Raw genomic sequence first — 72089 nt, 5'->3', positions numbered from 1 at the left:
TTTCATCGCAGGCCAAAAAAGGTTGATGAACTCATATTAAGGCTCTTTCTATAGATGTTCAAATCAAATTGGCACCGAAGATGAGAGAGTGCGCATGTTATATGTTTGTGCACTCTCTCTTGTTCAGTGCCAGTTTGGTTTGAACGACCTATAACACAAAATTTGCATTGACACAATTGCAATTGGTTGTTTTTATTCTATAGCTTTCTAGACTATAACTAGTCTCGAATTTGAGCATCATGTAAAAGTCAATTTGGCTTGATTCTATTGAAAGCTACATCATTAAGTGGGACCTAATCGAATGATGATGAGTTCCATACTATCTAGAGGAGTTTTGAGATCACTTTATTCTATTTTGTTTTATTTTGAACAGTTCTAATGACTTCATTGAATTTTATAGCAAAATAAACAGTCGAATTAAGAACATCCTCTTTTTTTTTCAAGTCGGTTAAAAAGAAGCCGGCAGAAAGGAAATACAAAATTTAGACATAGAATAAACAAATTGACTCTAGCTGATGGTAAGGACATAGATACATAATTGCGAACACTACCTGACAGACTAAAATGCTTTTACCAAAAAAGTAAATAAACTATAACTTTGCCTACAACAAATGTCGTCTTCATATGCCGTCACTTGTTCACAATTTCGTCGATTTTGAAAGCACCCATGTTATTCGCTGATAAGGAAGCATTCTATTCACATTTTAGAAGAATCCCCTTAAACTATACAGTGGCCTATGTTCTTTTTCAAGCTCTAGACTATCTGTGTATTTCATTTAAATCGGTTCAGTAGTTTATTCGTGATTGCGTAACATACAGACAGGCAGACATAGTTATTTTCGCATTTATATTATTAGTAAGGATTTAAAATGATAGAAAAACAAGCAAACTTTCAATGAACTACTCAAATTGAAAGTAAAATTTCTTCGAAGGGTCACTTTCTACGTACAAGTGCTTTTTTCCGATCTCATTTATTTAAATATCTTATAAAATCTATTGTGTGGGATCATCAGTAACATTTTCTGTATATAGAGGTAAAATACACGTTAATAAAAATAATTATACACATTAGGTCTAATAAAGGACAGCAATAAATGAAAAACTAATCAATTTTAAACACTATTTTTTATCGACAATAATTACACTTTTTAAATTTTTCTTCGCATATAATTTAATAAATTGATGTATACTTTATAATTTAATAATTGGTTTCTTTTTAATTTTTAAACAATTAATAATGCTTTCGTGTTTAAAAAAATTAAGTATTTTATTTTCCAAGATTATAATTATTAACTATATAAGTGCTTATAATTAACTTCACATTTGTAATTTTACCATGCAGGTACCGAAAATGAATTAAATTTTCTCCTAGTTCACAATTTAAAAAACAATATTAAATAAACCAAATTGTTTAGGAGTTATAATTTTTTATTTAAAAGAGTATTCGATAGTATTATGCAAGGAATATACTTAATATCTACCAAATGTCGTATTGATTTTCAATAACTCTCTGAAGAAACAGAAAACAAATTTTGAACGTCTCAATCTCCTAAGATTGAATGGACAATGAACAGGAATCGCAATGATGATGATTAGCCCCCTTCATATGAAATTTGGATCAACAAATCAACCATTGGAGGCTTCCTACACGCTAACAATGTTAAATCTTCAAAAATCTTAGAAATAGAAATATCTTAGGAATAGAAATATCCATCATCAATCAATTTTGTCAAGAAGTATACGATATGAAATAATCGTATTTCTTCATGCTTAAATGAAGATCAAATTTTTTATTTAATATTATTATTGGATGATATTATAATGAAAGGTAATGGACACATGTATCCTGCCTGTTATTCTGTATGGAACTCAAACTCTATCCCTGAATAAAAAATAAATGAACAGACTGAGGACATGTCAACGGTCGATCGAGCGAAAATTACTCAATATAAAAATTAACGACAAAATAAGTTCAACTCGAATTCGGTCTAAGACAAAAATCAGAGATGTAGTTGTGAGTGTCAAAAGGCAAAAGTGGAGGTGGGTGGACGGGACATATGACCAGACTTTCAGATGACAGGTGGACTATCCGTACGACTTAATGGATTCCATAAAGTAATATCAGAAGAGAACGTCCATTAACGAGATAGCGTGATGATCTGATCGGTTTTGCAGGTTGTCAATGATCGTCGAAAGCGATAGATAGAAACCAATGGCGGTTGTAAAATGAGGCCTTTTCCCAGCCAGTGGGCTAAATAGGCTTTTATTATTATTATGATTATTATGCAATAAGAATCAATAAATTAACAACTTATGGCTACTTAAAATTTTCAATCTGCTATTTTCATAGAAAACACAATTTTGTACTTCGAATTGAGGCGTAATTTTTGGAAGGCATGTTCCCAAGATGTTTTACTTTGATAAATTTATGCAAATTTGAGACATAATTTTATTTCAACGCAACGCCGGGCGGTATTCTACTCTACTTTCGAATTCTTCGTCTTTGAAAAACCACGTACTTAATTTCGACAAGCTTCCACACAAATTAATAAATGATCAGCTACAAACGTTACATTGTAGGCCAAACATTTAGAGTGTAAAAAAAAAAGACATTTAATGGATCAGCCTGTAAAATAATACATATAAGTATTATATCCAATTGTTTATAAGTTTTATTCCTCTTTTATTCCCAACAGATTTTCATGTTTTAAAAGCAATAAAAAATATTAAAAACATATCGCAATACAAATTTATTGTATTAAGTTAATAAATTTCTATCATTCATCATTATTTACGAGTGAAGGCTTGGATTATGAAATCAATTACCGAAGCAAATGGAGTATCATTTTAATTAATTGCTGATATACGGAATAACGTAATGACTTAATAATGGTATTGATCAATCATACAATCTAAATACAACATCTTAAAATAAAATCCTCATACAGGGTCGGGCACAAATACCAAGTGTTCTTTTAACGGAAAGTATTCGGCCGTCAGAAAAGAAAGGGTTAGGATTCTTGCATTACATTCCTTAACTCTAACCATTTCTTTTCAGTAGCTCTAATGGTTGTCATCATTGTAGATATGAAAACAACGCGATTTGATAAGTCCAGCAAAAAGGAATTTCCTTCTGCATAAATTTTAAGTCAATTTTCTATTCGTTTTAAGATAAATTAATTATTAAAAACAGCTCTTTTTACATGATGGTATATGAAGAAGTCGTTATAAATGTTAATTTTTAGTCAATAAATGCTTCTAAATTGTTGTTACCATTTACAAAAAAAACTTCTCTCTCTAATAATAATTTGATAAAACATAATTTATAGGGTAATTTTGACCCAAAAAATTAAAAAAAAAAAAATCGAGTTAATTTAACGATTGAGTGAGCAGTTTTTGAGATAAACGATATCTCGGATTGATTTTTGATGATTTATCGAAAACTGTTCGCCTAATTGTTAAATAAACCCGATATTTGTGTTTTATGGGTCAAATTAACCTTATAAACTAAGTTTTATCAAATTCCGAAACAAAAAAGTTTTCTCGAATTTTTAGCATTTTTTTAAGGGATACCCCTTGAAAAAATCGAGAAAATCGAAAAAAAATTTTTCGTCCGGAATTTGATAAAACGTAGTTTATAGGGTAATTTTGACCCTGAAATTTCAAAAATCGAGTTCATTTAACGATTGAGTGAGCAGTTTCTGAGATAAACGATATCTCGGATTGATTTCTGATGATTTCTCGAAAACTATTCGCCTAACCGTTAAATAAACCCGATTTTTGTGTTTTATGGGTCAAATTTACCTTATAAACTAAGTTTTATCAAATTACGAAACAAAAAAGTTTTCTCGAATTTTTGGAATTTTTTTAAGGGGTACCTCTTTGAAAAAATCGAGAAAATCGAAAAAAAAATTTTCGTCCGGAATTTGATAAAACGTAGTTTATAGGGTAATTTTGACCCAGAAATTTCAACAATCGAGTACAATTAACGATTGAGTGAGCAGTTTCTGAGATAAACGATATCTCGGATTGATTTCTGATGATTTCTCGAAAACTATTCGCCTAATCGTTAAATAAACCCGATTTTTGTGTTTTATGGGTCAAATTTACCTTATAAACTAAGTTTTATCAGATTCCAAAACAAAAAAGTTTTCTCGAATTTTTAGAATTTTTTTGTTGCAAATTTTTCAAGCACAATTCCAAGAACAATGTAGTACCACTTCGACAAGAGCCATACACAGACCCTATCTATATGAATTAAGATCAAGACTAAATTCATCTCTTCTGGGTTCTAAAAAGAGAAATTAAATATGAAGAGGAAGAGTTCTTGAGCTTTGTTAATACCTATTGTGCAAGGCCGTTACTAAGGCCAGGTTTTAAAAAAACAAGATAAAGAACAAGGCTAAATGTGCAAGACCAAGTCAATACCAGAGAATCTAGTCTCCCAGTGATGTGCAGTCACAATTTTTAATAAACTTAATAAAAATAACAACCAATATGTCTAATCAATTTTAATAGCACTGTAAATTCATTTCTCTATTATAGAATAAAATCCCCCTAAAACAAAAACAAAAATTTCACGGTACCAAGAGAGCAATAAACTGTCACAAACAATAATGAATCTATTTCATTAACGTACAGAATACAAACATAGTTAGTATAAGGTTTTATAATGAGATGACAATCTGAAAGCAGGCGAAGAAGATATAAGAAGTTAACGAAGGATGCAATGTAGTATAATATTGCACATAGATATACACAATCAACATTACACAAGTGTACAAACGTTCGTTCGACATGAAAAAACAATTGTGATATTATTATTATCAAGCTTGTTAATTGATTTATCCCCAACAAGTAAATGATGCACTAGCATTTACTTTTATAAAGATACAGAATCATTTAAGAAAACTTTATAAAAACTGTTCGACTGCATTGTTTAAAGCTTACTTAAATGATAAACAAAAATTTGTACGATCTCACCCCTTCTCGGGGGTGGACCGGCTGAAAATGGTAACGGAAATCGATATATATTTAAGCAAAAAGTATCATTGAAGCACATTTCAAAAAGTCAATACTCTCCGAGTCATTGGCGATTGAAATTCGGTGTATTTATCGTCGAGTAACTGAAAAATTTGAAGAAATTATATCGTATACTTTTTAAAGTACCATAAAAAACAATTAAGATGAAAATTATATTAAGTTTAGTCCCAAGTTTGTAACGCTTAAAAATGTTGATGCTACGAACAAAATTTTGGTATAATTATTTAATTTCCGGTTATCTTGCTGTCCGTCTGCCCGTCTGTGTACACGATAATTCATAAACGAAAAAAGATATCAAGCTGAAATTTTTATAACATGTTCAGGACATAAAAAGTGAGATCGAGTTCGTAAATGAGCAACATAGGTCAACAAAATATTCTTATATTATACTTTTACTAGCTGTGAACTACCCGCTTTGCTGGGCAACATCCCCAATTGCACCCCTCCCTCCACATTTCCTTGCGTGGGATAACAGTTTTGTAATGTACACGTCATGCTCTTTTATTTGATTCCCCACTTAGGTATATTTGTAAATATTCGATAATTCCTTCCCACTTTCTCGCTACACCTTTCTACCCTCCGAAGGTTAAAAGTAGATAAAAACAATAGATCTTTGAAGCTGGTTGTATATCGTGTCAATATTTGAGCTTAATCGATGCACAACTTTTTTAGTTTTTGAAGCATATCCCTTTCAACCCCTATTTCAACCCCTTACTCTACTATAATATGGATGTATTATACATAAAAACCTTCCTCTTGAATCACTCTATCTATTAAAAAAAACTGCATCAAAATCCGTTGCGTAGTTTCAAAGATTTAAGCATACAAAGGGACATAGGGACATAGGGACAGAGAAAGCGACTTTGTTTTATACTATGTATTGATTTGCGCTTCTGCCATTAAAAATGGAATATAAGCTGTTGAACAATTTTATACCGATGGAAATTTTACACAAGTATTCTTGGAATAAATGTGAATTGCAAACCAAAAAACTGGCAGTGCTAAGAAACTAATAAAATTAATTTTTAATGAATGAAAATGTTCAATTTAAATCAATATAAGAATATACATATACAAATATTCACATAAAACACAAGCTTTTGTTGTTTCATCACTATTGAGCACGGTAACTATACATATTTTTACTTAACAACTGAATCATTCTGTACTAGAATGACAGCATGAACAAGCGTGTAGAAATGTTGCGTCTTCTTCTTATGGGTTATATTATGAACAATGTACTTTTTATATATACTTTAGCATTTTCAATTATGCTTTTTTCGTCTTGTTAAACATTCAATTAGTCTCTAGTGCATAGCACATACCTAGAAATGTGACTTTTATTATTAATGTTAGGAGAAAGGATTGTATTTTAGGACACCTCGAGTCATATCGTAATGTCATTACTGTGAGCGAATAAATAAAACATTGTTGAACTCCGAGGTAGAGCTTTGAAAAGTATCGAAAGAATTTTCTAGAATTTTTTTTAGTTTTTCAAGAATGATTCACAAGACTACTAGTTGAAGCTATCTGCAAATTTTCAACTCCCGATCTTTTATAGTTTATGAGAAAATGGACACCAAGTTTTGAAATTAATTTGCGTCCTCACGGGTAAACAGTCATGTAGACGAAAAAATATTCAAAAACAACAAAAGTTGTTTATGTTTTTATGAGGAACATTTTTTCCATTTAAACTTTTGTTTTATCTCTAACGTTTTACAAGAGACCCAATTGACATGACTTATATAAATTGCCACGCTATAAAAATTTCAGCTCGATATCTCTTCGTTTTTGAGTTATCATGCTGACAGACGGACGAACAACCGGAAATGGATTAATTAGGTGAATTTATGAACACCTATATGAAAATTTTGTTTATAGTATCAATATTTTTAAGCGTTACAAACTTGGGCCGAAACTTAGTATACCTTGATATATTTCATATATACATGGTATACAAAGATTTTTGGTATATAGAAATATTGAAAATAACAACAACAAAAATACTGAGATCTCAGGTTATTAAGCGTTTGCTCGCCTTTTATAGTAAAGTTAACTTTGAGATAAGACTAACGATTTATTTTAAAAGAAACATTCAAATAACTGATTCAAAGAGCAGATATACATAAGACAACATTTCTAAGTTGGCAAGAGGATTGTCATACCCTCATATTAATTTAATTAAATCATTGAATTTTTTTATTTTCTTTATAGTTTTCTTTATAATTAAAAACATACACAAAAAAAATGAATGAAGAATGCAAAACAATTTATAACTTTAATCTAAAACCACAGAAGTTTTTTTTTTTTAACAAAAGGAAGAAAAATTTTATTACAAACTTTGATATCAGTAAGTAAGGGAGTAAACCTTTTCAACCCTAGAGATATGAATGGAAATTATATTCCGCATTCCAATGAAATAACATATTTTACCATACCTTAAAGATACAGAGAGTCATTTATATTATTGTAAATTGTACAAAATATAACAATTTTATTGCAAATATTACGTGTCAAAAGCATAGCCGAGTCCAGCTTTTGGGTCAACATGGAAAAACAGTAGTTTTTTGGCCTACAAGGGGAGAAGGTTGGGAATATATGACCTACAAGTAAAATTTACAAAATTTAAAAACTCCCGAGAAAATTTTCGAGTACGGAAGCCTAAGCTCGCACTTGAAACGTATCTAAGAACACTTTCTCGTATCTAAGAACCGACTTTGAGGATCATCGCCTATTTTTTAGTTGATCTGGAACCTTCTACTCGCACTTGAAACATAGCAAAGAACATTCCCCATTAAATTACTTTTCAAACGAAGGAAAAAAATCCAAATCGTTTCATTCATTTAGACGCTACGATGCCATAGACAGATACACATAGCGGTCAAACTTATAACATCCCTTTTTTGGTTCGGGGGTAAAAAAATTACACAAATTCTACAGTATTTTGGTGTAAGACATGCTTAGCCAACAAAATCAATGTTAAATAAAATAGGGACGGTTCTAACCTTCTCTACCTTCGATACAGGCATGGTCAGAAGTTATACCGTTTGCGCTTCATTATAAAGATTCTTCTTTGTTTACAGTGGTTTTCTATATATTTTTAGTAAAACAGATAAGCCATTATGTTCATCAAAGTTTATCGAAAGCCTTACAAGTGCGAAAGCTCGACAAATTGACAAATTGTTCGAGAACGGAAACCTATACTCGCATTTAAAACATATTTAAGAACAATCTTTTTTAAATTGCCTTTTTCTTTAAAGCCTGAGTCGATTTGGAAGATCATAGCCAATTTTTAGTTTTTTCGGATAAGGAACCCTACATTCTTACTTGAAACATACGATGCCACTGACAGTCACGCACATAAAGCGGTCAAACTTATAGAACCCATTTTTTTTTTAGTTTGAGGGTTAAAAATACTCTGAGGGATAAATTAGCTTTTTATTACAAAGCAAATTTCCCATATCTTCCTCTAATCTTTATCATTTTACCACACATCATATTATTACAATTATATACAGGATATGTAAATGTCAGTAGAAAAAAATGAAAATTATTTTTTTATTGCCATGGACCAATTTTTATATGAAACCTTTTGGTATGAGGAAGAAAATATTTTGGTCATAAATCAGTTATAAATACTATACTATATAGCAATAAATGGCATTATTCAAATTTGCAAAGTATGTTAACAATTTTTTACCATCATAAATTTATATAGAGACTCTCTCTCTCTATAGAGAACAATACAATATTCGAACAAGAATGAGCATATACAAGATTCCGTATGTAAGTTATCTATTTTCTTTAGCACAAAATATTTCCCAAGCAAATAGTTGTCCGTTTCAGACCTTATTTAAGTGTATACTTTTCCAGCAAAATCACTTTATATTTATGCTATCTTAAAGCTTCCCTATTCCCATTTTTCAACGATTTTTATGTTAACATCTCTATTTTCTAAGGAATTTTAAACTATTGGGTACAAAACCCTTCCATTCATACACATATATTATAACAAATGTAGTGGTGGAAATAGAATACTTCAGAAGACATAAATTAAAATTATTATGGAAAATTTAATATTAATAATGTCATAATGGAATTTAATATAATAATAACATTATTATGGAATGAAAATGGTTTTAAAATGTACAAAATTCATATTATACTACATAAAATATTGGAGAGAAGCTCACTAAATATTAAGGGCATCCGGTTTGAACTTAAGGTTTTTCGTCCTAGAAATAATCCTTTTCACCTCACTTTTCTGCTCACAGCCTTTCAAACAGAATTATTATATCAAAATACTTCCATATAAAAACCGCTGTATTTGCAAGTTGCATTATTTTAGTTGCAAAAGCATATTGCGCCTTGTCTTTTCCGATTACCAGTTTGTCAAAAATGTAAAAATATTTGAGAAAAATGTCAAAAACAACTCTCCTCAGATAGCTCAACAACTTGGAACATTTTATGTTAGGTAAAAGGTAAAAGAACTTTCATAAGAGACTCAAATATATCAGGATACTATCACAACATCTCTGATTTCCAGATTTTTATAATGTTGGCTCGTTACTCTATGGCAGGATGCTTTTAAAGGTGGCATGTCACCCTGTAAGTATGATTTACTGAATAAATACAGCCCGTATTTAACAAGTCTTATACCTTCATCATTGTATTTGTTTTCAAAAGTATGTACGTCTGTTTGTTTATAGATGTATGTATAATTTGATATAAAAGTCCTTTATAAAATGAAATACTATACAATTATAATAAAAGAATATCAAATTTAAAGTATATTTAAGTATAGGGTTGTAATGTTAATAGCACTCCGAATTATTACATTAAAGACTACTTCTATTGATTGTGTAAGTTATAGTAATACTATAAAAACGTTTCATTTGGAAAAAATTACTTTGATGCGCTGCGATAAATAATACAACTACTTAGATTTGTTACCTTGCATCTATGTAAATGCAAGTGAAAACAAGTGAAAACAAACAATTGACTGAGTTAATTGTTGAAATACCATGCATAGACAGTGTTGATTACTTTTTCACATTACACATACATACAAGTCACACGTACATAACTGATATTCCCATACAATACATACCATACAATTTACGCCTAATTTGCGCCCTCGCGGGTAAACAGTGATGTTTACGAAAAAATGTTTCAAACAAAAGTTGTTTATTTTTTGATAAGGAATATTTTTTTTATTTAAAATTTTTGTTCTACCTCTAACCTCCATGACCTGACCTATGTCAACGACCTCACTTTTTACGTCCTGAGTACGCTGTAAAAATTTCAGCTTAATATCTTTTTTCGTTTTTGAGTTATCGTGTCCACAGATGTACCGACGGACGGGCGGACAACCGGAAATGGACTAATTAGGTGATTGTATGAACACATATATCAAAATTTTGTTCATAGCATCAAATTTTTAAACGTTACAAACTTGGGACTAAACTTAGTATACCTTGCATATTACATATATGCAAGGTATAATAAATGTAGTTAATGAACAAATTTTTTCTGAACTATGTGTAAACTTATTCTGAAATGCTTTCAAAACTTAAATATTGGAGGGCTTGAAAGCGGAATTAATTTTTTAGATCGTGGGACACTACGGGATTTTTTTTAATGATAAATACATAGTTGAAACTTTGTGAGTGGCTTCCTTTTGACGAGCCTATTAAACTTTCCTCTATGATGTTTTTCGAAAAGATTGCCTTTTCAAATGAGCATGATAGCGTCATTTGTGAGCTATCGTTCTGAATAAACGAAGCAGGGAATTTGTCGGACACTATGACCAATTGATAACATTAATAATTGTTAAACAATAAAATATTTTTTCTGACAAAAATACGGACCGATGAGCTTGTATACCACCTCGAACATGCCGTACTTAAGCATTTTTGTTTTTGAATACACACTTGGTTCACTTTTGCTGAATGGTTTAATAATTATTAATATTATCAAGTGGTCATAGTGTCCGGCAAATTTCCTTCTGCATTTTTTCAAAAGTACCATACTCGATAAATTTTTCGGGTGTTTTTTAAATTTTGTAAATTTCATTTGTTTTTCAAAATTAATGTTGAGCAAAGCCTCAAAATAAAGCTATCATCTTAGACACAGGTGAAGACAGTCACGCACAATTAAGTTAAGTAGATACAAATTTCTTTTCTTTGTTAACATATATACAAGTCGAAAACTATTCTGTTAAAATTGTAATAAATTTTAATTTAGGATGAAACATCCCTTTTCAACATGCATTCTAATAAAATTTCACAACATATATTTACACAAGCAAGCGACAAGCAAAAATCAACGAGGGTCGCTCGTTTCGTTTTGTAACCAATATAATATATTAAGGGTTGTATAATATAGTGTACATTTTTTCATCTTTGTGTTGTGTTTACTTTTCACAGACAAAGCATGCAATAAGGGTCTGGGGGCCATGCGTAGTATTTGTTTGTTTGAGTTGTTGTGAAGGCCACGTTTAGCAACTCTTCCACTTAGCTTTTCCTCCACGAAAATTTTCATTGTAGAGAACTGCTCTTAGTTGATAATCGAACATAAAAAAAGCATTTAAAAAAAGGAAACCGGCTTCAAAAGAAAAACTTTTCCAAAACAAATTAATATGCACTAAAAAGTAAAAAAATAACGATAATATAATGTAGTTAAAATTATTGTTATTTTTGGAGTCAGTGTCATCCAAGCTATTTTTCAATTTCACCTAATAGTGTTTTTATTATATGGGCCCTAAAAACAGTAGAACGTTCTACCGCCTACCGTCAAGCATCTTTGGCCACACGGATATTCTCTCAACTAACATAGTACAGCAAAAAACGTTAATATTTGTTAACAACAACTTGGAGTCATAAATCTTGGTCAAAACGTGAGCCAGGACTGCAATTCTAAGGTACAGTAAGCCAATGCTTGCCCACCATTGGTAAGACAAGGCTGGCAAACCAAGACTTGATAAATCAATGCTGATGCAGCCTGGATCCTATCATCACGCTTTGCAGATCCTATATAGGTTGTGGAGTATCGAACAAAATAATTTTTGCATTTTTTCCACTATTTTCCTATTTAAATATCTTCTTCAATGAATATTCACCAATTTTTATCTTGCAAACAAAAATTTTACCTCCGCCCTGACTTTGACAAAAGGTTCTAAAATTTCCAGATGATTTGAAAATACTGTCAAATACTCCGCCGGACACTAGACCAAATAATACATATACCACATACTGTACAATGAAAATTTCACACAATTTATTACTATTTTAAATCAATATTGTGTAATTGATATTATACCTAAATACAAAGTCGATAACTATTAGTGTTATTAACCGCACGTTGCATTGTGTTCGAACATAAATTACTGTAACAAAAAGTAGTATAGGGTCATTTAAAAATACAATAAATTTCCTTAAGGAAGTTCGACCAGTTCCTGAAGGAAGTAAGTTTTTATGCTATTCAATTTTCGTACATTTTTATTGAGAATGTTTGAATTAGATTTTATACGATGTAAATTTAAATAATTTAGACATATACATTCTAGCCATTTATTACATGCATGGAGAGTGGAGACACATAATTGGTCGAATTACGTTATTATTGAAAGGTATATTACGAAAAGATCTAAACGCTGTTTCAATACATCCCTCACACCCCTTGTAGATCAACGAGAACAGTAAAAACAATCGGCTTGCATTTAACTTTCTATTGAGAAACATTCTTTTAGCAAAGAAAAAAATTAATTATGTATTAAAAAGTGACATTCATTATTAATTTCCTATTTTTTGCTGAAAGGAAAATCACAAAATTTTTGGAGAAATATTAATTATACTTAATATGTCAATTTTTCCGGTTTTTCCAAGGACAAAATGGAAATATCTAATTGAGGAGCACATTTTTAAAACATTTCAGTTGTGTTGGCAACGTTTACAATTGTGTTCTACTCTGCATTCGTCAACTCAAGACAAGGAATTATGGATTCAGCGACAGCTCACATATCACATCACAAATCACAATATAACCTTTTGCTTGGTTCCGAAAAGTACTCCAAAGTAGTTCTTTTCACTTTCTAATTTTTAGGTATCTTTTCGTCCTTTACTTTTCATGTATTTCTTCAAATGCTTCTACCTCACTTCCCCTGTTTTATCATTCATTTGTACGACAAAACTTTTTCCATTAAAAGCCCCAATTTCTATTTTATATATATATATATATAATATATAATACATAATTTTTATTATAATACATAATAGAAATTGGGGATTTAGAAAGCAAGAATTAAACCTTTAAGCTACACATCCCTGTTTGGGTAATCGGAAAAAATAGGCCGCGAATTTTATGGACCCGGAATATTGTTGAGTTCCGAAGTTTTAAGCCCTTGCGTTCAAAAATAGAACACTATTACAGAAATCATTTTTGGTCTATTATTACAGAAATTTTAAATCATAAGTGTCGCTCTCACATGAATAGCTTGTTTTAATAGCGTTCACAATAAATTTTCATCAATTTAAACTTTCCACAAAGCAAGAAACTTTCTAGACTTCCTAAGAAACAAGTGCACGAATATAAAAATTTTCGAAGAGAAAAACAACAGCTTCTAAAATTCCCAGCCTTAAATACTCTGCTTGCCCCTAGTATCTATAAATCAGAAATCAAATAATTTTATGTTATGCTATTTATTTTATTTAAAAGTAACACATTACAGATCATAATAATGCATCTAGGAAATTATTTGAACAGTTCAATTTATTATTGTGTAGATCCAACAGTGATGGAAAAGTGATGTTGTAGGGGAGGATTTTCTGTTTAATAATACCTACTAGTAATAGTACAGTGTAATGTTTACATTACATAATAATACAAAATAAAAATTGATCATTTTTTTGGGGAGATGCGGTATTTTAGTTGATAGATTATTGGTATAATCCTCCCACAGGGCCTACCTTATTCATTGTGTATTTAGGTGGCATTCATTGTGATTCATATGCTGCAGTTATAGATAGATAATAATAAATATAAAATAAATTGTTATTGTGTATTTGAATGAGTATTAAAATGCAATTAAATAAACAATTATTGTCACTATTTTGCTATTAATTAAATCAGTACATGGTGTGCTATTGATTGATAGCTTACCAAATTGCCAAATATTTTCCAGTACACGCTAAAGTATACATTTAGCAACATTGGACGAAAATCATAAAAATTTAACACTTTTAACTAATTTAAATTTAAATATAGTTTTGTCCTAATTGCATCTCTACCATAAAAAATTGCCCCCTAGTATTTCTATATCAGTTTTGTATCGGTAATCGATAAGAATAACCGTAAATTGGCATGAATCCAATAAAATTCCCTAAAATAATTGATTTTAGTCTATGTTTCTTAATTCTTATTGGCTATTAAAGAAACACGAAGAACTAGCTCCAATCTGATGTCAGAACATGATGTTCCTCACAAACTCTGCAAGTTATTTTTTGATTGGTTAACTACAAAACGACCTAAGAGGTATTATAGATTAAAATTAGTAGTATTAAGTTCTTACAGAGAAAATTATTACTTGTTTTGGTGTTCAAATATTTTCTGTTTACTTCCTAGCCTTAGAATACTTAGCAAAAACCTCTTGAATAATACACCAATTATTTTAAAGAAACCGTTCACTTTTGATAGCGATTAAATGAAAACTATACATCCATTGTCCACTATACAGTATAAGTTTAATTTTCACCAGTAAGTTAAATGCATCATCATTCTACCACAGTTGATTTTAAATGAATAAAGCATTATTAGCGTTTATTTAAAGTTTGTTAAATTAATGATTTTTCTACAAAAGTTATTTTTAGTTGTATACTCTTTTTTTTAGTTTTAATGATAAAATTATAATAATTTTATAAATGCGGTAATAATAAGCATCGTATGATTAAATGTCTCACGCAACTTTTGAAGCTTCCTAAATACACCATTCAAGCTAAGCATTAACTTATCATAGTTAAAATTTTTCAAACATAATTTAATTTTTATTTAAATACACTCCTCAGCAAAAAAAAAATACAACCTTTAAAAAAATTTAAATATTTATGAAATTCTAAAAATCCGTATTACCGAAAAAAATGGTTTTTCGGAATAATCAAAAACGCATTCGAATGTTTGTAATTTGTAGTTTTTTAATACGAAAATTTTGTCCAGAGAAAATTTGTTCAATCTTTCATCGCTTTGTTTCAAGGGTTGTTTAAAATATAAGAAAAATTATTTTAGAATTTTCTGATAACTTTGAAGCATTAGGACACAAAAAATATTTTACAAGAAATTCAATGATTTGGCAGTTGTCAAAATTCAATGTACAAGCTGTTTTGACCAAAATACGCTCTGAAAGACAATTTGAACACTGCCGAATTTATCCTTTATTTAGACATTTTAATAAAATCTTATTATTTTCTCTAAATTGCCCACAGCTTACATAATTAAGAATTTGTTTTTAGTTGAAAAATATGCATTACTGTCATATTCAAAAACTACAATGTACACTCCGTGTCATAAAAACAGAGCAAACAAGCATGTGAATGAGTTTTAGATTATCCATATTAGATTTTTTGGAGATAAGGATGTTGAAAATTTGCAAATAATTGAATTGTTTTAAAAAGGGTGTTTTTTTTTTAACATATCATCCATCTACCGTTTAAGCATAAAAACAAATGTTAAGGATGTATGAGCATGACAACAATGTTTGATTTAAAGGCTCAAAATTTGTTTGTAGGTAGTCTTTTACTCAAAGAATATGTGGTTAAAATTTCAGCTTAGGTAACCGTGCAAATTTTTAAGAAAAAAGTCATTAAAAATCGATATAAAATACATTGGCTCTTATGGAGGAATCTCAAAAAACGACATATTTTGGAAGTTTTTGATAATTTTTGTCAAAAGTTTTGTTTTGACGCCAAGTGTAGTTAAAACATAATAGAAAAAAAAGTATAACTAGTCAAGTATTTAAGTTAATTGAAGTAAATTTATAAGTTATAATTTAAAATTTAATCGACGCATGTAATTATAGTCATATATCGTTCACGACTAGTTAGTACCTAGTGTAAATTTTGGCAAAATCACAAGATATAATAAATAAATATATCTTTTCACTTTAACATCAAAACACAAGCAGAAAATTAACTTTTTAAAACTGTATGTTCTCTCAAATTAATAGGTCTGTTTTCACCTCTAAATTTACTTTAAACTTTTATTTATTATACATTTGAAAATATGCAAGAATTTTAATATTAGTCATTTTAAAGAATAAATGATTGGTATGGGCTATGCAAGAGAGCGGTGAGCTTAACACCTTTCAATTTTTTAAATTGAGTAAAATAGTTCTTTAATGGCATTTTACTAATTTTAATGAATTGATACTAACGAATAGTTTTTCTTAATATGAATGTACTTTCGAAACGAAATATAAATTGTCATACCATAAGTCAACCCAAGTAGCTCAGTTGGTTAAAGCGTAACCAATTCCGTACGCGGTATTGCAAGGATAGTATGTAAATGAATTTACATATCCTATTAGATTCCGTTGTCAATGATTTGGAGCAAAGATTTTCTACGGAGATACTGGACTAATTTCAGTTGGGAGTGTTACTACTTGAAACAAATCTTGGTGTCAAGGACTTGAATATCGATATCCAGGCTGTGAAAAAAGTTGTTCAGATGTACCGGAGATTCATTAATGATAGTGAATCAACGATTATAAATGAATACCGCCTTAGGATAGCCAAACAGAATGTGAAACCAATTCCGCTATACCAGAGTCGGTATCACATCTCATTTAAGCAAGATTATATAAAGAACAAGATGTGTACTCTTCCGAAGAGCGTAACTACTGCAAAGAGATCGGTTTTTATATTTCGACTTGGCGGAACAAAATTTTGGTTGCGTGCCTCAATGGGACATTAAAGATTATTCGGGCTCGCTCTTCTAAACATCTGGATATCGATGACATTATTAACGCTTTCGCGAAAAAAAGAACCTTGAATTTGTTATTTAAGTAAGAATCTAAATAAAATTACTTAATGTAAAATGTATATTAGCATTTAATTTAATTTTAAGTAAAAATTTCATCAAAACTTGATCAGTAGTTTAGAGTCTAAATATGACGACACTGTGATGGGCAAACAAACACACATTTACTTAATTTTTGTGAGCGAACAAACTGCTATCTTACACGTTTATTAATTTACTAGTGTTCGCCCCCACGACTTTGCCCACGTGGGCAAATACACTGTACAAAATCTTGGTCAGGGCGTTATATAGGGGTTTTGTAAACATTTCCTTTGTAGGAATGCACTATATCGATCAAAAGTGAACTCCGACTCGCATTTGACCGATTTTGGGGTGTCTGTACCGTGTCCATCACCTTTCTTGAGGGCTGGATCTCTCCCTGGTATGAATATTTAAAATATAATCTCTTACCAACAAGTTAATCAATATCAGAATTATATTCTATTTTAAATTGTATTATGTGGTTATTTTACCTAAAAAGTATATCTAATAATAAAATCCCACAGGTATAAGAACAAATATTTAAGGATTTATAATTCAACAACAGATGCAGAATTTTGAAAAGTAATTATTATTTTAATGCTGACCGCAGACTGCGGCTTGAGTAGGTTATAGAAGAAAAGTGGTTTATATTATAAATAGTATATGAACATAGTCTCATTCAAATCCGATATACTTTTCATTTTTAATAACTTGATTTAAGTTCATTACGAAAAGTCAAATGAGTTCATTTAACATAATATAGGCTGTGCTTTTAAACCTTGGGTTTATAATGAAGTGATATGGTAAGCTCTATAGTTGAGAATTAAGGTTTTCAGCGTGGTCGAGGTTTTGTATTGAACATCAATTTCTTTTGTCTGACGTATTATATTATAAATGTCATTTAAAATCTCTATCTCTATATATTATAAATGCGAAAGTAAGCATGTTTGTTTGTTTGTTTGTTTGTTTGTTTGTTACGCTTTCACGCTAAAACTAGCGAATGGTTATAAAGTGAAACTGTACAGCAATATAGCTCATACTTCAGAATAACACATGAGATATAATTTATAAAGATATATTAATAAAAAATATTAAAAAAATTAAAAAATTTATTTAATTTGACATTACCATAAATTACAGATTTCTATAAAAGTAGTCATTTGACATTACCATAAATTACAGATTTCTGTAAAAATAGTCAATTTAAAATATTTCACGGCCATCTTCTCTGATATACTCAATGAATAATTACCATCTTACATTTTAAAAAATAGAAAACCATACATATATTTTACCTGTGTAAAACAATCCTTACCATTATTTCAAGTGTTATAGAAAGGGGATAAGCGGGAGCAATCATTATCAGTCCTTACTTTTAAACCTAGCGAAGCGGGTGAATATCACTCTGGTACAATATAAAAGTCAGTAAAAATTAACAATTAGCTGACTTAATTGTTGAAATACCCTGTATAGACAGCATTGAACATCAGTAAAATATTCGTCTGATTATCTAATTTAAGATAATTAACTTCTTATAAAGGTAAAACATACTTGTAAACAATAATAATGTAGTGCGAGACATCGTTATTGCGCGATCAAAGTAAAAACGAATCCAGACATCTACTTATAAAATAATTATTTTTACATTTGCTAAAAATATCTAACAGAATATTTTAATTTTTGATTTCATATTCTGATTAAAAATTTGTATGAACATAATTAACCAGCTGGATATTTTATCAAAATTTATGCAATAATCTACAATTTTATTGGTTTCATGAAAAAATCAAAATACAATGTGAGTACTTTCCCTGTAGAAATGGACCTTCCCACAAATTATGGAATTTTCATCAATTTCCCTGTGACCGAAACTAGAATCTCCTACAGCTCTTTAGACTGTATAATATTCTCTGATATTAATAAAACCGCTTTTTTTTCAAAATTTTTCAAAAAAAAAAACGCCAAAAAAGATCGTTATGGCGCAAATTTTTGTGCAACTATTTAGAATTTTTGTTTTTGATAACATTAAGAACCTATATCTCAAGGTCACGAAGTGTTGTCTGAACTATAGTATAAATTCTTATATTTGTATATTATTATGTTATTTTATGATTTTTCAAAATTAGCCTTTATTGAATAAAAACAATTGCTATAGGTGTTCATAAAATCACATTAGTCCATATCCGGTTGTCTGTCTGTCGTCTGTCCGCCTGTTATCACAATAACTCAAAAACGAAAAGAGCTACCAAGCTGAAATGTTTATAGCGTGCTAAGTGCGTAAAAAGTGAGGCCGAGTTCGTAAATGAGCAACAGGTCAATTGTGTCTTAGGTCCGTAGGACTCATCTTGTAAACCGTAAGAGATAGAACAAAAGTTTAAGTGTAAAAAATGTTCCTTATAAAAAACTAAACAACTTTTGTTTGAAAAATTTTTTCGTAAACATCACTGTTTACCCGCCTTGGGCGGAAATTAGGCGCAATATGTGTATTATATGGGAGTATGTATTATATGGAAATATCAGTTATGAATGTGTGACATGTATGAATGCGTAATGTGCCAGTGTAATCAATACAATTGAACAATTAACTCAGTCAATTGTTTGTTTTACTTGTTTTTACACACAAGTTATATAAGTAGGTGAAAAGTTATATTAAATGTAAGAACTATAACTTTCTGGCAACACTGTTATACAGCTTGTATATGCAATATCTTATATAAAAACCAAAATTAAAAACTTATATCAGTGCGATGAACTCTCTTGTTATAAAATTTAAAAAAAGACCGCGAAATAATATTAATTAATAGATTAATTTTAAAAACAAATCTCTCTCAAAAGAAAATAGGTAGAGATATTCGGCACAAACATATAACTTAAAAATGTTTAAATAAAAAAAATTATGTATTTTGTTAGTTGTATATCAACAACTAACTAAATTCATTTAAGAAAAAATAAAAATGTCAATTAAAAAAATATATTGTAACATCAAAGATTCACATTGAAAAAAAAAAAACATATACGACATACGTAAACATATGTTTTAAGTGTAATAACGTATAATTTATTTGTTTAATTTTATCGCAAATTTACCTCACAACTAACTCACTGTGTCACGTTGTGTCTGGCTTTGAATAATAAAAATTATTCTATTATGATTTTTAATTGTAAAATAATACCGTGTGTTAATATACAGATAATCATATGTAAGTAATCAAGTCGATAAAATTAATTATTTCTGCTGTATCAGATTGAGTATACCTAAAGCCTTCCAAAATTCCAATACGAACATAAAAACACCTTGTAGAATATTATTAGGTGAAATTTTAAAGCGAGTACCCTCTGCTTTTTATATTTTCATCCACCGAAAACGATAACCAATTTTATGATTTCTTCGCACCTATACCATTAAAATTTTCATATTCTATTACATTCATAAATACTTAGTAACAGGCACGGATAGATACCACTATTCACACACAGATGGCGCGAGAAAAGTTCGCAACATACTTTAACTTCATTTTTAAAGGTGCAGTTTTCGTTTCCAGATCTTCATTTTAGCGTTAGGCTGATATTTTGTTACTAATTTACCTTACCGCTTTATATAGTTTCAAAAAATAAAAAATACCATATCCGGCATACTTTTCGACGGGAAATCCAGTGGTGACCTTGGATTTGAGTTAGAACACAACCCTAAAGCTACAGCGAATCAAAAATCGATTTTTCAAAGGGCAACCTCTATTTTTTATTGTGGATTGGGAAAGAGACCATGACCTTCAAGGTCATTCCATGGTCAAAGATCTTATTTCTTTGGAAACTCTAAAAAAGGACAACTCTGGCCAATAAAGCCAAGTAGATATAATGGCCAAATTAACTGGTGGTTTCCATACTTTTGGGACATCCTGTATATAAAGTTTATAGGTAAAATAGGGTTAGTAATCGTGAAAAAAAATTTTGAATTTTCTCTACATTTCATGTTTTAAAGATCATCGACCAGATTCTTCTGTTTTAGAGATAAGATATAATTGCTCTTGGAAAATTTTACACATTTATAGTTTACGAAAAAGTATCATGTTTTAAAGTCTTTTGGATTCAGTTTTTGGTCATTTTTCATGTTATCTATACGTATTGCATTTATTTTGTGAGCACGCTACACCGTTTATGAAATGGCTAAGAATTATCGTCATAAATACGACACTGCATGTCTTACGATAATGATTAAACTAAATACAGGATTGCTCATAAGGTACATTCATAACTAATTTTGTACAAACTAACGTAAACAAATAAATTGTATAAATTTTTACGTTTTTTAAATACAAATACATATAGTTTTTTATCCTAAATATAAGCAGCAAAATTATAATAAATTATAAGTTAATTTTACTGTAATTTATCAATAAACGCAATAATTGACATAATCAGAAAATGTAAAATTGAGTTCATAAATGTAACACATTTATAAATGAGAACATTCTGTAGCTACTAGTTACATAGTGGGTGTGTGTGTGTGTGTGTGTGTGTGTGTGTTTTGTGTCTTTATAGTTTTTATAATATATTTAAAATGACAACAACACACGTTTAAATAGATTTATTTACCGGTGAAGTTAAGAGACCACACATTATCATTACAATAAAAATATGTACATACAGAGTGATTCAAAAAACTTTGACAAACTTCAGACATCAGTTCCTTGCATCTATAGAAACATAAAGTTTATATTTATTATGACAATGTAATTTCGTTAGCAAAAATTCGAAAACTTAATTATAGTATATCTCAAAAATGAGTATTATCGTATATCTCACAATGGAAATTTTCTCTGATTAAAGCATTGTTATACCTCAATACTATGTATTTATTTGGAGAATTTAAATATTAAAATATATAAAATGTCTATTAAACGTGTAACCACGGTACAGTTTGTGTGAACCATGGAACAACATCATAATGTACCATGACTCGCATTCCAAAGTACCTAGAAACACCCCCACCAATTGATCCCGTAGGCACTTTTTTCAACATGTAATGGCTACCATCCACTCTCAGGAACAGCATCAGAATATATGTATATTTGAAAACCCTACCAACTTTAAAATTGAACGTATGCTTAAAATGGAAAATAGTATAGAAACTTACTCTACAATAACTAGTACTTTAAATATGATTTATAAAACAATATGCAATGGCGGCTTCTAAATAGACAATCAGAAGAATACAAATGTTTTACCTTTTCTCGTAAATAATTTTAGATTTGTTTATTCGAAAACATATCCACATTGATATATATATATATCAATATCTGCCTAGAAATTAAGGATGATTCAAGATACATCGAACTCTAGGTACTACGCCTTAACCTATACATAACGATTTTTACTTTATCACCCTGTATAATGTAAAATTTGAGATATTCTATGAATTTCTTTGATTGTTTTGATGCAAGGACCGAATTTTTGAAATTAGTCTGAACAAGTGAAAACAAACAATTGACTAAGTTTTCTGTTGAAATACCATGTATAGACAGTGTTGATTACTCTGTCACATTACATATACATACATGTCACACATACATAAGTCATTTTCCCATATAATACAAATTATATAAATTGCGCCTAATTTGCGCTCTCACGGGTTAACAGTGATGTTTACGAAAAATGTTTCCAGCGAAAGTTGTTTATTTTTTTATAAGGAAATCTAATGGTTCCAAGATGGATCCTACGGACCCAAGACCCATTTGACTTATGTTGTCCATTTACGAACTCGACCTTTTATGCCCTGAGTACGCTATAAAAATTTCAGCTTGATATCTTTTTTCGTTTTTGAGTAATCGAGTTGACAGGCGGACGGACGGGCGGACGGACGGACGGACGGACAACCCAAAATGGACTAATTAGAAGATTCTATGAACACCTATATACCAAAATTTTGTGCGTAGCATCAATATTTTTAAACATTACACACTTGGGACTAAACTTAGTATACCTTGATACATATTACATATATACATGGTATAATAAGTATTTTTAATCATGCTTTATACACAGAAATGAAACAGGAATAAGAAACATTGCAACTAAACACAACATATAAAGAATCTCTGATATTAATAACGTCTACTTAAGATTTTTATAATTATCTATGATATTTCTTTATCAGTGTAGGTATATTCTCTTTTCTAATGTTTCCTCAAACATAAATATTTAATTCTAACACATACCAACCAAATCTCTTTACTTTTTTTTATTTGTTTATATTTCACACGTTTTTATATGATTTTTATAAGTCTGTACACAAAAAGTTAATTATGTTCACAATCGCAATATCTACAAACTTTCATAAAGATATATTGATTTGTTGAAGAGACCGCTAACTATTGACAATTAGTCAGGTTTCCTGGTTTTTAGCCCCCGAACTAAAAAAAGGTGTGTTATAAGTTTGGCCGCTATATGTGTGTGTGTCTGTGGTATCGTAGCGCCTAAACGGATGAACCGATTTTAATTTTTTAGATTTCATCTGAAAGGTCATTTAACGAAGAGTGTTCATAGCTTTCATGTGCGAGCTTAGAGTTTTGTACCCGAAAAAAACAAATAAATTTGCGATGATCTTCAAAATCGATTCAGTTTGGAAAAGGCATGGCATATAATTTTAACATAATTACTATGGAAATGAATGGTCAAATAAACCATAATAGCTGGCACAATTCATTTCGAAAAGTGAAATGGTAAAATAATTAGGTAGTTCAAAACAATAATTCAAAAGAACAAAATCAACTCACATATTTCAATTTCAATTAAAATATTCCCAAAAATTGATATTTGATATTGATTAAAGGAGTGTTATAATTTTTAAGTGTTTATTTGAGCGTCCGTGTGTTTCTCAGCGAAATCGTAGCCATTAAACGGTCGAACCGACTTGATTGAGAACATTTTATAGTTATGTTTCCAAAAATAGGTTTACAAAAAATAAATCGCATTTGTCGGGGTTTTTTAAATTTTGTAAATTTCGCTTCTTAGATTCATAATCTGGGTTTTCTATATATCTGAAAAAGTTGTATATTCCCAAACAAATGATTGCTGATTAGGGGGCAAAACAAAAGTCCAATAAACCATTCAAATTTCACGCATAAGGTAAAAATAACACAGTCCAGCCAAAAATCGAGATTATTTTCAAATTAATCAGTCGAAAATGTCCCAAATAGTTTCTATTTTTATCGTCTTTATATAGGCGTAAATCTACCACACAATCTTTGGTCTTATTTACAACAAGTCAAAAATTAATGTGAGCGTCGTCCTTAAGTAGTCCAAGAATACCGAGCAAGAGTGATATTGAGAGAGCTGTCTTTTTCAAATTATGGGCCTTGACTTACCAGGCCCATCGTTTCGGTACATGTCCTATTTAAATAAATTTTTTCTCTTTATTTAAACTCGTTTCAGCGGTAAATTTTTGTATTTTTTCATTAATTAATCTGTCTATATTTGTCCAAACAGTTAAGTGGAAATAAGAAAAACTTTAAGAATAAGAAATTAAGAATAAAAAATTTCACACTTTATTTTACTCTTAAATAATTTTCCAACTTCATTCTTAGTTTTATGTTAAAATATCCCAATTCCGATATATATTTCCACTTTTTATGAATTATTTTAGATTTACGAGTTGAAATTATTTGAACCTTATTTTGATATGAACTTTGATGATTAATTTTGTTGTAATTTCATGAATGTAGACGAAAAATAAGAATAAAATGTTTCGATAACTGCTTTGGTTTTTAGAAATATTGAAAGCTTAATAACTAAACTTCGCACCCCTAAAATTTTCAGAATTGATTTAGACTTATTTCTACTTAAGCTTTTTCTTTAAAATTGTCTTGGTACTCGTACATCCTTAAAGAATAAGGAGTTAGGTTATTAAAATTATTAATATCATAAGTTTTTAAAATGAAATATATAAATATTTTATTTCCAAAAGCTTTTTTAAATTTTCTCGAGTCACTGTACCCCATTCTTCCCATGCATTTTACATTAATGCTTAATAATAGCTGAAACAGAACACTGAAGCATGTTTCCATCATCTTCTTGACGAGTATGTACATTAAATAAAATTTATGACGTGAAAACCACCAAATAAAATAAAAATGACTATATTTTGTGTTTGCTTTTTACTAGATTAAGATGGATTTTTTATTTTTATTACACATTTTTATGAGTCTCAACCAAAATTAATTAAATTATTATAGCTAGGTCAATACTTAATTTAATGTTGTCTGAAGCTATTGCAGCTTAGATAGATAGGTACTGCTCTCTTTACTTATAATGCTCTCTTTACTTTTTATATTGTCCTTTTATAATTTGTATAAGAATTGGAAATTAATGCCACTCTTCGTCTTTTACAATAAGCAAATGCCTATATCAATGGCAGAAATTGGCGGTGGGAATTATCTCGATTCAATTCTGCCAAAAATCGACCTTTTTTGTCTTCTTTTATTGATTCTTTTTTGTCTCGATTTTACATGAATCGATTATTCATGATAAGAATCGACTGTTTTCGCAAACTTTGCCTATAGACGAGTTTGTGAATCTGCGGCACGTCAAAATGACCAAAATGGCTTTTTCTTACATTTTTTTTAATATAACATTGTAAAGAATCTTCAAAAATTGTTTTATATTTGTAAAAAAGTAAAATAAAATGTTTCAGACAAAATAATACAGTCCCTAAGATATCGAGCGTAAAATTTTCGCTCGATTTGTAATATATTAGCTATTAATATGTTTGTCAAATGTAAAATAATTATTGTACTAATTGATATTCATATCAACTGCAATATTGTTTTAATGATGCTGTATGTGTATAAGTTAATAATTGTGATGTAATCAGAAAAGTATGTGTGTAATTTTTACAACAAATATTTTATACATGGTATTTTTTGTAATTTGGAACTTAGGTGATAAACGTTAAATATGGGAATGCTGACAAGCTTTGCAATACTTTTCACTTATAGGAATAACTATCGTTTGTTTTAAAAATCCAAGCACATAGCTGAAAACGTCCGGGGAAAAAAGATTATTTTTAAAGAAATAGACATTTAGCAATTTAGTCAAATTGGCCTTTACCGCCTAGGTTGACCCATCCTTGCAAACCTACGAACAATACAGTGTCTTTTTTAAGTTGAAATATGCTTGGAATTAGCAAAATAACATTTATCGATAAAAATGTTTCAAGTAAGAAATGTTGAGTCTATGGGCGTTTAACTCTATTCATATCTTGTTATAGATAGATAAACACTTTATATTAGAAAGTTGTTATCGATTAAAAAGGTAACATTAGTTTCAAGCAAAAAATGTTTGCATTTTTACAAAGAAAAACTTTCTAATTTATAGTGTTCGTCAAATGTTTGCCAACTATAAATTAAATTGAGGTTTTAATTGAACCGGAAAACTTAGATTAAATTCAATACCCGTATACGGTGTGTGCATTTGAAATCAACATTTTTCGTTTGAAGCACTTTCTTCGATTAAACTTATTTTTCGAATTTCACGAATATATCAAATTAAAAAAGGCACCCTGTATACTGAAATGATTAAAAATGGTGTAGAAAATGAATAAAATGAAATAAAAAACTTAATTGTGGAAGCATAAAAATGGGTCACCGTCATATTCTTAATATTTTCGATGAAATAAAAACACCGCCCTAAAGTAGTTCATGGCAAGTTTAACGACCTTATCGTCTAACTCTCGCGGTAATTTACGGCCAAAATAGTACGTACCTACCAAATTTACAATGTGTCAAATTATAAAACCGCACAAGGCAGATCATATGAGGCTGATCATCATGGAAATTCTTGTCGAAAAATGCAGATAGTTTATATCCGCGGAAGGCCCCACTTTGTATATTCCTTTATTATATTTATATGTAAAGAATTAATTCAATAAATAATTACAACATAATTAATAATATGATTATTTTGAGTTTTGTTCTAAAATAATTCACTTATACAAATTAATATTTAGAAAATTAAATAATATTTAACGCGCAAAATATTTAACGCAAGTGCAGAACGCGTGAGCAAATCTTTCATCACGGGGCTAAATATTACCGAACAGTTGATGACGAAACTTCAAATGGCGAAATCTTAGAAATAAAGAATTTCTGCGTAATAATATTCGTGGAATAACATTAATTTAGAGGAATAACTAGATAAATCATGTTCTAAAAAAAAAAATTAAACATTCAAAAAGCATCATGTATATTCAATAATAACATAATTCACAGGACAATATATTTACAAAAGACACACACCGCGTGCATAAATTTTGAATCTCTAAGAATTAAACTTGTTTTTTTTTTTCTAAAGACAAGTTTCTTTGATCATTAACTATAAGATTTTTTTTTCTTTTTAATATATGCGAAGGGTAAATTTTTTCGCTATAGAATCAGGTCATTATAAAGATGAATACTATAGATTTTTGACCACTGTATATTTAATTGTTAACAAGCGAGTTTATTGTATTTCATAGTATAGATTCAATGTTAATGTTATATACAGTGTGATTCATTTTGAGTGAAACAACACTTGTATTTTGTAGTAGAGAGAACGATTATAATAATTTTTGTTGCAATATTAACCTCTAAGTGTTCAGCTGGAGCTATCTTTTTAAAGTCTCCTGTGGTTCACATTCCATCGCAAAAATCAGGAAAGTATATTTAATTCCGAAAACTGCTTGCATATAAGCTATTTGTTCATGCATGTCTGAAATACTCAAATATGCAGTTTCATAAATTGTAAATATTAAAATTGATTTATTTACAAAGATGGTTACACGTTATTCAGGCAATAAACAAGGGGCTAACAGGCAATTAATAATTCAATTATTAGTAATTTTCTAGTAGGATTAGTGTTCGGATAATTCGCTGCGTCCCTTTTTTATATTGCTTGAATAATGATGAATCTTAGCAAACAATTTTAGATCAGTATTCAATACTTACAATGTTTTTCTTTGGTGCATAATCAAGTTTTAAAAAAATCGTGCCGCAGGAGCTACGTTAGCATGGGTGAATTATTTCCTCAGAAATTGAAAAAATAATTTTTTCTTAAAATTGAAAAGGTATTGCATTTTTATTTCGAAATCTAAGCGCCTAGAGAAAATATCACAATATCACTTTTTTGCTTAAAACTGATCAATAAATACAAAATTCTTTTTTTTTTTGGAAACTCTCTTGGTTATCTGTCGATTTTTTTCATTAACGAGCATGACCTTTAAAATACCAAAACCCTTCTTGATATCAAATTTTATTCAAATAGGAAATAGGATTGCAACCGCTCAATAGTAAAGGCTTGCCTCATGTTGAACATAAATTGTATTATATATAAATGAGTACAATAATTTACGTTATCAGAAAATTACTGATCTGATTCTTCATAATCATATACATCACAGTGTGTGTTTAATAGTGTATAGTGATAGAATTATAAATTAACAAATTTTGCAGCGACTGAATGAAATTTTATATGACATTTTTTTGCTGATAAAGAAAAATACCTAAGAGCATCAATTTTTTATGCATATTATTGATTTACAATTTTTTTCTTGCTTATCTCCTTTATTAAATCAAATCATTGTTTGTGTAATACCCAAAGTCCGATTTTAGACAAATAACAAATACACATCAAATACAATATTATCGAGACTATAAAATTAAAAACTATTAAATAGCTAATTTTGACAAACATATTTTAGCTACATCTATCTGTACAGTTTGCTCACAATATACTTGTAGTAGCTTGCAAGTGTTTGAAAGAAATCAAAAATGCAAATATGGAAAACGACCATAATATATTATATTTCGGAAAATGTCTACCGGACTACAATTTAAGGCAAATTCGGGCTTTCATCTCCAATACATACCTACAAGTATGTGGTTTATATAAATACGAGAATATAGAACTTTAATATTATTTTTGAAATAATTACGAAATTTAAAAGCATGTATAGCATAAACAAATAACAATATTGAAATTCTCTGATCGTAATGTATTAACGAAGGTCAAAGTTAATATAAACTAATGATTTTTTTTCTGATTTATGTAGTCATATGAAAAGAATGTTTCCTATCTTTTCGAATAAATTTATATGAGAAATTTTACCAAAAACAAACTTCAAAGAATTATAAAGAATACTAAACATTGTGCCGTGTTGGATATGGTCTTTGAAAGTCAAACCATATTTTACTGATTCAGCAAATTATTGTACCATCATCAGTTAAAGTAAAATTTATAATCTCTTATAAAAAATATTTCTATTTCGTTTTTATTAACTCAGGTATTCCAAATTAAAATAACAACTAATTAAACTTGTTCCATTAGAAATTGTGAAAATAACATAATTATTAATTTAAATTAATCTATAATACTATATAGCCAAAAGTGAAGCTGACTGACTGACTGATTAAAGTAAACAAATTCTAAACATGCTAGAAAGATGCGCTTTTTAGCTTTCTATGCGGAATTGCTTGAAACCTATGAGATAAATCGAAAAACGTGAATCGAAAAAATTACAATCCCCCGGAAAATAGGAAAAACTTTTTTATATACGTTTTTCTGTTCTATACATGCTAGAAGAATGGGATTTTCACCAATCGACTGGAAATATAGTCACATTAACAGAATACTTCATTCCCTACATCAAAACCCTTCGAAATTGAGAAAAATCCTCCTAAAATTACTTTTTTTCTTCTTTTTAAGCTAGAAAGATGCATTTTTTTTGTTTTTTTCTTGTAATGTTTTTTTCTGTGGAGCCAAGGACGAAGTCCGCCCTGGAGGTCAAGGAGCAACCTCCTTGCGAGCGCAGCGAGTAACAAAATAGTATTAAATTTTCAATGTAAACAAATACACAAGCCATAGATTTATATGTCCATCCATACAATTTTACTAATAAAGTAGTGTGTCTGAAATAAAACTCATACACGGAGCGAACTTCTTGTAATCGATCCAAAAAACGAAATTTTTAACATAATTTCACGTTTCACAGTCAGGACAATGTATTCCACTTTTAGATGGAAGTCGCCTGTGTGTGTGCACACTTGTTGGGGAACATTTTTTCGTTCACGATCTCTCTTGGATGAAAGGTAATAACAACCTCCGATTTACGCCAATCGTTGCGTAGAAACACCAACATGTGTTGAAAAGATTGCTGAAGACGCGTGGGAATTGAAGTGTGGGGGGGGGGGGATAAAATCTGAAGAACGAATTTTAAAGCACCAGCAGTCGGCTCTCAAATCTAAGAAATGGTTGGCATAGCTGATCAACTTTTCGGTTGTCAAAAATCATTACGAGAAAAGGATATGCGTATAAATAACAAGTATAATATCTCTAAGCCACAAAACTCTCCTATGATACAGTAATTAATAGTGAAGGGTTAGGCAGCAATAGAAACGTATTTTAATCATCTAGGAAGTTGAATTTGTGGAGTCTAAAGGTCGCACTCACACTCTCTTTTTGAATTCTAGTAACCTCAAAACATTTTATGTTATAAAATTTTAGATATCGTTTTCAGGGTGAAATACTTAAGTTCCTATCAGAAAGACAAAAATAATAAATCAGAGAATATACATTTCGCGATTCATCAGTTTTATTGGAATATGAGAGATTATATAGAACTTTAAATATATATTTATTTATTTTAAATATGTTTTTCAAATTTATTACAAATAAGCCAACTATTGATTATGAATATTTACCAGATTCGACCGACTCAATTTTTTTTCTCATACAATATAGCTTCAGTTGTAACTCAAATCTCAGAAATTTCTAATTTTGACGGTTAAATTGTAAAAAATTGTGCAATTTCGAAGACAATACCTTATTGATACCTGTTATAATAGAATACGAGTCCAAATTTAGAAAATGAAAAGAAAATATATTGAACACATTTATTATGAGGTGCTGCATGGACTCTCATATCAAAGAAGTCTCATATCGGTTGTTGAGCATCTCACGCATTTAATAAAAGAGTGATTTCTTAGCAATATAAATTATTTACAGAACTATAAAGCATTCGTAAAAATTTGAATCAATCATTGACATACTAATTGCAAACCATACTCGATGTTTGGCCTGATTTTACATAGCTATCCGTAACCTTAGTGCTTGCATAATATTTTTGAATAATCAAGTTTCTTTTAAAAATTTTCAAATCTACTATTGTAAGCATCTTCAAAACTATTGAATGCTTCGAAAAAAAATTTTTAATTGTGTATATTCTACAAAAATACATAAAAATATTTGAACCTGGAAGAATTTTAAAAAAAAATACATATTCCTAAATTTTGTATTTATAATAAAATCGCAAAAAATAATCAAATTTCAAAATGAAACATTTTATTAATATTAAAATAAAAAAATCATGTTTTCCGGTAAAAAAACATTTGAAATAGTTTTCTAAAATCAAAAATCAATTTGAATTATTAAATAATACCAACTTCTCCCAAATATTATTAAGCACACCGTTTGTTTAATCAATACTTCCGAGTAATTGTTTAGATTAAAAAAAAAAGAACTTTAACTGGTTACAACTAGAAATAATAATTCGATAATTACATTTTTATGTACAGTTAAGGGGTGATAAAATGGGAAACAGGCGAAATAAATCATTAAAAAAAAAGAAGCATGTACTACACAAAACTAACCTCTAAAAAAATATTAAAAAATTTTCAATTACCTGAAATTGGCCATATAATGAATAAAATAATAAACAGCAGCATAATATTGGCACAATTTGAATGATGATGGCCTGTCGTTGTGGTAACCGATGTTGTGGCCGGCCTATTATGTGGGGGCATTGTTACCATCAAAATCATAATATGAGTGGTGGCCCCCACTTGCCACAGGCAACTCAACAGCGCCGTACCACCACCTCAATGCCGCAAAAACCGAAATAAAAATCAAAAATAATTTAAAATCAAGAAAAATGATTTTAAAAAAAAACGAAATCAGCCGGATGATAACACTATAATTGTTGTCACTGCTATTTGAAAGTATAAATTTTTATCAAACTTAATAGAAACATTTTGATTAATTAGTCGCATGGTTTCTTTTTTTTTTTTAAATTAGTTAAATCACGCCAATCAAAATCATAGAAAAAATTAGACCCCCCAACAAACACAAAAATCGTATAAAAAAAATAATAAATAATTCACTAAATTGTTAAAATTGTCATATTTATTCACTTTTTTTTTCAAACACGTTCAACTTTTTAAATAATATAAAATCGAAAAAAATAAAATTAACACCAAATTTCTTTCTGAATTAAAAAACACTTTTGCTAATTTATTTTATTAAGTTTTTTTTTTTAGTGCCGTCAAAATTATAAGAATAAAATAAAAAATAGAATAATAATAATCAGTCCAGTTGATGAGTGAGTTAGTATGTATACTGTATAAGTAGGTATAGTGTAATATGTATGTATAATATAGTAAAGTGTATCTCTTTTTTTGAAGTGTTTTGTTGGTGTACTATGTTACTGTGATGATGAGTGTATGTATACGTTATGTGAAATGTTTTTGTAGTATTGTAAAAGCGTCTAACATTTAGCGACGTCGGCATTAGACTGGCCGCCCTGTCAGGCTACCGTCGCACAGCACCGCAGACGGACGGACGCGGCCATGATCCTCGACACGACACGGCTCTGTTAGCCGGTAGCCATTATAATATAACATTGTTAGAGGGGAATCGTATAGGCAAGCTTATTCGTATTGCGCCGACTCGTACCCAAGCGCAAATCAGGAATATACGTATGTATGTATTATGTATATCTATCTACTGTAGTTGTACTATATGTTATATAGTATTACTATACAATACATATAATATATTACCTGTTCGCTGTTTGTGCCTCCAATAATATATGTATTTTTGTATGTATTCTAAATAATTTTTCCTATATTTTAACAATATAACAACAACTACTCTTACTGTTGTATTGTACGGAATTGTTACAAGTGTATGTTATATGGATATATTGTTCCGTATTTTATATATTAGTAGGAATTCACCTAGTGAACAATTTTTTTTTTTTTTTTTTATAAAAAATTCTTTCAATTATCTTTTTCTTTGTAAATCTGTAAGTATCACTAAAAGAGAGGAATTTTTAATTATTATTTAAGCACGTATATCAGAAATGGGCTACTTATGTCAGCATAATGAAATTGAATCTACTATATCAATCGCCACTAAATTGGAAATTAAGAATGTACGAGCACCAAGGCCATTTTAAATAAATAGCTGGGTTTTTTTTGTATATGAAGTTGGACCAAGTCTTAATCAATTTTGAAAACTTGTAGGAGTGGGAGGAAGGGTACCCGATTATTTATAAAAATAAATGACTTAAAAGTAGGGATATTTAACATTGGTCTTATGGGAAAACGATAGATGGATGACATGCTTTCATAGATTTCTCCAAAAAATATGGAAATAAAAAAAACTATTTGAATTAAAGCTAAAACCTTAATAAATTATTGAAGAAAAAAAACCCGTACCCCTCTAATTAAGGATGTATGATCATGGTAGTGGGGACACAAATTGAAAAAATGTTTTTTCCATTTTTGATGGTGAGTTATGTTATAACTTGACAATATAAGACGAAAAGAAAGAATAGAACTTTTCGATATCTGGAGCATATTTCAAAATATTGAAAATTGAAAATTTTATTTAGTTATTTAGCTTTTGCTATTTCGAAAATCAAGACAAATTTTTATTCTTATATTTCATCTACATGCATGAAACTATAACAAAATTCATCATCAAAGTTGAAAATAAGGTAGAAATAATTACAAACCTTAATCTAAAATTGCCTTGGTGCTCGTACTACTTTAAAAGTTTAAAAGCAATTTTGACCCGTCAATATTTCAGTCTCTGTCCCAGAGGTAGATAAAATGTTGAGACCTTATATCTTACTTCTTCCAGTTCTCTTATATTGACTAAACTGAGTTATTTTGACTATTTATTTTCACATTAAAATTGCTTTTACTTTCGAAAAAATAAGGGATTTTGCAAAAAAAAAAAAAGGGATTTTGCCAAAATCAAAAGGGATTTTTGTTGTTGTTTAGGAGCTCAAGCACTCTTAAAATCTGTAAAAAGAATATAATGGTTCATTTGAAAAACAAAAATTAAATTCTGTATTCTAAAACTAACAAAAATTTTTTTTGCTTAATATAAACTAGATAAAAAATGATTAAATACGTTTACGAATTATTAAATACGGCTAAGACAGGCTAGAGAAGTAATTTATAAGGGATAAATATCAACAGTAATTTACTTCCTTTTTATTTATAGGCAATTTTATTACAGATATTATATACAAATCACATACTGAATAAAATCAAATCTTAATATGATTTCTCTAGCCTATTTTTTCATAAGCGCTACATTTTTAGACTGTGAGTATATTTTTGTTCATTAACCAGCACGATAAACTTTAAAATGAGAGGTAAATCATGGATAAAGATATAAGGAAGTAAATATCAATCATCAAAATTGGAAACCGTAATACCAAAATATTCTCATAAAAGTATTTTCTTGCTAATTGTTAATAGTTAGTAAATTCAAATAAAATAGACTTTTATCGAAGAATTTTATCTTGAATCAAGATGATATTTGAAACAGGTAATTGATATTAATAAATTATGAATAATATCCATAATATTGTAAAGTTTATATTTTGTAAACTTAAATATTTACAAATATAATACAGGGTACATACACAAATATGAGTAAGGGACAGGTGCGTAGGTTGATAGTGCGTTGTATATATGTGTTTGAGTTTATGTAATAGGTTAGAAGAAAGGTAAAATAACGTTGCGGTGATAATGAGTTGTTTGAAAGTAGCAACTCAACTCAACTATTCTATTCCATAGTAGTACAATTTTATACACTTACTCATATAATATCAAACACAACAAAAAGCAACCCCTTTTTGTGTCATATGGTTACCGTTAATGCATCAAATACGTGCTGTTTGATGTTAAATATTTTATATAAGATAGGGTGATTTATTTAGAAATACGACAGCATTTATTTTGCAATTTTAACTGAAAATTATAACCAAGTTCATGCTCTTATTGGATACTTAATCACGTCATTTTTCGAGACAATAATGGTGGATTTTGTATTTGTGTCTTCTTGGGCTAATACTACTTACGGACCTGTCTAATTACTCAATTATTTGCCATTTTGTCCAAAAATTTTGTTCTATTTTTTCTGTAGTGACCTAAGTTACCTTTATAGGAAAAAAAGAAGACAATAAAATAATTTATTTATACATATAATATGACTTAGTGTTTGTATGCTTATACAAACAGCAACTGTACGACATTGTTGCAAAATAAATTGACAAGGACGTTTCTCGCGCAAAAAAAATATACCTTTAAATCACCTGCCAGGCTATGTAATCCCTCACCAAATCATGATAATGGCAATGATAATTCGTATAATTGAATATAAGACTTTAAAATGTTGTAAGTTTCAAAGTACCTCTTAACTGACTAACGCCCCCAATCTTCCAACCAGGTTGTCGATTTCACCATCCACACATTTGCAAGTTATCAACATTAATATTTTCAATCTGCCTCAAATATGTACTCAAAAAAGACACTCAGCTCTCCGGCTATTATGTCCGGCTTTTTGCATTTTTGTGCTGCAAATTCCTTTATTTGTTCATCGTAATTTTGGAAAAAACTGATAAATGATTTAGACGATAGTTCGACATTCTTGTCCTATACTTCCTTTCTATATACTAATGATTGGCAATGTAAAAAATCTTTAAAATGTTATAGAAATTTCGGAAAACATCAACTAATTTCTTTTCATAACAACGAAACGACGTCAACAGAATTGCGTCTGGTTTTTCCACAGGCTAATTAGGAGAAAAATAGTTATTTTTAAGAAAACATACTTTGGAAATAATCGGAGTGAAAAACATACAGCATTTTGATCAAAATTAAACTACATAGTACTCGAAATGTGTACTTATAACATACAAAAATTCTAGGAAATTGGATCCAAATCAAAATTTAATTATTAGTTTAAGCCCCAGTTTGTTTGTTTTTTCGAGCAGGTGTTCATGGAATGATTTAAATATTTTAAATTACCCAGTATTTCCTTAACGTTGTTGTCTTATGTCTAAGCTTACTTATGCCATGTAAGCAAGTACACATGTGGTGTGTGTATATATGTGTATGGCTCGTGCTAGCAAATTCACTCGAGCATATCGCACCACTCACCAAACTTACTTCCACATGTGAATATCCTAAACAATATATTCACGAAAAAAATCTATATCCACTGAAGTAAATATCAAATATTGCGTCGTAAATAGATTTAAAGATATTTTTCTGTATCTTATCATGAAGTCAATTAGTGAACTTAAACCACTAGTAAAACGGTCAAAAGTGTCGTTTTCTTAGTATTTCCTCTAGCGAATTCTCAGTTTCGAATGCTGCACTTTAAAAGTCGCAGCAATGTATAACTCATAACGTCATTTCGAATAGAGCTAGCGGGTTCAATTTATTGAGTAGATCTTAACATATAACTTTTTATCTTACAAATCTTTTATTTATACTTATTTTCATGTAAGGAGCCGCTCTTTTGCATAGACAGGCATATATTTAGCACGCTTCGCGCGCCCTTCTCAATTCATTCTTCTCAATGTATGTATGTTCATCTGTTCTGACTTAGCTTCTAAACTACTTATCATAATTAAACAAATGAGGTATCGTTAGAAACGTCTTGATCGCCCATTGGCTATGTGGGCAATTAAAACACTAAAGTGATTTAAATAATATAAAGTTCGAAAACTAAAATCCCGACAAAACCGAGCTCTAAAAAGTATGATAACAAGAAAATATTTTCATCTGAAATTTTTATGATAAGTAAAATCGTCATTACAGTTGGGTGATCTCTAAGATCAAAAAGTTTACCATAGGACCAAAAAGAGGTCCCCCGACGACTTTTCGGGTTAGTTTTCGAACTTTATTTTATTTATTGTCACTAACCTAATAAATAGTATATGATTCCGTAATACCGTTAACTTATTTCAGTTTAAAAAAAATGTATAATTTGATGAACATTTAGATAGGAAACCCTCTGAATTTCTTATTACAATTATAAATTAAAGGTAAGGTAACGTAAGATATGTGTATGTGTGTCGTATGAACTAAACGTATATGATGATGATGAACAATATCATTTAATATACATAGGTTAGTATAGGTAGATGATATAGGTGTATCATATGTGAAATATTTAAGGGTTTCTAACTAGTTATTCTACTTCAACGAATATATTTACTCAGTGAACAGTAAAAATATTTTATGATATCCCAGATGATACCAATTATATTCTTATGACAGCCATAATGATGTCATTTTAAATGCGTTTTACTCTATAGTCTTCAGCTAAACTAATGGCAATGAAGTAAGGTAAGGTGTATTTATTTTGCATCTTACCTTTGGGTTAAATTGTAAAAACAAAGTTTTATGTAATGAGAAATTTTAAGCCCTCGTTTAAAGGTCGATATTTTTTGTTCCATGAATTCAAAAATTTATTGACTGATGCAATGGGATGCTGTATGAGTAAAAACGTACTGACAACCTAAGCTAAGTTATTTATTTTCATGAAAACGCTGTGGTTTTTTTTTTGATTTGGTTAGGTTTTATTGGCTGTCCTCGAAGGACGCCCTTGGATTAGGTTTTACCACTTCCGCTGAAAATTTTATCAGCTCTTCAATTATTTTCAGAGGCCTTGTGCATCTCCTTTATGCATATATCATGCACTACACCAGCCCATCACAACTATTAATTAAATTAATTTTTATTGTGACGACGGGAATCGAACCCGCTACCCTAGGTATACAGCGATCCGAATTGGTTACGCCTTAACCAAGTGAGCAACTAGAGTTGTTGTTTTTGATTAGGTATGTACTTCAAAATTTTCAGATTTTGTCTGATCGTCAAAACATTTTAAAGATCTACCAGTGTTCACCCTAGAAGGTACCCTCATATCAAATGCTGTCGTCGTAAGGCGTTGAAAATGAAGCGAATTACCCAATTGTGAAATATTATCAGTTAAATTGAAAAACTATTTAGTTATTTCATTGTTCAAAATCTATGCTCGAACGATCTACCGAGAGACTAATGAATTTTGGGATAACATAATCTCGCATTATCCTTTAAATTTGCTAAGACCGCCCTGTGACCCAACTGCTTTTTTACATTTTCTTTAGATAAGTCAGTAAAATTTCATTTTAAGTTAAAATTTAAAATAGATCCTCGTCTAATTTACAAATATAAAATTCGTTATATAGGTATCTATCCTATGGTTAGTTCACTAAACCACTGACCCTGACTTTTAACCCGATTTTTAGTGGTCCATCAATCAATATCCAGTAAAAGGAACGCATAGTATAAGCAGCTGGCATTTTTCCAATAAATATTTTTTTCTCGCAAAATTCATCCTTGGTCAATAAGATAATGATTGGTAACCTACTTTTATTTTTCAAAAAATTGAAGGAAATATGAAGCTATATAAGAGATAATTCATCTAATTTAGTCAATTGTTTATATATCCTGTAAAGATGAAAATCTACTGAAACGCTTCAAAACAATTTTTTTTGTTTTCTTCTACCCTTTAAGTTAAGGTTCTACCTAAAAGTTGCTCTAACTAGATTTGCCCATTCTTCTGTGTGATAAACTTTAAGCGTATTTTCTTTCGGTTAAATGCAATAATGGCATATTTTAAAGTGTTATTCTATCTTTTACCGTTTAGGATCTAAATTTACTAATAAAGAAACCCGAAAAACTAGGTTCAATCTGATGTCAGAACATGATGTCCCCCATCAAACTCTGCAATTTTTGTTAAAGTTATTTTTTGATTGGTTAACTACAAAACGAGATATTTGGGTGTACAAATTTAAATAGCCCATCTTGTATATAAAAATTCCGTGTAACAATGTTTATCCGCAATGAGCTCCGAATTGCTTAACCGATCATAATGAAATTTTACGAATTATGTATAAAATAATTTGGTCCAACTTGAGAGATAGGATTGTTTTTGTTTCGATTAATGGCCTGCAAAGTTTTGCAAAAATTCACCCAAATCCAACTCTGTTTATTGTAACATAATATTTAAGACATAATATTTCATATTATTATTATTTTTACAAATTTAATTAGCTTTCGTATGAAATTGATATTTGAATTAATAAATTTGTATACCCTTATAGGATGAAATGATGTATAAATTTATTTCCGGTTTAATATTTTTCGCTTTATTTTTTTAATATACTTGCATAAAATACCCATCTCATATATATGCCATATGAAAGATATATTTTTGAGATACCTACCTATGTGCATAATCAATATCATTGGGTTTAGCAATGTTTATCGAATGTCCAACGTTAAAATTTATGAAATATGGGTTGCTTAGTCTCAAAGGTAATGCTTTTTATACCATGGATATATGAAATATATCAAGGTATATTTAAGTTTATTCCCAAGTTTGTGTAGTTGTTCATTAAATCACCTAATTAATCCATTTTCGGTTGTCTGTCTGTCCGTCTATCTGTCTGATAACACGATAATTTAAAAAAGATATCAAGCTGAAATTTTTACAGTGTGCTCACTTGCTAAGGGCGTAAAAAGTTAGGTCGTTAGAAATGGAACAAAAGTTAAAATGTAAAAATGTTCATTATAAAAAATAAACAACTTTTGCTTCAAACACTTTTTTGTAAACATCACCGTTTACCCTTATATAGTATTATATGGGAATATCAGTCATGTGTATGTGACATGTATGTGTGTATGTCTATCTAAGAGTGACTATCTCTCTTTACTTACATGTAGTGAAAAAACAAATGATTCCGTAATTAACACTGTCTATACATGATATTTCAACAATTAACTCAGTCAATTGTTTGTTTTCACTTGTTCACCCAAAAATTCAATGATTTTCAACAATCCTTTACATTTTAAGATGCTTTAATATCAAAGATACCATCTTTACTGTTTATCGGTATGTTTGTATGTATACAAGTTATTTTTTTCAATAGTTTTCAGGTATTTTTTTCGAAAACGGATTGGAATATAATAAAGCCGTAAAAACCGGTCACCTTAGAGGAGGCGTAAATTTCTATTTTTGTAGAAAATTCGAATTTTTTTTTCTTATGTCTGAATTTTGGCACCTAATTCCAGAAATTTTCAAATTTGTAATCAACACATTCTCGAAAGAATTATTTTTATACAGATTATTATTTCTTATCGAAAAGCTCATAATTTTTGTCTGCAAACGAAACTTTGCTCAATCCTATACTTACTTGATGATACCCACAAAAAATTTCTTACCGTGCACGTATATAATTGAAAAAGTCTTTAAATAATTTGCGATCAGGTTGGACTAGTAGTTATAGCTTTCAGACCATCTTTACCCAAAAGCGTAATTGGTTTTATTTATATCTTTCTTAAATGATAAAATTTCTTAAATAAAAATATCAATAAAAATGAAAATTGAAAAAAGTGTTCGTGAACGTTACAATTTTGGTAGGTGATTGTATTTTTACTAAAAATATGCATATTTTTTCTCATCAGATTTTTGGTGAAATTAAATGATACAAGAATAACAAATCCCCTATTGAGAGAAATATATTATTTTATTTGATATATTTTACATATAGTGTACAAACTCAACTGTATAGTAGGTATTTTATTTATTACACGTATTCACGGGGGTGGTTTATTAGTTGAAAGTGAGATACTATACGGTTTATTGTACAAGATGTACAAGATTTTCGTGTGTTTTGATACGAAATTATACAAATATTTTGAGATTACAAGTACCAAGAATCTAATATAAATCGCCGTTTTTAAGTCTTTGTGCATTTATATGTCGACTACCCTTCCAGACCTATAAATATTTAATGTGTTCAAAATCATGAAAAGACATGAATCTTATTTCTTTAGATAGCATTGAATAATTAGAAGCATCTAATAAGGTGGGAAATTTTACCTTAGTGATGTACCTCTTATGCTCAAAAGTTTTTTTTTTTTAATTTTTTATTTGTTACTTGATCTGTGGGAACTGATATTTCACTGGGCCGGTTGGAAATAGACAATTCCAGTAAATTTTTCGATGTACCAAAAACACGTCGAATCGATAATAAGGACCAAAAATATGATTTCTATAATAAAATATTTCCATTTAAAAGTGATTTGCAATAAATATACTCGCTTAAAAAAATTGTGATATTAAAACACTTCAGAATTGTGTGCCATGAATCATGACGTCATCTGTTATGATAATTAATAGTATACCAAAGAGTTTTTACAACTAGAGAAGGCCAGGGTCCAAAACTTACGATATGATGAATGAGATAGAAGACTACCAGTGTGATCCTCTGCGACCACGTATTGAAGAATATGTAAATTTGCATATTAAACACTTCATTTTTCAGAAAAAATAATACAAAATTGTATATAAACTCTTTGTATAAAACAAATATAATAACAGACACAAAATCTCTATGCATCATATGATTATGACATATGACTACGGGAGCGACATAGGGGAGCTCACTGGCAGTCTTCTCTCTTATTCATCATATCGCATCCACGTACAGGCTAGCAGATCCCTCGCGTTCTCTATGTATATAAACTCTTTGGATTCAAAACCATTCATAAAAGATGTTTATATTACTTTGTAAAAATTTGAACATTAAATTTTTAATTACATGAACGACTAAAAAACGGTTTCGATAGCTTAGATGAGATTTTTTGGACATTAACTAACTTTTAAAAAAAAAAAAAAAAAAAAAAAAAAACGAGGAAAAATTTTTTTGGAAGTGCCTTAATCGTTTTAAAATTAAAATTAAAATTTAACCTACGTCTTCCAAATATCTGCTAAATACCTACAACACACTGTATTTAATACGAACGATATAGTATGTGAACCCTTCATATAAGCTTCTGCAGGTGGCAGGTAAACTACTGGAGCATAACTTCAATATTTTTACTACCACTACATACTACATACTACCTTCTACCTATGTAGGTATACATACGTAACATAAATTCCATTTAAGTTATTAAATATTAGAATATGTCCGTAATATTTTATCAATTCATCCGGTATCAAAAATAATTATTAACAATGAATTATGGGTATATTTTGTTAAATGTTAATTAATTTATCATAATCTTTCTGAAATATTAATTGCTTGTATTTAAAAACAGATTGTTGAAAATTTTGGTATACTTCCTTTCATATACAGATTTATGAAAATTGAAAAAAGGAATACAGTGAACCCCCGGTAATCCGGGAACGTTTTGCTGGACAGTGTTGGATTATAGAGTATTGTCTTAGACCCTTTATAATCCGGAATTATTTGCAAAAGAGTACTTTGTAATCTGACAAATGACAATTCCAATGATAAGATTCTATACGTTATAATCAATAATATGCATCTATTTACCATCTTTTAATATAAAAAAAAGCTCGGATTACAACAGGCGCCGGATTAGCCAGAGCCAGATTACCGAGGGTCCACTGTAATTACCAAAATTATTCGTTTACACAAATGATACTAGTTTTTTGCCTTTATCTTCTATTCGCTTCAACGTGTCTAGGTCTTCTTCTAAATGTTATAACCACAGCGTTAGATATTATAACCAAGGCAGGTATCGAAAATTTTTATTCTTATTTTTCGTCGGCATTCATACTAAAATTCATCATTAAAGTTAAGAATTCATCATCAGAAAATAAGATAAAAATAATTGCAACCCTAAATCTACCCTGCTCGTACATCCCTTATATGGATGGAGACACTAATTTCTTTTCTTTTCTATGCCATTGCTAATACGTTTAGTTTCTATTAAAAAGTTTTTTTTTTTAATTTGTTTTCATTCGTTCCAAGTGAAAATTATCAAAAACTTTCAAAATATATCGTTTTTTGTGATTTCTCCATGAGAGCAATGTATTTTATATCGATTTTCAATGATATTTTTCTTAAAAGTTTGCATGGATACCTAAGTTGAAATTTTAACCACATATTCTTTTAGTAAAATTCTACCTATAAACAAATTTTGAGCCTTTAAATCAATTATTGTTGCCATGCTCATACATCATAAAAACTTAAAATAAATAATAACTAAAATAGTGATTCAGTATTTACCCTAAAACAGTATTTTTGCGACACCCTTTAAGATGCACTATATTATACTCTAGTCACAAGACGTATAAAAATGCTCATAGGATCGGATTATGTAAATATTGAAATTTTTCATAGTTTTATATTATAAATTGCATCAAAATAAGAATATAAAAAAGCTTTTCCTACATTATAAAATGTTTAACGAAATAAAAGTTAAGTAGTACGATAGTACGAGTATAAATTACTATATATAGAAAAGTTTATGGAAAAAAACATAGTGATCCTGTTAAAATGTACCAAGATAAATTAATAAAAGCAAAGAGTGACCTAATAACTCGTTAAAATAATTAAATTTAGACAAGAAAAAAAAAGTAGGTTGTTTACTTTCTTCTATAATTTATCATTTCTTCTCATGTTTTTGTTTTTAATTTTATAACACAATATAATTAGTTGAGGATGATAAACACTTTACTTTTTATACCATGCATATATGTAATATGCAAGGTATACTAAGTTTAGTCCCAAGTTTGTACCGCTTAAAAATATTGATGCTACGAAAAAAATTTTGGTATAGGTGTTCATAAAATAGCCTTATTAGTCCATTTCCGGTTGCCCGTCCGCCCGTTCATCCGTCTGTCAACTCGTTAAAAATAACCAACTTTTTTTTAAAACATTTTTTCGTAAATATCACTGTTTACCCATGAAGGCACAAATTAGGCGTAAATTGTATAGTATGTATTATATGGGAATATCAGTTATGTATGTGTGACATGTATGTATGTATAATGTAATCGAGTAATCAACACTGTCTATGCATGGTATTTCAACAATTTTCAGTGGGGATATTACAAAAATGTGGTATCAATAGACAGTCTAAAACTACGATTAACGCGGGCAGCCATAGGTGCTGCTACAAAATCAAGTGTGTTATTCCAGATTTCGAGCATAAGTGGAGCTCGATTTGAACAGATTCTTTAAAATATAAATAATAATTTGAACAGACTGGAAATTTTGACATTAGAGTGAGTTACAGTTTGAATATTAATCTACCTTATTTAAAATAGCCACAACTTCCCGAAAATTGAGGGATGTTGAGCCATTTGAAAATCAAAAGTTGGATGCTGTATTGCCTAAAGTACTGAAACCAAATTTTTTTCGCTTAATTATTGTTGAATTTACACTTTGGATTCGATTTATATTTTAATTTTCGCATTAAAAAAAAGTACCTTTTTTGGCCAAAAATGGTACAAGTGCCGTCCGTATACTGTAGTGTGTTGTTCTTGAATTTAGACTCCATATTTCAACTCCGTATACTCAGTATAAAAAAATCTAGAGCCAATTCCGTAGGCAAAATATTCATTTTATAGGCTGTTTATTGTTGCGGTGGTGTAGGTAGGAGGGGGTTGAAACTTCCCCAGTTTTCAAGTGAAGACAGAGGCTAGTATTGATGAAAGTACGTTGTAGTACTTTGAAAATACGTTGTATTATGTTTATTTACGTAATTTAAAATATAGCATATTGTCATTTGGTAATCCATGGCATTTTGATCCTCAAAGAACTTTGTTTTTAAAACAAACCCATCTATTAATGCGACACTGATTCACAGGAGGTTCACGACTCCATTTTTGGAATCCCTGGCCACCGAAAGGTGATTGACTTGCCAAATTTTCTCTCAAAGAAATTGGACAGTTGACTTTCTGAAATTTCGTCGCTATTGCTTGCATCTGAGTAGATGTTGCAGCTCTTGGCGAGATAACCAGTTCAGAATAGAAATTTTTTTCTCTACCGATTCCATATTCACAGTGTATAGATTTCAGCGACAGGTGGCAGAAAGTGGAACTAAATATAAATTACTAGCCTAGGCATGTAAGTTCAGGCCGTTAGTTCAGTATTTTTTAGTCAAATAATAAAAAACTGTACTTTTGCGCATGTCCAGTGATAATAAAATAATTTCTTGCGCATATTTATTATTTTAAGGATGGTTTATATAACCATAACAATTTACAAATATCTAGTTAAAATAAGTACCTAAATTTATAACAAATTTAACTAATTTTGATCTATTTCATATTTAAATTAGTACAATAATAATTTTCGATGTCATTTATTATTAAATTATATCCCTATACACATTAATTACTTCCTAATTTTGAATAATTAACTTTCATTAAATATTGAATTAAATGTGTTAGGTATGTTTTACGTATAATATTAATTAAAACGTAGGTATTTATTTATTTAAAGGGGGTAGAGTTTTACTTTAAATTAAATGTCTTATATTTTAGGGAAGTAGATTATATAATAAATACAACACAGTTTTCTGTGTATAATTTTGAGAATGTATTTCTTTAATACATACAAGATACAATGTATATTATTATACGTACATTACATACACATATATTTTAAGTAGACAATACAATACCATATACTAACAAACTACTGAAGATCAATAAGAGTCTTTCCTAGTAGACGAACGTGCCGCAGTATTCCTCTTTATGATACAAATTATTATAGAAATGCGACAATGTATAATAATGTAACATTATATTTTTTATTTTATCAATTCAAAATTCTATATAACAAAAAAAAATATCCCCTTTTATAAGAAAAAATAAAATAATTTTGGTTCGATTTTTCGTTTAAAAAATTCGAATAAATCTATTCATATAAAATGCTTAATCCTGAATGACTGACGGATCAACGCACAGCCTAAACCACTGATTGAACAGACCTGAAACTTCGAAGGGTATGTTCTTTGTATGACGCAGACATCCAATAAGAAATGATTATCCAAAATTCTACCCCTAAGGTGTGAAAAACGAAGGTAAATTGTGTTTGGTACAACGTGCTTCCTTGGTCCAATCTACTTCAAATTTTGCATAAACATTATTTAACACAAATGAAACGGGGGACAAGTTTGTATGGAACAACGTGATTCCTTGGTCCAATCTACTTCAAATTTTGTATAAACATTCTTTAACAGAATTGATTGAAGTATTATGTATTTTGTATGTATTTAAAATTGTGGATAACTGCTAATATATTATTAAATTTAATTGAAAAAAGTTGCAATAAAACCAGTGTCGTAATAGGAATTTATTTTTTTCGAATAGCAGGATGAGGGGAAGTGGTTGAGGAGAAAGTAGAACAAATCGGGATACAATTTTAGTACAAAAACCCTATTAGAGACGCTGAGAACTTTCAGTTAGTAGTTGCTATCTAAACCTAAAGATTCTCTGTTATGGAATATCTCAGTGCGCTTATATATATGATATAATTAATTCTAGATTTGGATGATTGATTTACGCTCTTATTAGCAATCCATGCAATCAAACTGATCTCAATTACTGTGAGACTATTATTATCACTGTAATATACATATTTACAAAAATATATTTATTTATAGTACAACAATCTTATAGGATTTCTTCTTACTTTTTGCATAAAAGGTAAACTTTTAGTGGCATATAGAGTTTAATGAGTAGAACGCAATAAAAATAATAAATATATAAAAATTTAATCGATAAAATATTATTAAAAATGATTAATAACACTATAAAATTTGACTTTTACACAATAAAAACTTTTTTTAATGTTTTAGAAGCAAAATAATTTAATTTAAATTTTCTTATTTTTAAATTATTTCCGATTTAATTTACTATTATAAAATTACATTTATATGGTCATATTATTTATTTTAGTTAATAATTGTGAATTAAATCACAAATAGTAAAAAATTATGAAAAATTAGATTTAATTATTTTTGTCTTCAGCATTAAAAACATTATTCGTTGTGCAAAAGTCAATTTTTTAAGTTTTATTGATTTATTTTAATAATATTCTATTGATGAATGACCAAACAAAAAACGGAGTGCATTGTGTTTAAGGAACATGTATGGATGTGATATTCTTTTTGCCACCATAATTTACTAAATGCCTGAACAAATTTGGGTATAAAGAATATCGTCAGAATCCACGTCATTCCGAGTGACACGGACTGTAAATTATGTGATGGTTGTATAACAATTAAACTTGTCACTAAAATGTATGAAAACGAACTAAAAAGTAAAAAACAAGTTTTATTAGTAAATCTGTATATACAAAGCAAAGGATCACTTATTTACTTGATGGATGACTGAACAGGTAAACAAAATTGTAAGACTTCCCCCCGACTACAACGGAAATTTTATTTACCAGTTTAGTCAGCAAAAACTTGTTTTTTACTATTTAGTTCGTTTTTTGGCAAGACAGACGTGTTTTTTAAATATTTATTTTTATTTGTAAATATTTGTTTCTACTTTTTAAATCAAGCTTTATATAATAAATTAATTTGGATCATATTTTATTCCAGTGCAATTTTTCGTTTTTAAAATATTAGTGTTTTAATAATAGACTGGGTTTTCCAGCTAAGAGATACTCTATCTAGCATTTTTATTAATATATCCAGTTAGTAAGCAATCTGTTGTTTACAACAACATTAATACTATAGATGGTAGAGATAAGGAGGATCAACTTAGTGCATCAAAAAGTTTCCGTCGAAAAGTGTGAATATTAAATGAAGTGCTCAAAATAATATGAGAAGGATAGAGAACTAAACAAGTTATTGGGGAAGAATAGAGAAGTTCACATCAAACACTCTTTTGCTACACAAGCACGATGTGATAAATTCTAGAACTGTTTAATCCCTATTTAACATGATCCTCCTTCCTTTTACCCTCTATAACCAATACACATCAGAAGTTTTTAGACACTTATACAAGTTATGCCTATCCATACTCCATTTACTCCATACATGGAATACTTAATCCATTAGTAAGTATATGGTAAATATTCCAATAAAAAAATTCCAATAGGGCTTTTCATTTACAAAATGATTCTTTTTTTGTTTCTGAATGTTTTCAATCAAGTAAAGACATATCTTATATCTTCTATTTTCAGCTTTAGTAAATTCATTTAAATACCACGGAAACCATAACCGTTTCGATAGCATATATCTGACTCCGGTTCTATCTTTCGCTTGACTGATCGCAGTATGTGTGTGTACACAACTACTATCTTAGATCATATATTTTAAAGAATAGTGAATTTTCAAAGACTACTATAACCAATCCTCAAATAATCAGCTTTAGTAAATTCAAAGAATTTTTTTTTTGGCCTGGCTCTTAATCCAAAAGATTATAAAAGTAAAAGCAAAGTAAAATCTTTCAAGTTAATGGCGTAACTTACTTTTTTAGTATCGTTTTTAGCAATTATTAACAAAAATTTAGACAAGTTTTATATTTTAAATGAGAATGTGGCTTTATAATAAAACTACACGCATCTGCGTGTTTATCAGAATTCGATTTAATAGTTTTATAGAGACATCTATTTACGAAACGGTCTACTAGTCTGTTATTTTTAATGTTTTGGAAGTTAGTTGTCAAATTAACTTATATTTTGAAAATAATAAGAAATGAATAAGTTTGTTATTGTTATCTGATCATTTAAATTATAAAAGGTTTAATTTTACAAATATACTATTTTGTGGAAGACCTTCTTCTTAATTTACGTATTAACAATTACAGAAGCACATTCTTAATAAAACCAGGTGTCTTTAAAGTTTAAACAAAAATTTAAATATTTCTGACAGTTTTGATCATATCGCCTGTAATTTGCCAATTGTTTTTTAAAAATATTTAATCGCCACTTTACAATTTTGTACTTTAATATTGTTCATATTTCTATAAAAAAAATTATTTCATAAATTTGCACGAAGTTGTAAATATTTTGTATGTATCGATTACTAATATTCTTGACTTTGTTCCATATTTGGATTACATATTATGAACTTCTTGATTTTAGACAACAATTTGCGAACATTATATTACCTGAATAATATGGTAGCCACGAATTTAATGGCAAATCCGGACCGAGATGTTCTCTCTAAAAAGTCGAGTGAGAATATGATTTACAGTATTGATGACTTCAAATTAGGAATGCGCATTTCTTCGGGTGAAGATATTGGCACAATACGGTACATTGGAAGTATTGAGGGATATAATGGAAATTGGCTTGGTATCGATTGGGATTGCCCAACTAGAGGGAAGCATAACGGGTCAGTTCATGGAAACATTTACTTTAATGCGAGGTAATTTAGCACCTTTAGACACAAAAATTGAATTTATACTAATGTTATAAAATTTTCTTAGTCATGAAACGTCCGGATCGTTTGTGCGACCTTTTAAAGTTAATCTTGGTGTATCGATTGCTGATGCCTTACGTGGTAAATATGGTGAAGTTACAGATGCCGAAAAAGAACGATTAATTCAAGAACGACTCGAGTCCGTATCGAAAAGTATTAATGCACCGTTTTTAGAACTTGTTGGTTTTGGTAAATTAGAAAAAAAACAAAGGTAATATTTTGGGTGAAAAATATGAAGTAGAAATAAAAAATATTGAGTTATTTTTTAGTGATTTCAAAGAATTGCGAATTGTTGGTTTACGTGAACTTCAAATAAATGATTTGGGCGATTTAAAAGAATTTTCACGACTATGTCCTAATGTAATTGAACTGGATTTGTCAAAAAATTTAATTACATCTTGGGACACAATAATCGAAATTTGTAAAGATTTGCCATTTCTAAGGCGTTTAAATGTCAGGTAAATATGAATATTATGATAATTTTTCGATTAAAGATCGAATTCGGATACAGTATTTTGTTTACGGGAGAACTAAGTAAGTTTTTATGAAGAGATTTAATCATCATGTTCTTACGAGTCGAGTTTAATTTTTACTCAAGTTTGTGCTAAATCTAAGTCCAGGGAAGTTAGAAACTTAGAAACTTTCCCAAATTTTGTATATTTAAATAGTAATGGAGTTTCCAAGATAACAGTTTGAAAACGAACAGTCTTTTGTTTTAATACTAGAAATTTGTTCACCTTTTTTTTGCAAACGAGACTATTTCGGAGTAAAACGAAAAATCGATTTTATTCTTCCGTCATTTTTTAAAACCCCAATTTTGGGAGAAAGTTTCACTCCAAAGTTGATAGAAATATGATACTAAATAATTTTTTGACATAAATAGTTTTCACACAAAAGCTATATTTACTCAGGTAAATCGACTTACCCTTCTTAAATTTATTGGTAACTGGGAGTTGAAATCTTGCCAACTTGCGATAATAATTCGTACTAGTTAAAGCAGGAAGCTGATCCGTTTTTAGTAGTTACAATTTAGACTGCCAGATTATTTATTTATTAATGATAGCGGCCATCTCTTTTGTGTATTTGAGACATCTCCAATCAAAAATTTCTAAAAATTTGTTTTAACGCAACTTTTTCTGGTTTTTGAGACGACCTACCATACTTTACTGTCTCAATGTATAATAATTTGCACTTAAAAAAAATAAATTTACAACATAGAATTTACACTCGCTATTATTAATTTTTCTAATAAAAAAGCGTAGAATAGTATAATTTAATAAAATACCATATAAAATGTAAGTAATTAATATCATACAGTATGTCATCAAATTTGACAAGCTCGTACTTTGATGTCACGTCCATATAAAAATTTGAATATCTGTTTTAGAAATTTTTAATGCCCTCACTGAATTTGTACTTTTATTAATTAATTTTAAGTAATTAGTAAAGATATTAATTTCTAAAATAATGGTTTATTTGAAATGCCCAGTCATTAAAGTTACGGAAGAAAAATATTTTAACCAAATTTAAATTTCATGAATATTCCCTATTATTTTGAAAAAATATTGATTGCAAATTTTAAAGAGAGTTTAGCTTAACTACTTCCGTGTTGGAGGACATTTTCAAAACAGTCTTTTTTTTCTCTTAGTGAAAATAAATTGGAATTACCAGTAAATATTGGGTATGGTGCATTATCACAAATAAAAACAATTATCTGTGGTGATATGAATGTAACTTGGCATAATATTGTATATTTATCACAAATGTGGCCGAATATTGAAGAATTACGAATACCATTTAATAATATTACCAATTTAGACACTACATTTAATTTAAATTATGTATTTCTAAAATTATCAACCATCTTTTTACAAAGTAATCCAATTCAATCATGGCATGAAATTAATAAACTTGGTACATTAAATACATTGAAAAAGTTAATATTAACAGAATGTAATTTATGTGAAATTGAATTTCCTGATTGTTTACCAACTGAAAAAAGTAATTTATTTAAGAATTTACAATGTTTATCGATTGCTGAAAATTTAATTGATAATGTAAGCATAATTCGATATGTAGACAATTTGTTTTTTATATTTGTAACATTCCAAATTGTATTTTCAACCAATTTGTATTTTCACAAAATATTCAATTTTTTTCGCATTCGTCTTAAATAACAAGCTAATTAATGTTTGGCTTTTTTATTATCAGCATTAAAAATTATGGACTTCGATTTCTTTTTTCGAATATCCGTAGGAGGATCAGAGATTTAAGCTTGATTTTGGTTCTACTTGGATTAGAACATTGGTTTCGTGGGTTGCATTCTTGAACGTTTCATTGAAAAACGATTCAGTGGGAAAAGACAAGTGTTATTTTGATTATTTTCCTGCCAACTTTCACAATTTTCTCTTTATATAAACCAAATGAAAAATTAGCCGAATTGATCGAGCCGTTCTCGAGTTTTGCGCTTAGCAACACATATGGCGATTCATTTTTATTTATATAGATAGATGTGTAAATATAGGTAGATGTATAAATTATTAATTTATAGCGAGAATAGAATTAACGGGCATTATGCATAAACGCTCATATTTGAATTATATTTGATTTCATAAACATCTATGTAGCCTACGATTGTCGTTTATCGAAAATTATAGTCATTCAATGTCGATAGAAAAATAACGTAGATCCTTAAGCTCGTGAGTTTCAATACAATAAAAATGAGAGTTTATTGTTCCAAGCTCAAATGTCTTTATGACAAATAAACGAAACTATTTACTACCGCTTAATACAGAGAAATTGATTCTCTTTAATTATAATCTATTCTTTATTCAGTACAAGACATATTTGTAAATAGACAATATCTCAAAACTAAAAATTTCTCCAAGATCTAATCATCAGCTATTGACCTTATTTATATCTGGAATCTGACCGGATTATAAATTTAGGCCAAATACGCCTACCCGTTTCATCCTTTATATAACTTTGGAATGCTATAACTATAAAAAAGGAATTGTATCTGCCAAATAATAATTCTTTAATTTATAAATATACATTTATTCAACAGTGGAAATCAATTTCTGAATTAGAAAAACTTAGAAGTCTTACTGAATTACGTTGTACAAAAAATCCGATCGATTCGACAGAAACAACAGCATCTTGTTTTCAATTGATTGTTGCAAGAATTGGTAATTTGAAGGTAATTTTTATTTATTTATCAAATGATTTTTAGTTTTTGTTACATTTCACTTCAATAAATGATTTTTTACAGAATTTGAATGGAACAGAATTACATATAGATGATAGACGAGGTGCTGAATACGATTATATGAAAAAATATGCAAATGAATGGCATAAATGTCAAAATGATAATGAAAAAATGAAAGATTTTGTATCATTACACCCGAGGTTTCCCATTTTAGTTGAGAGTAAGTTTCATTCATTTTTGAATTACTATTTTTAATGAAAAGCTAAAGAAAGCAGTTACTTAAATATAATTTGCACTAAGTGTTGGCAAGAAACGGAAATATCAAACCTTCATTTTACAATTTGAAAAACTCCTTCAAATTATCTTAGAATCCTTTTGCTTACCAGTAATCTCATTACTTAAGTCTCTTTTCCCTATAACTACGACCACTAGATGAGGTTTTTAAGTTCGAACTTAAAAAATGTATTTGTAATCATGAAAAACTGATTCACTTCGTCAGGATGAATCGAATGAGAATAATTTTAGTATCTCATTGATTACGATTCCAAAAAAGAAAAAAAACTTCAAATCAAAATTTTAAATGAGTTTGATTACATATTGATTAGTTATTGTACAGTGCCATTCTTATATGTTAAGTGATATAATGTGTGTTGAGATAACAAAAGCTTTTAAAAATATCATGTATGAAGAACTTGACTTATATAAAGTACACAAAAATTTCAAATAAATGTAAAACTTTAATTTCGTGTTAAAAATATCAACGTTTGTTTTCTAGAATATGGTTCACCTGATAAAATTACAAAAACTGTACATACAAGTTTAAAGTCGAATTTACTTGAATTAGAATTTATAAATGAAGATAAAAAAATTATTAAAAAAATACCACCCGGTATGCTTGTGGATAAATTAACAACATTAATACAACGTTTATTTAAATTGGATTCAACACCAAAATTATATTATGTTAGTTCAACAGATGAGAATAATTGTGAACGAAATATGGACAATAATTTAAAAGATTTACAATATTATTCAATACAAAGTGGTGATAGAATATATATTCGAACTGAATAAAATAGTTTTTTGGTAGATAATCGAATTGGTATTACGAAATTCCATTTCGATTTAACTATTTTATTTCAGATACTTTTTAAAAGAAAGTTTGTATATTTCCTTTTTTTTATACACACAATTTTTTAATGCATTAAAAAAAATCTATTTTTTGTTTTTTGATCTCACCTTATATATTTTATTTAAAAAAAATTGTATTTTATTTGCATGAAAAAATGTTAAACAATAAATTAATTCATTTTGAAAGAAACTAAAAGTTGGATTTTATTCAACGGCTTAGAGCACTATTTGCTTTATTCGGATATACCTACATTCATTTAATTTGGCAAGGACAGTAAGCGTAATGCATTATTCCTTAGATAAAGAACACAGCTAACGTCACCAGATGAACAAATAAATTTACTAACTTTCAAACTAATTTCCATTTATTAAGGCAACAGTAAATCAAAAATAAAATTATTGTGTAGAAACTAATAATATTCAGGATATTCAATATCAATTAATAATTAAAATTAAATGTATAAGTAATGAATAAAATTCTTAAAAATTCTATTTAAATAAATCAATAGTAATTAAAACTGAAATATAATGGGATCTTACTAATATAAGGGATAGAGTGTGAAATTACAAATTTGTCTATTCGGTTTTCTATTCCGATAACTTCCCACAAAAAACATAAGCATGTCTACATTAAATTTAAATCTAAAAAGTGCCATTCATTCATTAAGTAACGATGATTTTGGCGATGTTTGACCTCCTCCCCTTCTACTTACGTAATGATAGATACTTGGATCACTATGGTTCTACCCTCATATCACTGAAGTTAAATTAAAAATCCATCCTATTTATTTATTGTAGATATAGACCAATTATTATAATCGTTTTTCCAAATTTTGGTGCTTCAGATAATAACTAAGCACAATTCCGTCTTGCCTAAGAATTGTTTCCCATGAGAACAAGGACCTTAAATAAAAGGTTCGTTATTCCGAAAAAAACGTCTTTTACAAAGACTTCGTCTATAAACTTATAGAACTTAACGCTCTCTTAAGAAATCTTAGCTTAAAACACTCAGACTACTAGTCAAGTGAGACTACTCAACACAATGAGACTACTCACAACTACTCATGAGTCAAGTGAACCAAGTCTTATTTAAATATAATGGTAGTTTAATAATTATTTTTGAAAATTTTAACAAAAATTAGAAAATTGGTATCCTCAGATCATTTATGAGGAATTAAAATTACATTTATGTAATTCAGTTACGAAATCTTGTGTATAAATACGACACAAAACACCGTGTTTTTGCACGCAATGTGTTGGATCAATCTCTACGTGATACAAATTTCACATCTAGATCCACGTTTATTTTACAAATATGGAATAAAGGAATATGATGAACTCGATAATGCAAGCAAAAATAACGTCCAAATATAACTAATTAAAAATATTTTATGTACGGTAATTTTTTAACTTAATGGAGTTGTTTCTTTACGCTAAATAATTGGTATTTTTTTAATTTTTAATGAACAAAGTTAAGAAAAAAGGCATTTAAATTAAAAAGTATTATATAATTCAAGATAATTTAAAGAGGATATTTTTGATATTTTTCGATTTTAGGCCTAAGGACAGGATTTTCTTTCCAGTAGCCTGGAAAATTTTTAATTGTGTAGCTAGCTTTAATAAAAAAGCAAAAATCATTTTCGTGATACTCAATAAAGCAGGGTGTCTCAGTCTGTAACTCCTTCAAAATTGTAATTTTTAAAACATCGGGGAAAGAGATGCCCTGAAAGAGAAAAATTTCCAAACATTACTCTGACAATAGCTTCTAATATTTTCAGAGTACTCCTGCTCCTAGGCCTATAAATTGTGAGTTGAATATATATTTAAAATATTTTATATTTTGTACTATTATCATTTATTATTAATGATTGTTAATATTTAATAAAACAAATAAAATTAATATTTAAAATTGATTTAATTGTTTTTTATTATAAAATAAATGATACAAAAAGCTTTCAATTTTATTATAATATACAGAATCGGTAATGATTTAATTAAAGCTTTAAACTACGAAAGTTTTATTTAAATAAAATACTATTAAAGTTAATTAACATATTATAATTCGTAATTATTTTCTGCTTATAATATACCCAACATGACAGAAAAATCATAGAATAATTTATTTATAAATTTGCATTGTCTTACGTATTTGCTTTTGTTGAAATAATTGATAGCGTGAAAGTCCTTCAGATCATGTTCTTAGAATATTCGGATAAGATAAGATAAAAGTTATCAATAGAAATTTCTTAAAACTGATCGATTATAAGACATCCATTCCATTCTTAGAAATTCGTTAATAATTAATTAATAATTCTTTAGGTAATAAATTCCCAATTAAGGAAGTTAATTAGTATAAGAAGAAAAGTGTAGATCTATTAGAATGTGGTACTTTATTTTTATATTCTTACACTTAGTGTAATTAGTTTATACACTATTACACTGTTTTGACATACATGAACGTTAGCAAAAAACTAATGAGCACTAATGAAAACTGACTTGTGTTCGTTAGTTTTTTTACCACAAAAAACTGATAATTTGTACTAAGTTGGGCCAATAGTTTATGTAAAGCTTAATAATTGGGTATATTATAACGCTCCCTGGGTTTGTTCCTATTTTACTCACCAATAACAAACGTTCTGGAATTATCTAATATTGTAAAAATCTAGAAATTTTCGGTTATCATGGTATGAATAGAAAAGAGTAGATGTACGGATGCATGTTGTTAATAATTTAAACTGAAATATTCGTGATTATCTAATAACCATTGGTACCCCCACCTGGAGGACCACCTCGTGGATATCCGTCACTTCCGCCACTTGAATATCCATTACCACCATTGCGTCCACCATTACCGCCATTGCGTCCACCATTACCGCCATTGCGTCCACCATTACCGCCATTGCGTCCACCATTACCGCCATTACGTCCTCGGCCATTTTGTGGACCACCACTAGGATAGCCGCCATTGCCTCCTTGTGGTCCTCCACTTGGATAGCCGCCATTGCCTCCTTGAGGTCCACCACTTGGGTAACCACCTGCACCTCCTTGAGATCCTCCACTTGGATAGCCACCTGCACCTCCTTGTGGTCCTCCACTTGGGTAACCACCTGCACCTCCTTGAGGTCCCCCGCTTGGGTAACCACCTGCACCACCTTGGGATCCGCCACTTGGGTAACCACCGGCACCTCCTTGAGGCCCACCACTTGGGTAACCACCATTACCTCCTTGAGATCCTCCACTTGGGTAACCGCCATTACCTCCTTGAGGTCCACCACTTGGGTAACCTCCAGCACCACCTTGTGGTCCACCACTTGGATAACCACCTACTCCACCTTGTGGTCCACCACTTGGATAACCACCGGCACCACCTTGTGCCCCACCACTTGGGTAACCACCGGCACCTCCTTGTCCACCTGCACCTCCTAGGTTATTTGCTTCTCCTATAATTAAATCGATTTAATTGATAAATAATGCAAATAAATCATTAGGAAGTCCCGTACTAATTATTGTAATTTCATGTTGTTTACTAAGCCTGCCAACAAATTCAATTCTGCATTTTCTAATTTCAATAAGTTTTAACAGTACTTTGACAATAATTATGATTTTTGTGTTATTGACTTGCCTAGGTTTAGCCTAACATTCACTTGGCCAACCTCGACCCGAAAAATTGATACCCAAACGTAATCAATCTAGCAGTACTCATTCACTTAACGAACAAACTTACGTTCCCCAGTCATATAACAAATGCCCCAAATATGCACATAGAAAAATCAACAGTCATGCTGTCTTATTCATAAGCCAAACACCAGACTCAACTCACAACCTAATTTAATTTTTAGCATAATTCGTTCGTTGCTCATTCGCAGGCGGGTATATCGGCTCAACTAATTGGCTAGGGAATGGTAGGCCAAAACACTATTTCTGTTGAAAGAGAAAATATATGATTTTTAATCGATTTAAAATTTAATTTGATGGACAAATTGATAAAAAACATTTTAGTTTTTTCTCTAGTAAACGACAAGAATTTTATATTTCAAATTTCAAGTACGAAACAAGACAATTGTGTAGAATTTAATTTTTTACAGAATAATATTCAGTAACATTTTCAAATGACAAAGTTTGAGCAATATATTTGAATACTTAGAATTTATTTGCCAAAATCTAAAACATTTATTAAAATCCCGCTATGTAAAATTTTTAAAAACTCTGAATTAGAGTATTCTATAAAGAAGCTATGGCATGAAGAGGCTTACAGAAAATATTTTCATGATGTGATTTTCTTTAATACAGAGGAAAGAGCCTTACTGTTTGTTTTATAAAGAGTTTGTTAAATGTTAAAAAATGTACTCATGACTCACGATCCGAAAATCCGACTTTGGTAGTTTTGATGATATATCAAACCTAGGTTATAAATATGTGTATATTTTATTGAAAGGAAAATGTTTGTCACAGCGTACGATGGTAGCTGGGAGGTAATCGGAGGACGTATCAAAGAATTGGAAATCATCTATGGTCAATAAATACGTTATTCGACCCATAATAGTAAATAAAATCAATAATTTAGGGTTGCCACCTCTCCGGTTTAGGGTCGACTGGAGGCTCCGTTTATTAACTTTTCTCCGTTCACCGGACGATTAATGGTATCTCCGGATGGAAATGAAAATTCAAAAATAATTTTGTTTAAAAATTTAGAATTTCTAGGGAACACTTGTGTGAAAAAATTATTTTTAGTTTTTCATTTTCATTCATTTAACTTTCATTTTTATACAAAGGAAAAATATAAATTATAGTTTCCGGTTTAAATTTTTTTTAAACTTTATCGATTTTCCTAATCTCCGGTTTTGTAAGTTTTAAAAGGTGCCAAACATTAAAAAAACTACATTTTCATGTTCGAATTTTGATATTTCCAAAACCCTAGATATTTATAACTTTCAAGTTAGCTATAATAGATTTTATTTTTTTGTCTCATCTTTTGGAGAACAAGAGGAATTTATGACTAATTTATTGGTTCTACAAATTCTATCGTAGAGTTATACAATACAATTTGTAAAATGAATATACCCCGTAACTATAGTGGAAAAGCAGACATTACCTAAAATTTATTAAGAGGTGTTTGGTAGACGTATAGTAAAAAAATTTGATAATATTGCTCCAGGAAACTTAATAACAATGATAATTAGAATATTATACTGTAAAAAGCGCCAAAAACCCTTAAAAATAAACATGCTCTTCTTGAAACCAACCATCAACACCCGTTTTGAGTTCAAACCCAAGCCATATTGTAACAATACACGGTAACCGTATACATATTGGTTCATTCCTACCTTCATATCGAACCTGAGGTTTGAACCCGTCACGGTCAGCTTCATACTCAACAATTTGCTTCCTACCATCGGGAAGAAGTACATTGTATTCACCTTGAGTATAATCACCATCACGTGATTCAGAATGTCCAAATTGAGTACCAGTTAGTGGATCATTTACTTCATAATTAAATTCGTATTTTGCTGGTTCCTAAATCATGAAAATTTTAGATTGGAATTTTAACCATGCAACTATAATCAAATAATATTGATTAAAATATCTTACGCCATTGCCTTCATCATCTGAACTTCCAAATCCGTTTCCTCCACTTCCAGGTCTTCCACTTCCATAACCATTTTGCCCGTTTCCTGCACCTGGTGCACCATATTGACTGGATGGTTGACTACCAAAACCATTTCCTCCTTGGCCTGGTGCACCATAAGAAGAGCTAGGTTGTTGACCATTTCCACCTGCACCTGGAGCTCCATACGATGAACTTGGCCGTTGTGCAGCACCGTTTGAACCAAAACCATTACCACCTAAGGCTGGAGGTCCATAAGAAGATCCTGGTTGTTGAGGAGAACCATTACCTCCTTGTCCAAATCCATTACCACCTTGGCCTGGTGGGCCATAAGAAGAACCTGGTCTTTGAGCACCGCCGCTGCCTCCTTGTCCAAATCCATTGCCACCTTGACCTGGGGGACCATACGAAGAACCGGGTCTTTGAGCACCGCCGCTGCCTCCTTGACCAAAGCCATTACCACTACCACCCAAGCCTGGAGGTCCATAAGAAGATCCTGGTCGTTGGGAACCACCATTGCCAGCTTGTCCGAATCCATTGCCACCTTGACCTGGAGGACCATAAGAAGATCCTGGTCGTTGAGCTCCCCCATTAGCTCCAGATCCAAATCCATTGCCTCCTGCACCTGGGGGACCATATGATGATCCAGGTCTTTGGGCACCTCCATTACCGCCAGCACCAAATCCATTGCCACCTTGACCTGGAGGTCCATAAGAAGATCCAGGTTGTTGAGCACCTCCGGATCCGAATCCATTACCACCTTGTCCTGGAGGTCCATAAGAAGAGCTTGGCCGTTGGGAACCATTTGCTCCGTTTCTTCCATTTTGACCTGGTGGGCCATAAGATGAACTAGGTCTTCCACCACCTAATCCATTGGCTCCGTTTGATCCAAATCCATTACCACCTTGACCTGGGGCTCCATAACTACTCGACGGTTGACTACCACCTCCAAAACCACTTCCTTGGCCACCACCTAATCCTGGTGGGCCGTAGCTTGACCCCGGTTGTGAGCTTTGACCATTTGGTGGTAAGTATGAATTTACTGGTGGTTCTGCGAAAGTTTGATAGCAAATTGCTATCAATAATATCAACTAAAACAAATAAAATAAAAATTAGAAATTAGATATGAATTCATAATGTCGTTTTGGAAGTCGATAAAAATGACATAGTCAGTCAGTTCAGTAGAGCAGTTTTTTGGAAAAATTATTAAATGGACGTATGCATCGTAGGACAATACTAAGTCTGTTCTATGTCTAAATCTGTGATAATACTAAGACAGCCATATACGGTTAAGAATTTGACGATCTAACATTTTTCTAAGAAAATTGTATACATTTCAGAGGAAGGCATACATTCTGTTCAAATTTTTTATATCACTGTTTGGCCTGTGCTATTGGCCAAAGCAATTTTCACGGGTTATATCAATAAATTATTCAAATATACGAATAAAGTGTTCAAATACATTCTTCGCCAGAAACTTTGCATACTGCAAACTTTAAGTAAAAAAAATGTTTATCATAAAAATATCAATTACTGTAGAAAAATTTTATCGAAAGCCCAACATATTCGGAAAAAAATTCGAAACATGTGTCTTTGTTGCTGTGAAGGGGGGCGTTTCTATAAATTTGTTTCTTTTATCAAAATGGTTTCTTCGAAGTTTTTTCTACCAGGCTTTTGATAATTGACCGTGTGTTCAGATACAGATTTTTTAAAACTAACGAAATATTGTCAACGCTTTCTGATTTCGGTCTTGAAGTCTTGGTCTTCGGTCTTAAATAAGCCCATACCTGCCCAAATTTTTCCTTTCTATTATAGTTTATTCATTTTGTTAATGGTACATTGGATCCAAAAATATCAGTGAATTGTGCTAATCGAATCTGGTCATTTTGAGACACCCTATATATGGGGTCTTTTTTTTAGTTGACATATGCTTGGAACTCGAAAAACAACTAACATTTTTTAACAACATGTAACATTTTTTTTTTAAAACATTTTTACGCAAACCGTACAATTTAGGCAACATCGGACTGACAAGGTTTACCCGAAATTGGTTTTTCGTATCAAAAATATTATTTGGTATAGCTTTTTCTTCGAAAAATAGGCACTATTATCATAAAAGTGATTTGTTTTTCTATAAAGATCATTTTTGTTCAAATTTAATGATCAAACCCACAAAAAGCTAGATTTTTGCTAGTGTCTAAACTATTCGGTATACAAAAAAATGTTTGCGTATTTTTAAAGAACAACTCTCTCAATTAAACCGTTCATCTTATGTTTGTCAGTTATGAAATAGAGTAAGGTTTAAATTGAACCTGAAAACTCCGATCGAATTCGTTACTAACATTTTTCGTTTGAAGCATTTTTCTCGATTAAATTTATTTATGGAGTTTCAAGCAAATGCCAGCTTAAACAATAGACTCTGTATATACAAGACACATATATTCACCTTTTGTTATCACAAATTCGCTTATTATAATGCTAAAAAGTGACTTTTAGCTCGTGAGAAGCAAAATCGGCCCATAAGTTTGGCTACAAAAATTTATCTTTTTTCTAAAATAAAGATACTTTGTTATTTTGTTATAGTTATTATTAAAGGTATTTTGTTATATAGTTATTATACCCCTTTTTCTTTATTTTCTTTATACCCTTAATATATAGAGCGGCATTATAAGTCAGTTCAAATTTTTTAACAAATAAAATTATTAATCTTAAACAAAAATTATTCATAAAATGATTTTAATAGTCCATTTTCACAAACTTTTAAGTCTGACTATTAAGCGACCTTAATGAACAGCCCGACTTTAATGAACAACCACAGTCTAGGCAAAAGCTTTGCCTCAAATTCAACCGTATAAAAAGCTCAAACAATTTTTTTTAGGAAAACAGAAATATTTTATTTGTATCTTTCGTTTCATAAACTCAATCGATTTACCCGATCACTCAATGAATATTTTTAATTTTGATAGTCACAGAAAAAAACAAACTTACCAACAATCGCATTGTTACTAATTTAAAACAATATACTTAAAACAAATGTTAAAATCCTATCACACTAAAAATTAATTTATTTAAAAAAAAAAAAAATTCACCAAATTCTATAACATTTGTTAATTTAAATATGTTTTTACTATAAATTCTTATAGTTTACTAATGATTGAGGATTCATTTCAAAATCCTTTATATATAAATAACATCGTGATTATTTGTGACATAAGATTGAGGAGGAATCAGTTAATTTCACCCTCTACCATTATAATTTTTACTCTTATTTACCAATAATGTACACGTCATTGATATATGAAACTGGATGTTCACTTTTTTTTTGTAACATTTTTTGATTCACAGTAAGAAATAAATCGTTATTACTTCTATTATATGTATTGGTAAATCTGAGAAGAAATCTGAATAGCTGAAAAATTAATAAACTAACTATCGTGTGGCCTACAATTCACATTAAAAATTTTTTATAATACCTAGCGGTGAGCATCCAGTGCTTAGTACTTATATTAATATTATTATCTAAAAAATTGGCCAAAATTGAAAATTTTTTATTCCATGTCATAAAGAATGACATTTTTTATAGTTAACAGGAAATGAATCGATTGATTGCATGACTTCCTCCGTGATTTCGTGATTTGGACAGGCTAAAATGTTTTGGCGTGAGTGTCACACCCATAATTACTATTTTTAAGGCTTTGCCAGAAAAAAAATTTGTTATGTAGGTACTTTGCCTGCACAAATTGTTCCAGTGTTAAAATGGGGAGATGGTAGTAAATAAAGCGGATATTACTTCACTTATCGAAGGAATTGTTTATAGTATTACGATGTGTTCAGTAGCACAATTGTTTATTTTTAATTTATTCGATAGATTGAATCTGATCCCATGAATTCGATTTGATAAAATGAACCAAGTATAATACCGCGTCTGAGAATATCATCTTTGCTCTGATTATTTCTGCTCCACATTTATTTTGAGAGGCTGAGTGTTCCGTCTTCATGCTTAAACTGTATACATGCATCATTAAAAACAAAGGTTGCCATACCTTATCAACCAAGTTGACCTGGCAACCTATTTTTTCTTGGAAAGGTACATTGAAAGCTGTAATTTCACGTGAAAATTATCCGGTTACCTATTGGGTCAAGTATCCCAATTTTGTATTGTAAATGACCCCTCCTTCATTTTTTCAACCGGTCTGGTAGAGTTGCCACAGCCCATTGTTTTTACGGGTTTGATTGCCGCTTTATTACAAAAGTTTGAGTCGGTTATCGATGGGTCAAGTGATTTTGCGGTCCGTTACCGGTATAATACGGTAATTGGAACGCTTTAAACAACGAAGCCACTAGGGTAGGCTTTATTTCATCTACTTAACTAAAGTATTTCTTTAAAACCATGACTATAAAAAATCTATCTATCTGCAATATTCACCTGAGGAAATAGAATGCGTAAAAGTCGTGACGGAAATCAAAACTCTTAGGACTTATATCTCACTCATAAGTGAAATACGAAAAAAGTCGATGCAAATTTTTTATTTCTTTTTTAGAGGTTTGATCATAGTTTACAATTTTATCGAATAAATGGATGGGCAGACGTAACCAAACTATAATGGTCCCGTTTTTACCCTATATCAACCAAGCTTTATGATAATTTTGCACATAGACAAACATTACGAAATCCTCAACATTTCTCTATCAAATATGGAAGACTGAAAATTTCTGATAAATTTTATAGGTGTCGAGCGATTATAAAATTACGAACGGTATATAATATTGAAGTCGATCAGATTTTCCGTTGAATCTCAACGAGACTAAGGTATAAACTGCTTTATGATCTAAATTGTTAGGTAAATCGTACTTACAATGTACAATGGAAGTAATGTGATTGAATACATAAATTGTATTTCATCTAAATATTATACATTATAAGTACATTTCATTTTAAAATTTGCATGATTGTTTTTATGCTATATATATTTTATAGATTTAATTATTATTATTATTGACTCACGCGTGTGCATCATTTCAAATTTTATGTCATATTATTTCTTATTTCTAATTATTATTAATATGCATTGGTAAATAAGATGACATATTCAGATTTTAAACTACATATTAAATAAATCAATACTTTTATACCTGTATCGAATCTAGAGGTGCATACTTACATATTTGTGTAAATATTATAGGTATTATAAAATTGTCATTATATTTATAATAATTTGTACTTTAAATGTTATTATTAGATGTATTAGATGATCCATTGAGTTAATCAATTCATTATCTAACATAAATCTTTATTTAATATACATTATATTGATACTGAAGTTATTTAAACAACAAAATTTACTTAGCTACACCTATGAAACAGTTCAAAAATAGATTGTGGCTGTAATTTAAGCACTACTTAATTATTCAAATGTTGGGATTGTTCAAACAACAATTCCTTCCTAGTCCAATTAAATTCGGATTTAAGTTTACTTCGAAAAATACAAATTTATAGTTTTATGTTTTTTAAATTAGCATCAAATACACGATCAAAATATATCGTCATATAATCTATATAATAATGCAATGAATATGTCGGAAAAAAAGTTTGAAATGTGTTTATAGGACCCAAATATACATTCAGCAAACTTAACCTAGTCAGAAAAAGAAATAGGGCCTCAGCATCTGTAGCCCAAAATTTTTTGAAATGATTATTTCGGCTTAAAATTGTCATCTAGTAGGTATTTTTGGTCGCTGCATACGAATCCGATCTCAGATTACACTAATTTTGTCACATATTCCTAAAATCATGTCATTTTTGACTCGGAATACTATTTTTTGGCACAAAAACGGAAAACTAAGTATTTATCGTCCAAACTGTTATATAGGAGGTATTTTTTATCGCTGATTATGAATTTGATGTCAGACAAACGGATTCTGTCCCGTATTCTGAAATCCGTGCCATTATTTGCCAAGAATTTCACTTTTTTAGCAAACAAACGACAAACTAAGTATTTATCGTCCAAACTTTGCTTTATAAGGAATTTTTCTGTCCATCTTCCAAAAATCGTACCATTTTTGGCCAAGAATTTCACTTTTTGGCACAAAACTGCAACTAAAATATTTTTCGTCCAAACTGCGCTCTAGGATATATTTATTTTTGGTTTAGGAATACGAATCCGATGTCAGATTACACGGATTCTGTCACGTATTCCGAAAATCGTGTGGTTTTTGGTCAATAATTTAATTTTTTTGGTACAAAAACGGCAAACTAAATGTTTATAAAAAATAACAAGACTTTCGGAAGGCATCATAGAATCCGTGTAATCGTAAATAGCGGCTAAAAATACCTCCTAGAAATTTAACGTATCTTCAATAATTTTCGAAAATGCAGTATAGCGATATCTACATTGGTATAAGGGATGAAATAAACGAATAACTATTCCAAAAAATGAAAAATATGACCCAACATTAGTGGGTTTCAAAATAAAATTCATTCAAATACGATAAAATTTGGCCCAAATATTTAAAAAATTGATTTTTTTACCTTCATGACACACGCAAATTTTATCCAATTTTGATCATCCAAGTATGTAATCCCACTAATTTTGGGTCATTATTTTCAAATATTTTTTATTTTAACGTATCTTCAATAATTTACCAAAATGCAGTATCGTGGTTTCCATATTTGGTATAAGGGCTATTATAAACGAATAAGTATCACGAAAAATCAATAGTTATATAGTTAAAAATAGTTTGATTCTCTTAGAGGATCGAAGATTCTCTTAGAGAAATTTCCAATAGGAAAGCCTCACTCCCGGAAGTTTATCTCAATTTATACTTTTAATTTAACACTGAAAAGTGGTCTTTATAAGTCGTTATAAGTCGTTATATATTTCATTAATTTGAAATGTATACCGACTAGGCTAACAACGAACGCCAAAATAATTATATAAGGGAATTCAATTTCGGTAATCGGAAAAGTGGCTCAGATATTAAAGCTTGAAGGTTTTCTAATTTTTTTTAACATCTATACTTGATCGCTTATAATTTTTTCTTTGGAATTTATTTTGGTAAAATCAGTTGTGTTATTATTAGAATATAGTAGGAGGTACTTCAAACATGATCATATTCAAATACACATATATTAAAATCTGTAACTATATTGAGCACGTCTTATAATAAATAAGCCATCTTTACAATTTAATCCATTTTGCAACTAAGTCAATAGATCTGTAGTGTAAATATACATTTGTTTACGTATCAAGTTACAACGAACGTTACCTTATATAATATATGCAAAATAAGTATACTTACTCTAGTTTTTATTTTTTGATAGAAACCTGTTTCGTAATATTATTACTATTCGTAGTTATATGGTAGGTACGTACATCTTTATACCTAAATCACCTGGGAGGTCGACTCGACATTATTATACTTATAATAATAAATGTGTTATATCGTAAAATCGTGAATTAAATATTGTTTACTGGTCAATAAATTAATAATAAATTGGTTGCATCTGCAATGTAATAGATATACTTTTAAAGATGAACTTTCAATTGAATAATAAAGGTTTTTAAGTCTTGTAAATGATTTATTTATTAGTTTGATAAATACTAATTAATTTTTACCTCTGTATACAAATTTTTGTTGTTTATCTGGTCTTTTCATGTCTGTATGAGCCTGACTTTTGTTGTTGCATAAATTGACTCCTTAACATGTTACCTATATAGTTGGTAAAGTATTTTTTTTTAAATTCATAGTCATTATAAAGATATAGCAGTCAGAAGAAACAGTTGTCAAGTTCAGATAAGTACTTGAAACTTTAATCGCATTTTTCTTAAAACTGTGTTTTTAAAACTTTCCTTCATTATTACTCGAGAACGGTTCCGATTCACTTGAAATTCATAAGGTAGATTCAGCATATGTAAGCGCACAAATGAATTATAGAATCATCCAAAAAGTCTAAGTATTTCTATTTTTTTCGTAACGAACAAATAAATTATGAGAGTTTAGTTTTTTATTTAAGTAACTTTTTTTCTAATTCATATCAGTCGTTACTTGAGAGTTTTTGAGGTCGCCAAGCACGAATATTATGCTAAAATATTGCGCAAAATATTGAGAGATCTAGGGAACCGAATGTCCTTGTTGTGGATGTTATCTCCAAAATTTTTCTATAAATCTCCGAGACTTTATTTAAATTTGCTATAAAATGCATATAAAATCGGTTTAGAGGGAGGTTGAACCTCTAGGGCTGAGCGTTATTCGAAATTTTTTGGAGTCGCAATCTCGAACATATGAATACGCCTGAAATATGAATTTTTTTTTTTTAGTATTATGTTATAAAACTATAAAGCATAGATAAACAGATAAAACATAGCTAAATTAAATACAAATTGTTAATGATTATTTTATTAAAAATCTTATATTTTCAACAAGTCTAACGATTTTCGGATTCATTCAAAAACAAAAAGGAAAAGATTTCATGCACTGTCTGACTCACGGATTGATCATGTTTTTAATGAGATTGAGTTATTGCAGGTCTGCGGTTTTTGCTGGCTCTGGTTCTGGCGTTAATCTTGTGATTGAAAATATCCAGGTGTACTCCGGACTGGTCATGATTTTAATGGTGTCGAGTTAGCATGAGTCTGCAGGGTTTTTGGCCTTTCCGTTAAATTTCAATGGGTGCTGGGAAGTCAATTTAGCGGAACATTTTAGATTTGGTGTATATCTACGTAAATCATTTAATAGAAAATTATCTTCTATTATGTGAAAATACGTATAACTTATTTTTGACCTTTTTAATAATGGCAATATCGTCTTATATCTAGAGTTTCAACAAATTTTAACCAAAATCTAAATCCGGCAACATTAAGTATCCGAGGTCCTTTAATAAACGATTCAAAATGAAGTTTACAATGTTATTCTGACTGAATATGGATCACATTTGAGTTTTTTACACCATATTTTTGTTTAGAAAATTGATAAAGGTTATTTTGTATTAATTAAATGTGTATTAAAAACAGTTTTAACATCTTTTAAATGATTTTACCATATTTTGTGAATTTATCTTGTTAATGCTTTATATTAATTGTGATTGTTAAATAAATCAATCACATTGTACATTACATGAAGGTTTTGAATAAATACATTTTTCATTCATTTCATTTTGATTATTAATGTAGGTAATTGTACAATTGTCATTGTTGAGAAATATCTCTTCCTGTAGACCAACCTGCATTTTTATAAATATCAAGAAAAAGGACATTTGACGATGTTCTATTTCAAACTGACTTGGGACTATTTTTTTTTGACCCGGTGATCCACTTCCATGACATATAAAAGTTAATACTTTGTCCAGCGCCGTCTCTACCCCCAAATCAAGGTAGAACGAGATCGTCTCTCTTTTCTTTTCCAAAAATTAACTTGTACTTTAATAATCAACACTTAAAATGCGAAATTGTTTTTTTGCATTTGTCATTTTGAATTCTTCATCTTCTTCCTCTGATGGGATAAAAAAAATTTAGTCCGATCCCCTATTATGAGTAAAAAACAAACCATGAGAATAGTTTAGTTTTATTACCAACACCATTTTTTGTTAGATAACAATATAATATAAATTTAATACTTAAAATACTTTATCTCTATAAGCATAGAAATTTAGAGAATTTTGATACTGAAAAACTCCACATTCTACGGCAGTTAATTGATAGTACCTGGATGACCGACCTTTGCTTGGTTATTTTTGAATTAAATGATACAAATTTTATAACTAATATAAGAACCGTTTAAAATGTCTCCACACAAATACAAATTTGAATGTCCCGGTAATGTACTTTATTTCGTTAACTACGATTTGCACCAATAGATGTCAGGAAGCGTCATGTTTTGCAGTTTCTGTTTCAATTTTCCTGAAACCATAAGCAAAACGATGTTTTATAAAAATGAAACCTAGCTAGATTGACTTTTCGCTCGAAAAATCCCTGTATATTCAATTTCATCGAAATCGTTGGAGCCATTTCCGAGATTGTTGTATATATATATATATATATATACAAGAATTGCTCGTTTAAATATATAAGATTAATCAAAGTCACATGCGTTAATTTCAAAACTTTGCACTACGTCAGCTACAAAGCTAACTTAAGTTTAGAAAAAATGGCAAGTGGAGTACTTATAAGTGGCAGAGAGTTGTCTCAACTTTTTAGAGACAATCTATATACCGATAATTTTAAAATGTGTGATTCCACAACCCTTTTTTTATAATGTGCACATTTAGCACAAATGTGGATCGATCATTATTTGATTCGCTTCGGGTTTCATCAACATGTTTCGATATATATATCTTTGAGTTCTTCAGTAATTGGAAAATCTTATTGAAATAGAACAAGTGTCTTGAACTACTAGAACGACGTCAGTAAGCTATTTTTCCTAAATAGTAACTTACATAAATTGAAGAAATTGAAGGGAACTTTTTTATTTCAATTAAATTTATTTGAAGTATTAAGTTGAAATTATGTAAAGTTATTTCAACATACAGTTACCTAAGCAATCATATCGTATACGCATAAGTTAATTACTTTAACGTACTTTACTGGAATACTGCCTGAAGGCACATGTAAGTATAAAGAATTTAGAAGAAAAAAAACAGTAGCAAATTTAAATAATGATTTTAAATAAATTTATTTTAAATATCAGCGTATCATCATATTAAGTAATAAATTTTAGAATAAATGATATTCATACTCATAATATTATTAATGAATTTGAATTTAAAAAAAATTATAGTTTCTTGTGCCCAGAGTTGCATTTTGTATTGAGGATTTATACAAAATGTATAAATTAAATTTTATAACATTTATTAAAAAATTTGAATATACCTACTACAAAACCAAGTCGAATAATCTGGAGCATAGTTCATCAAGTAAATATCCCACTTCAAAGTTGCTTCAGACTTTCTTGGATTTTTTTCTGGGTAAAGCCGTAAAACATAAAACATTTTCTGGGTAAAGCCGCTATGCAAAATTACTGGACTTTGCATTTCTTTTCAGATTTTATTTAACGCAGTCGGGTTTTTAATTGTTTTAATTATTTATTGTATTTCGAGCTCTATTTCTCGAGCATATGGGTTTCATGAAATTTAAGGTATTTCCAGCATGGTATTTGCAGTTCCTTTGCTAAAACTATAGTAAAAGTTTTGTTCGACAGAATTTAACGAGAAATTAAATTTAAGAACTTAATTGAGCTTACTATTACCTAAATTCCAAATTTTCAGAAATTTTGACCTTTTAAAACACGAGATAATTATGCTTACGTTCCCAATTTGGACCAATTTACGTCAAAATTAATTTCTCGAAAACAATACGACGTGGTGTTAGTTTTTTATTTTTATTTTATTCTAAATATATTCCTTTCAAATCTCCTACTTTTATTTCAACTTTATGGGGAGAATTTTTTTATGTCGTAAAAAATAGCTGAGAGGACAGTGAGTTTTGCATGCTTTGAATGGGGAAATCGCAAACTTTGCTGAAACTTCGGGATCCCACAGCTAACATTATTCTAAACCTGTGGAAAAAAGTACGCCAAATCTGTCGACAAGTCCATTCGTCCTGAAAATATCATAATTTCGGAAAACAGGTTCCAAAAAGACAAGATGTTTCAGATTCCAGCCTGTAATAAATAAAAGTATAATTGTTGTAATTGATAAACATAAAGATTATCCGGATACCCGGATTTAAAAGTCATACATGAACCCACATATGTAAATTATTGAAATCCGTGCCTGATACAATGATGTAATCTAAAAATGTAATACCTTTAGCATTGAAATAATAATGAATATTACCTATAGTCATTATTATTTATCAAAACTCAAAAAACAACATCTAAATATATGTAACAGCAACAAATTATTTTTTCCCAAGTCAAATCAAGATACTTTATGTGTATGTATAGTGCACATCTCATATCTTTCATGTAAGTTAACATTACTTGTCGTGCTCTAAAAACAATATTCACGTACTGGTATTAGTTTTATAATAGGCCGTGCACTCAGAATGAAGCTAAATAATGCTTTTGATTCATTCTGTTTTCCATTTGGAGCATTCGTAAAAGTAAGTTTGTTAAGGATGTACGAGCGTCAGGGTTAATTTTGGATAAATGGCTTGATTTTTGTTCTATATGAAGTTGGATTAAGTCTAAATCAATTCTGAAAATTTTAAGGAGGAGAAGGTTGACCGACTATTTAAATAAATAAATTACTTCAAAAGTAGGCATATTTTATATTGTTCTTATGGGACAACGGTAGATGGATGATATGTTTTCATAGAGTTCTCCGAAACTAGTCAGAAATTAAAAAAAAAAACTCTTTAAATTAAAGTAAAAACTGTAAAAAATAATTGAAAACAAAAAAAAACCCATTGTGTCCGGCTAATTAAGGATATATGGGCACGGTAGTGGGGACACAAATTTACAAAAAATATATATTTTCAATTTTGATGGTGAAGTTATAAATCTTGAGTAATTTTAAAAATTTCGAAAACTAAGGCAGATTTCGAAAAAAATTTTTCTTATCGTCTACATTCATGAAGTTTCGAAAAATCGAAAAACTACACTCTTCTTTTCAATTCCTTTGAAATTTGAAATCTTCTTGCCTTTTGTTTCCGCGTTTTGTATTATCAATGAATTTTTTTCTTTT

General features: G+C 29.6%; 3 protein-coding genes across 3 annotated transcripts in view; 1 reads left to right on the top strand and 2 right to left on the bottom strand.

Annotated features, from left to right (window-relative positions):
* Window positions 1-32026, bottom strand: part of LOC123291844 (protein kinase C-binding protein NELL1-like) — a 142866-nt gene extending 110840 nt beyond the window's left edge. The window contains exon 1 of the mRNA XM_044872273.1: window positions 31802-32026. Coding sequence (XP_044728208.1) covers window positions 31802-31940 — 139 coding nt within the window. The 5' untranslated portion in view covers window positions 31941-32026. The remainder of the gene's footprint in view (window positions 1-31801) is intronic.
* A 16834-nt stretch (window positions 32027-48860) lies between these two features.
* Window positions 48861-53782, top strand: LOC123293241 (tubulin-specific chaperone E). Its single transcript, XM_044873991.1, has 8 exons — window positions 48861-49050; window positions 49124-49409; window positions 49471-49674; window positions 49733-49921; window positions 51112-51520; window positions 52531-52662; window positions 52735-52891; window positions 53447-53782. Exons 2-8 carry the CDS (start codon window positions 49159-49161, stop codon window positions 53743-53745), a joined length of 1641 nt encoding a protein of 546 aa, XP_044729926.1. The 5' UTR covers window positions 48861-49050; window positions 49124-49158; the 3' UTR covers window positions 53746-53782.
* Window positions 53783-56170: 2388 nt separating this feature from the next.
* Window positions 56171-62453, bottom strand: LOC123293204 (pro-resilin-like). The gene is made up of 4 exons (XM_044873939.1): window positions 62396-62453; window positions 59392-60498; window positions 59127-59316; window positions 56171-57242 (listed from the first exon to the last, which is right to left on the bottom strand). Exons 1-4 carry the CDS (start codon window positions 62405-62407, stop codon window positions 56557-56559), a joined length of 1995 nt encoding a protein of 664 aa, XP_044729874.1. The 5' UTR covers window positions 62408-62453; the 3' UTR covers window positions 56171-56556.
* Between the last annotated feature and the right edge of the window lie 9636 nt (window positions 62454-72089).

This window comes from Chrysoperla carnea, chromosome 2 (assembly GCF_905475395.1).
Source record: "Chrysoperla carnea chromosome 2, inChrCarn1.1, whole genome shotgun sequence".
Taxonomy (NCBI): Eukaryota; Metazoa; Arthropoda; class Insecta; order Neuroptera; family Chrysopidae; genus Chrysoperla; species Chrysoperla carnea.
The sequence above is the reverse complement of the archived record's forward strand: the minus strand, read 5'-3'. Positions and strand labels throughout refer to the sequence as shown.

Coding starts and splice junctions, on each gene's coding strand:
- LOC123293241 (XM_044873991.1), top strand. CDS start 49,159: ATGGTAGCCACGAATTTAATGGCAAATCCGGACCGAGATGTTCTCTCT. Junction 49,410..49,470: donor AACATTTACTTTAATGCGAG/GTAATTTAGCAC, acceptor AAATTTTCTTAG/TCATGAAACGTCCGGATCGT. Junction 52,663..52,734: donor CAAGAATTGGTAATTTGAAG/GTAATTTTTATT, acceptor GATTTTTTACAG/AATTTGAATGGAACAGAATT.
- LOC123293204 (XM_044873939.1), bottom strand. Junction 59,317..59,391: donor CAGATGATGAAGGCAATGGC/GTAAGATATTTT, acceptor TTCATGATTTAG/GAACCAGCAAAATACGAATT. Junction 57,243..59,126: donor ACCTCAGGTTCGATATGAAG/GTAGGAATGAAC, acceptor ATTTAATTATAG/GAGAAGCAAATAACCTAGGA.